The sequence below is a fragment of the Gavia stellata genome, chromosome 4, assembly GCF_030936135.1.
Source record: "Gavia stellata isolate bGavSte3 chromosome 4, bGavSte3.hap2, whole genome shotgun sequence".
NCBI lineage: Eukaryota > Metazoa > Chordata > Aves > Gaviiformes > Gaviidae > Gavia > Gavia stellata.
Window position 1 is genome coordinate 40,029,639 of NC_082597.1, and position 60,286 is coordinate 40,089,924.

At 38.8% G+C, this 60,286-nt stretch overlaps 1 protein-coding gene across 2 annotated transcripts; it reads left to right on the plus strand.

Annotated features, from left to right (window-relative positions):
• Window positions 1-19,990: 19,990 nt before the first annotated feature.
• Window positions 19,991-46,095, plus strand: CPSF6 (cleavage and polyadenylation specific factor 6). 2 transcript variants are annotated; one of them, XM_059816285.1, is made up of 10 exons: window positions 19,991-20,051; window positions 28,442-28,651; window positions 30,532-30,635; window positions 31,384-31,529; window positions 32,259-32,432; window positions 33,543-34,047; window positions 36,341-36,456; window positions 36,791-36,944; window positions 37,962-38,156; window positions 45,679-46,095. In XM_059816285.1, the coding sequence occupies exons 1-9, from the start codon at window positions 19,992-19,994 to the stop codon at window positions 38,149-38,151; spliced, it is 1,659 nt and encodes a 552-aa protein (XP_059672268.1). In that variant the 5' UTR covers window position 19,991; the 3' UTR covers window positions 38,152-38,156; window positions 45,679-46,095. The 2 variants fall into 2 exon arrangements, with proteins under 2 accessions (XP_059672268.1, XP_059672269.1); XM_059816286.1 differs by having other exon boundaries at window positions 37,965-38,156.
• The last annotated feature ends 14,191 nt before the right edge of the window (window positions 46,096-60,286 follow it).

A 60,286-nucleotide genomic window follows, 5' to 3' on the forward strand; every position in this document is an offset into this window, starting at 1 on the left:
CCTCAGAAATCATTAATTCTTTTCTTCCCAGGGGCAGAGATTCAACTGGAAGGTGGAGTAACTCACAGATCAGTGGTTAGGCCAGCCTCTGAAAGAGACAGGAGATGTGAACTAGGAGTTGTTAATGCCCCCAGGCAAAGGAGAGGACTGCAAGTCTGGGGCAGTTCTGTGAAAAAGGAGTGACGGTGCCACACCAACCACACCATGATCTAAGTGGAATCAGTAGCCTCTGAGACTGTCCCTGCTGATGCATGAGAGAGAGAGGCTTTGAGACCTCCTGGAGCAGACCCCCAAAGACACTTTGGCGGAGAAACTCTTGTTTCTGAATCCTGGTGATGTACACGCAGTACATGCATGAGACAGAAAACAATTTGCTGAGCCCTGTTGAAACTGAAGTGCTTCTGCACCTGTTCAGAGACTGAACTTTCAGGACCTTTGAAAAGCCAAGGATTTTAGATGCCTCCCAGCTGAGGTCATATCTGAGCACTGGTCTGAAGGGTAGCGATTTTGGGTGCCGGTGTTCATGGTCCACTATGGGTACCAAAGTCCTTCACATGATCTAGTCTTTCAGCCTTAGGAGCAGATGTGATCATCAATGTATGGTGTTTCAGATTTGAAAAGCCCAGGCCAAAGTACAATAGGACATCCGAACCCATCTCAAGAATGTTGAGAAATGTCATGAAAGAATGTTCCTGCCACAGAAATTAGGTACAATTTTGGACATATTTTGGCTTTGCTGCTGGGTCCTATCTTGCAACTCTGCTTCTGTGAAGAACTGTGGAATTGCTTAAGACTTTTGGACACTCTTTGGAGTATATGGCATTTAGCAACATACATGAGCTGCAAACTTTGGGTTTGCTTTTTAAACTGTTATTCAAAAATAATCAATACTAATAATAGTGATGACATGGTTAGGGTATATATAGCATATGCTTTTTGGCGCCTAGGGTTGTACATGCCAGTAAGAAATTTAGCACAATGATTTAAATACCTACTTACTTAATATATTAAAATGTAGTTTGTTCCTCACACAAGGCCAAGCCTATACATAGCTTCAGTTTCAGATTTGTAGCTCACATGGACAAAGATGGGGTTGGTCCTGACAAAATGTCCACGCACTCTCCACTGTCATGACATTTTCTGGCTTCACCTAGTTGCAAAATGACAGCTGTACCGTCACTATGTGAACCTCATCAAAGTCCTGAAATTCATTATAGGTTCTGCCTTTTTAAAAATCAGCTTTTTGTAAGGGAAAAATTCCTAACATAATTTCAAAGACTTCATATCTGTATTCTCTATTGAATGTTCAAGAAATTTGTTTAAAGACACATTCAGCATTGCCAGAATTCATTTGTTTTTATAAGGACTGCCAGCAGCAATCACCTGATTTGCATGTTAGCTGTAATTCCTATCTCTTCTTTGTCTATTGTAAACACCAATCCACAAGACTGAATTTGTATTTTTGTGGATTCCTCAAGTGTAGTGCTAATGATTTGGGAAACCAATGAAGTATGCAAAGATTTGTGTTTTACCCCATCATCCATACGTATTGGTGTTTCAATTCCACCTTTCTGTCATAAAATATGAACTTTGGAGGGAACGCAGGAAGAAGACAAGGACTAATTGGAATAATTTCATGAAACTGATAAACCATTTGACCACTAGTTTAGCATTGGCCATTTAATTGCCTGACCTAGTCTTAGTTTCACAGAAGATTCTTACGATTTCATCCCTGAAAATTGTGATGTACAAAGATTACTGGATCAGATAACAGACATAGAGACCTATATCACCAGTGAAGCCTTACCTACCTGAGCAAGTTCAGTACAGGCCAAGGTATGCACTTGAACAAATGTAGCACATGGATATAACGACTTTTCTTTAAAAAATACTGTGCATGTGTTGGAGTCATACTAAAGCTAGCTTAAATACATCTGCTTGTCTATTCAGGTGCTATTGTAACAGCATGATCAGTAACATTTTTACACTTTAACAAAGTTTAGTATTGTCCAAAGGTTTAACAAATTAAGAGGAAAACTTGAACTAGATTTGCCTGGGCTCTATATTTAGGATTAATATATTCACAAGTAAATGCGACTTTCTGATTTCTCACATATAGTCATTACAAGCACAATGAATATAGATGTGTAAGTGAAAAAAACCATGTATTTCTAGTAAAATTAATAGTTAAAAATCGGAGTGTTTGGGTGTATTGAGACTCTGATGATAATTTCCTGCATCTATACATTTTTGGACTTTACAAAAATAAAGAGATATGTTAAATTTTTGGAGTTCCATTTTCAGCACAGGTTGCCAAAGCTGCCACAGTTTCCAAAGCTTAAATGCAGTATACATACTCTTAAGACCTTTCTAAGAGTCTTTCAAAAATCACCAGTCACCAAATCACTTCACTCAGTTCTGAAAACATGGTCAGAAAATAAAGAGCTATAGGGGTTGGTTTGGTGAGAGAATGCAAGTTAAGGAGCGTGGAAATGAAGGGTGAATGCTGCTTTTTAGAGAGTAATGCAGCGCACTTGGAAATTGATGGGATTTTCCAACGAATTTCCTTTGTTCTTAGCTGCCCTTAGGAAGGAGTTTAGGAAGGACTGAGCCTCCTGAATCACTGAGACTGGCACCAGCAGAACTGTGCTTTTAAGCATGAGGTTCTTGACTCTGTTTTATTCCCCTTTCACAGGGATAGTCTTATCAGTAAGAGCAAAACACAATCTAAATTTTGATGTCAGTTGCTTTCTCTAAACAAAAGACTCTAAGAAATATAGCTGAAAACTGTGCTGAACTTTTGCTCCACTCAGAAAAAATAAGATGCATGGATGGATGCATGGGTGGATGGATGGATAGATGCATAAACAGATGAACCAAACATTTCACCCCGTACTTGAAAGCTAATGGAAAACATATTTTGTGGCTTTGACAAATTAACAGAGCAGAGCAACCTAGTTTTATATATCACAATCTTATTATTTCCTGTTTTTCTAGGGAGGTTTGGCTTGGAAAGCAAACAGACTTGTGCACAGATGAGTAATGTGTTTAGCTTTAGATTTGGCCAGAAAAGAAAATCCCGGAAGATCTTTTTACTTGGATGGAAATAATGTATGTTGCTGATGTTACTCTCTGGGATTCAGTTCTGTTGCTACTTTTATAGCTGATTGCAACGTGCTAGTGTGATACGGCCAAATCTCAAAAGACTTAGTGAAGTTAGTGGGAGTTTTGACTGAGTAAAATTTAAATGATACCTGAGGAAGGATATTAGGACTTGGTTTGTCACATGATTTTCACCAGCACTCTAAAACCTTTATGCCCTGAAAAAAATCAAAAGTATTTTGGAAGAGTCCTAAACACTCTGTAACTGAGATGGTTTCTGGAGTGCGGGCAGGCACTAAGGAAAACAGCTGTAGGACTGTCTTCCAGTAACCCCACCAAGTCAGAGTGCAAAGGGCATTGCAAGGACAGAGCAGAAGACGGTATGTGGCACACAACGCTGAAGACAGGAGAGCAAGCAGGGTGAGCAGAGTAGCACGCAGAAGACAGCCGATGTCAGACCCATCCGTCTTCTCATGCTGGCCCCTCTACACTACTTAGGAAAGAGGGATGATCTATAGAGCAGGACCAGGAGTCCAGCATTTCAGAAGAAAGCATCAGCTTTCTTCTCTCTTGAGCTGAGATTCCTGTTAATACAAAGCAGAAACTCATGGCTTAGTTTTGTGGGTTTATTTTTAATTATCGTCCTGCTGTAGAAAGTATTGATCTGGTCGGACTACAACTCTTGTGCCTGACTCTTACTTACACAAAGGCCCCTTTGCAGTGTAAAGGCCTGGTTTGTCAGAATAAAGCCAAGCTCACAGTTTCATTGGATTCACTGGATTTCATTGGATTCAACGGTCTCAGTCACTATTTGTTTGCTTTTTGACTAGTTGAATTTTTCAATAGATTTCAGGCCTGTGTAGCCAGAAAATGTGAACTATATGTATTTAAAACCAGCATACCAACAAAAAGAACATTTACTATTTTTAACCCCTCTATTTTTAAACTAATCTCATGAATCATTAGGTTCTGTCTCTGGGGTTCTGAAGGGCTGCAATTCACATCACTTCCCAGCTCCAGAGGGTGAGAACTGTTCAGTGGTCTCCTCTCCTTGAAATTTCCATTAAGTACATAGATTAGTGTATATTGCTATGACAGCTTTGTAATCAGAACTTCCTTTCATGAGAAGCTGGCTGGAGCCACAGATATTTCTTATAATACTTACCATAAAACGCTCACCTGAATGTACAAACTCTAGCCCTTTTTTGATGTTAATCCGGCTTGGGTGTTAGCCAGCTGGGCATTCGTGAGGCTCTCTGTTTAATCAGCAGTCCTCTGCATTCTCTTCAGCCTTCCACAAATATATACACTTACACACATGCATCACAGTTAAAAAACATAATTCAGGAATCCTGGTATGAATATTTTGAAGTATTGCTATGAAGCCCTTGTATGCTTCTGACCTGATGAACAATATTGGCTCACTGGCATAGACCAATACATACACACACATTTTTCACATTAAGGAGAGTCAAACACTGGAACAGGTTTTCCAGAGATGCTGTGCAGTCTCCATCTTTGGAGGTTTTCAAGACCCGACTGGATAAAGCCCTGAGTAACCTGTCTCGCCCCATGGCTGACACTGCTTGGAGCAGGCGGCTGGGCTGCAGACTTCCTGACATCCCTTCCAGCCTCAGTTATCATGTAATCCTGGGATTCTAGGACTATGCAGTGAAGATAGATACATAGATAGATAGATAGATAGATAGATAGATAGATAGATTTTAAATTTTTTTCCCAGTAGGTTTGGGACTTTTGCTATCAAATATTAGGTAATCTCCACACTGCCACATTGTAAGTCCTGGTTGTGTAAGCCAATGAAATCAATACAATGCCCTGTTTTTCTTTGAAGTTACCATGTTTGTGATAATTTTAACTATTCAAACTAACAATGCATAGACTATACATATTTTTACAAAATATGTTTAAAAATACACGTTAAGGTTCTCTTTCCCCCCCCACCCGAAATGCATAGGGAAAATATTTCAGTCTTTCCAGTTACCATAACTGCAAGGTCACACTATATATGACTATGGATGCTTTTAGAGTAGACGTGCACCTGTTCACACACAGAAGGATAAAAATAGATGATATAAACCAGCAAGAGATAAATCAGAACAGACAAAATAATGATGAATGCAAGAGAAAAGAAACAACATCTGGAGATATCTTTCCTCAGTTAAATAGTGTTCATTGTTGTGCTGAGAGTCTCTGTGAGTCTCTGTTGCTAGTCTTAGACTCTGATAGCATACAGCTCCCACTGATTCCCTTACAGAAGACATTTCATGCCATTTGTGACATTTTTGCTGTATTCCCCTCTGGTCTCTGGTTCATCTTCCTTCCTCCTTTTGTTCCTTTCGGCCCTACAAGGACAGGATTTTTCTCCCCTCTCAGTTTACAACTTCTCAAAGTTCACACCCTTTTCATTCTCTCTCTCAAGAGCTCTCCCAGTGACCTTTCCAGAAAAAATAAACTTTCAGATTGCATAGTGATTAGAGAGATTATCCACATTAAGTATTCCCCTTGTGAGCATGAACGTAACAAAAGCTCATTTAAGAAACTCAAGCACTCTGCTGTAACTGGGAGAGGTATCACCTACCACCTACAAAAGTGGCCTTTTTATTCCTCTGCTAGATTTAATCAACCATTTGTTTCTCTCATCTCAGCATGAAGCCCTTTTGCTTCCTGAGGTTTGTATGAGTTAGAAATGACGCTGCTAAATCACCAGAACAATTGTATTCATTCCTAGTTTTTCTTCAGATTTCCTATCTGCTTACCCCGTGCCCAGCCTATTTTGAGATCCTACTAGTAATTAAAAGCTCACACCTATTCTTATAAGATACAAAAGCATTAACTAACATGTCTGAAAGCAAACAGAAATGTCTGCCGTTTCTTCAGAATATTTCTTCCTGACATTCTCCCCATCTCCCTCACCGTAGGCATTAAAATGGCACGCATGAGGCAGAACCAGAAGAAAAGTTCATTTACCAGGAGATTTGACTCCAGTGCAGAGAACCACATAAATCATAAATCTTTTTTACATGATCCCCCCTTTTTCCAACCAAGTATCATGTTGTCCCAACAAATTATCTACAGGCAACCATTTGTCCAATAATTTGTCTCTAGGATAAGTATTTTGACATTTTTCCTCCTTTCAGAAAACACAGGCAATGAGGTGTTTTTAATTAAGGCTAAAGAGTTTGCTGAGGATTTGGGAGGTGCTTTTGAATTTGGGGAAAAAAATAAACTGACAACTCTGATCAATTTGGCATGGCACCAAGAATTACAAATGCAAGAAACCATGTGATTGACTGTTACTGCTGTCTCCGAATGCAAGTGTCACACTGAAGTCTTCACTCTGTTTCTGTACGGTTCTTAAGCTTTTCTGTTAAGTGAATGTGCTTCATTCAGCTTACGGTTGTTAAATTCACCATAACAAGTGCAATATCAACACGTCTACAAGAAAATAGTCATCTACTGAGGACTCAAATGTTGAATTTCCCTTAAAAATTAAAGAAAACCAAAAAACGTCCCTAACTTCCGTGTCAGTCATGGTCAATATGGTCATGTATCAGGTAATACGTGAAATCAAAGAATTATCATAAACTTACTGTTTCTGATAAATGTGCTAAATGCAATATAAAACATTTGTAATTACTTTTACTTTTTAAAAAAAAAGTTTTTCTAGATAAAGAAACACCTTTGACTGTATGAGAAAATGTGTTTGCTTTCCATAATAGGAAGTATAACCATTTTAATGTTGATCTATGGGCTACATTTCCCTGATCATATAGGTAGAAACTATCACCTATTGTCAGATTAAAACTGAGTCAGAGTGTATAGCAGCTCAGAACACAAATTCAGCTTTTTAGCCAACATTTTAAATCATAAGGGCTCGATTTAATATCAGTTTTGCATAGGTGTTACACTCCTGCAAAAGAAGTATAAAGGACTAAATTTTTCCAGCCCCAGACGATGAGAAAGCTGAAGAACTGGAAAAGAAGCAAGTGAAGATCAGGATAGGCACTGTCTACCTGAGTTTCTTTTTTAGGAAACAAACTGCAATGCAAGTTTTGAGGGGTTAGAAAAGATATGTGCAAATAATGTGTTAAAAAAACCCCAATATGAGCATTCTAAAATGAACCTTCCCAAAAGTAAAGTTGTGAGTCCGAGTCATCCCAGATTGTTCAGGGGGTCAAAAGCAGAGCAGTTACTCTGCCTACTGATATGGAGTTGGTAGTGAATAAGTTTTTTCAAGTATTTTCATAACCTCACAGTACCTAGGAAGAAATAAGATAATTCTGGCAAAGCAGAATCAAAAAGTAGGTTGAGTACATCCATGGTGAACCTGTTTTAATTTGTAAATCTGTTATGGGCAGATGAAAAGAATCATTCTGCCTACAAAATTAATATAGCCACTATTATAAGAACATATTTTCAAGATTATTCTTTCACTTACAAATATAAACGCCTTATATTAAACCATAAACTTTTCAGAGACACATTCCTTAAAGCAGTACCTTGGACCTAAGGATTCTGACCCTTTTATTTCATGTTTGTAGTTTAATGATGTGATTGTAACAATCCACTAAGCAAGTTATTACAATAGTATGTAATGTTTCAGTGAAATATATTATAAAATTATAGCAGCCTGAGAAGGACACTCACACTATTTGAATTAAGGCATCTAGTTCAGGAGCCCCTTGTTAATGGAGTGAGTGAGGCTTCTCTGCAGGTTAGCTCAGGGAACTTCACTTAGAAGCTCATTTCCGATAATTATACAAAGACCGTAAACATGAGGTATATGAAAACCCTCATTAGGGTCATTTTTAAGACAGTTTCCATAGAAATAAGACACCTGTGAAACTAAAGATGAGCTTTCTCTACTGTATTTCAGAGTGGATATAATTTCCTTCAAAATTTGCATTGTAAAGTTTCATTTTAAAATAGTCCTTAGTAACTGCTCTTTTTTGAATAAAAAAACATGCCTGCAGTTTGCACTTATTTATTTAGATTCACTCTTTTACTGTTTCGATTATTTGTCTTACCCAGGTCCAGTTGTTTACTGTTTGTTATGTCTTGAATAGTTTCTCATTTGAGTTTCCTATATGATTGTTTATGTGTCAAGGTAAGAAAAAAAATCAATCTTATGAAAAATGTGCATTATAAATAAGACAGTTCTGAGGATTTTCCTTGTTCACATAAAAGTGTGCTCTCTGCTTTTATTCTGGCAATCTCGTGTACCCTAGTGCAAACTGCAGTCACAGATTTAGCTTTTGGAAAGGCTTTGTGAGCTCTTTACCAAGCTAATAATATTTCTAAGGCAGCAATACCTTGTTCTCCCTGACTTTTAGATTCAACTCTTGTTGTCTTTAAATCCCTTTTAGTTAAACTAGAAAAACATGTCCTTGCATTATAGGAAGTACTACCAACAGCATAATTGTTCTGATGAACACAGTCATATGCACACCAATGAAATACAATAAAAAATAGTACAGTCCCTTCTGCACTTCTTGAACACAATCAAAAAAACCTTACACCTCAATATCTGGTTTTATTTTGGCTGTGTATTACTGAAGAAACAACGGTCCATACATATCCAAATTATCTTGAAGAAAGCGATGACCCTGATGGAATGCAGTAGCTGCCACAGCTGTATTTCAATATACACTGAACAATAAAATGATATACATAGGACTGTTTGCATCTCTTACACTTTCTTGTGGAATTACTTCTTTCTGTGCTTCTTGGAGAGATTCAACTTGTCTTTTAAACACATTATCAAGTCAGAGAATTATTTATTTATAACTCTGTGATTTTTTTCAATACACTGGAAAGAGGTTTAGTAACAGCTACAAATGCCTTAGGCTTGTCTAAAGCAAATATCTTTATTTCAGATCTACAGTATTTAGGGCCCTTTCCAAAGTATATCGGGCTTAACAGCAACACTCACTTCAGACCAAGCCTTCATTCTGCAAAACACCAGAACAACCTAAATACCAGTGTAGAGGAATGTAGACTATTTTGTTCAAATGGGATACACAGAACATGTACACCTGAGATACAGATATATACCATATGTAATGCAAGCCTCCGTTCGAACACAGTCCCTCTGTAAACGAGGGAAAACCATTTGGCCTATCTGTTTTTTTGATTTTCTGTTTGGGAAAAGGAATAACATTGCCATCTTACCTCCTGGGATATTATGAAAGCACAAGCAGTAAATCATTTTGGGGTGCTCCAATATTATGGGTAAAAAGGTCAGATACACATTCTAGCTCAGATAGATCAAATTAATGTGCACACCCAGAGTACGTGCAGCATCATTCCAGGACGGGATCCTCCTAACTTATAGCAAGACAGGATTAGTTTTGTTAGTAACGATCACAAGATTAGATCATTATGTGTTTTGTTGCTGATAGTGATGCAAAGTTTTTCACAGAATTTAATAAAGAAAACAAGATGTATGTGTTTTCAGGTGAAATATTAAAAGGAACAAAAATAAGTCTCTAAGTGGAGAAATGCAAGCAGATGGAAAAACTATTATGCAAATGAATGATTCATAGTTTTCCTAAGGAAATAATTTGACCTGAAAAATCCAAAACTGGAATTTGGCCACAACACAGATGTATGCCAAAGGCCTGATCCTTACTTACTTTGTTGGAATGTTCTTTAAAATTGCACAAAGAATCCTATTATTTAGAGGTTTGCAAGATCCCCAGTTCAGCTGACTTGCTCATCTGACTTAAGTTATAGTGCCATCTACTGTAGTAACAGTCACAGAGAGTCCAGATAGAAAATTTCCCTCTCCTGAGCTTATTTTTCAATTATTTTCCACTGTAGCTGTAATCAAATCAAGCTATGAGTTTAGAAGCACTCAAAATCATATCAGATATTAATATAAATAGAAGAGACATCCAGAGTTACAACAACATAGCTAGAATGCACTTTTAGGAAACCAGACAGACCTACAAACTACAATTAAGACTTTTTGAGGATGTATAACTCTTGCTTCAGGGTTCGGGATGGCCAAAAAAGCCAGTCTTTAGATACTGAAATTAGAAGGAAATTTTCCTGCTGTTGGGTTTTCCGACACCTGCCAGCTTTGGAGTTTCCACAGCTTCTTTTGAAACTTCTGAGAGTGCAGCTGTGAAGAGGATACCCCAAGAGATGAACCATTCTGCTGCAGGAGGGATTTTTTCTGTACTCTGCTCTATTAAATGCACTCTCTGCTAACCTTAACCACCTCCCTCCCAAAAAAGATCCCACAGAGTTGAATTTTGTGCCTATCTGCTAGAGCAGGGATGCAAAGTTGTACATTTCCATACATATCCTCCCCCAGTGCCCCAGGGTGATGAGCATATGTGAAATATCACAGGACATTGACATTGAGATCTCAGAGACAGAACTGGGGATGAGAACCTTGTCTTCGTAGACAACTGCAACACACTGAAGGGACAGATGCTAGTTAGAGATGGCTCCCCTGATTCAAGCAATGTGGAGACAGATACAGAGTAACCTCCAGAGAGCCTTCCGGCACTGTTGCTATCATGACTGGGACATAACCAGGTCTTAGGACAGGAACAGTTGACACACAGCCCACGGTTTTACAGCCCATGTGTTCATTGTGCTGCTGTGGTCTGGACAGCCCTGCAGAGTAGTCGATGATATACAATCACCTCATTTTTCTACACGGACTATACCAGAAGTAATTATGTTCCAGAGACCCTCTACACCGATGCAAATGTGTAACTAACTACATCACATACTACAATGCAGAAAGAGGTGCTAGCGCTATTTCTGTATCAGGCTTTAGTTTTCTAAATGCAAAGAAAGAAATCTTCACCCTGAAAAGTGAGGGAGCATTTGTAGTTTATGACTTCTGTTCATACTCCAGACAACATCCACTAATTTACTGAACCTGCAGCAGAATAGCATTTCACATTTTCCTCAAAACCTTTGCATCAGTTACAACTCAAGGCAGGAGGATTCACATCCAAACTGTACCTAGTTGCATCGCTGAACATCAAATTCAATACAAGACTACACTGCTTTGTGTCTTAGACTGACAGGGCTCTGTTCTTTTTGCTACCTACTTCTTCAAACCAGCCTGCCCTTTCTGCTGTTTTGTCAGACCGTTTTGCAGTTGACGGTTGCACTGCAAAGGCGGTGGAGATTTACAGCTGGTTAATTCCCTCTTTCCAGTGAACTGCATTGTATGTCCTTCTCCTTTTTGGTTGTATTGTGAATGATTCCCCTGTTGGAATTTTTATTGAGCTTTGGAAAGCAAACCTTAAAGATATTGTAGTTCACTGAGAGGTCACCTCATATAAAGACTGGTGTGAGTGGGTTGTGTCCCAGATGGGGCTTCTGAAGGATTTAATTCCGTATCAGCCAGTTGAGTTTGACACTGGGCATTTTAGTAAGCCGGTGTGAAAACACGTCACTGCTTGAAGGCACTATTTTCTGAAAGTCCTTTGTTCAACACATTTATAGCACACATAGCTGAAAAAAATGGCTATTTTTCACTGGGTATGGCACCAGAACTTTTGGAAGAAAAAAAACACCTTTAATGAACAAAAAGGCAGTCTAAGGTGCTAAGCAAGGCCACAGTTTCACAGTTGTTTGGAACTCGCATAAATCAGAATTGCCACTGAAAGAGGTCACCCTGCCCTTCCCCAAGCCTTGTGTGCATGGCCCCCGCCACTCCCATCTGCTCACACAAAGGCTCATACAGCCTCATGTCAGCTTTATTCTTTTTACCACGGCAATTTCGAGCCAGAACACTGCTCTGACCCAGTTCACCATGGTCTACATGAGTTATGACTTTATTGCTAATTAAGAGAGTGCCAAGAGGTGCAAAGGGACTTGGAAGCACTCTCTTTATGGCTGGTCACCTCTGGAGAACAGCTTCTTCCTTTCCACAAAACACCTGGCCCTTGGTCTTCTACAGATGACACATAGTACCAGTGTGGTCCCAAGACATAATTACTCTTTTGTCTGCTTCTTTTCAGTTCAAAGAGTCTGAAAGAATGGGATGGCTGTGTTGCAGCTTACCAGGAGAGGTTTTTTTATTACATGAAGCAGTGGGTATGAGTTGCACACTCTGTGATAACGTAGGCAGGGAGGGGGTTGACGAGCAGGGAGTAAACTTGTGGGACTGTGTAGGAGAGAGGGACCCAGAATTAGCAAAGTCTCATCCATCCTGCCCACTCAGGGTGATCCTGGAGTGAACTGTATTGTGAACCTGCCCAGGCACAGAGGGGAGGTGCAGGCAGGAGAAGGAGGGGTTGCAGAAGGGCAGCTCCCCTTCCTCCAGTGGCAGTGCCCACTTCAAGTGTCTGGAGGACTTCAACTGGTCTTGGAAGGACATAATGAATCTCATAGCAAGGATGTGTAATAAACTGATCTTAATGAAAATGAATGCAATTCCAAGGAGTTAAAAACTGCGGAGTTGGCTTTGGCGTATGTAAAAGATGGGTGAGCACTGGTGGGCTTTAGTTCAGAAAAGAAATGGACCAGGGCTCTGGTGTACTGCTCAAGGCAGAGAAGCTGAGACTCTACCAGGGACCAGCCCCTGTCCTTAAAAGTTGTTGCAGGTCGTCTGTGTGAAATTGTATGATGGTGATACTGAATCTTTACAGGCTCAAGTTTGGGGCAGAGAATATAATTTGGAGTGTGTGCCAGTAGACAGCAACATTAATGTCCCTGCTGAAAAAAATATCGAGTTTATCTTCAGAGCCATTCATTTTTAGTTGCCATAGAAACAGCCATTAGAGCCATTTTATATCTGGCTGACAAACCCCACATTTTCTGATCTGTCTTGCTTTTCTTTCTTTTTTTTTCATGTCTGGTTTTTATTTCAATTCAAAATGTCTGGCAGAAACATTACTTCTTCTACCTGAAATACAGATATGATTTTTTTATTTTTGTCCATGAAATTCTCTATTTCTCCTCACATATATGTGCTCAGTTCATAATAAAAATATGTATTTCTAGTTAAAAACCAACCAAACAAACAAAAGGAATAAAGACACACACATAAAACAAAATTACAGTTATCGATACTCTTCCTTTCCTTTTCTGTTGCAATAAAGATATTATCGGATTAACATTAGGATGATATCTCCCTTCTAATTGATCTAATATAGATTCCCATCTGTTCTCTTAGCTTGCTCATCTTCAGTCATCCCGGATGGGTTACAAACGCAAACCAGGAGTTTGTGTTTACTTACTTGCATTTTAAATTAGTCAAATTATGTTTTTTGTGATTGTTTTCATTGATTGAGATGTTCTTCCAGTATTTCTGAAATTTTCTACTTCTTTTTTTCTGCTTTAGTGACAATATCTTGTGACCTCACACCTGCAGGAAGAGAAAATCAATGTTTTTAAAAACGACCACTCATTCTGAGTAGCTCAAATACATAAAGGTGCTAAATTCCATCAGCGTTTACCGACTTCTGCTAGTACTGCAGTGGCTGGCACTCTAGATGTCAGATTCTCACAAATTCAATAAGTGCTTTGGGAAATTTGAGCCCAAATGTCTCCTTTTGATTAAAATAAATATCATGTTATACTTACCTAACTTACAGAGAGAGAGTTAATGAATATATTATAACATTTGTAAGCCAGATAATAAACCCAGATTTAAAGTGTTGGAAAAATGTAAAATAATTATGAGTACTTTGTGTATTTTCTGTAACACAAAATGAAGTTGGGCTAAAACTAATTCAGAACGAGACCTTACACACCAGAATTTAATTATTACATATGGAAATTATTTATTCCTAAAATACCCTTAAAATTCCTAAAGAAATAACCTTGTTGAGCAAGAATAAGGAATACTTTTCTGCCACTAAGCTGTTAACAGCAAAAGCATGTTCTATTTAGACACATGAAAACAACGCTGAAGCACTCCTTGAGAATGGCCTTGAAAACCACAACTCTGCTATATTACAAGTATTCTGACAGTAAGTCTGCTGCTGTCAGCTTACCAGCACACACAGCTTTCATCAGTTCATATTCTGCTTATCTGCTTCCCTTTGCTGTCTTTACATCCAAACCTTTGTCTTGTAACAACTGTAATCAGTGCACACATGATTGTCATTTATGGTATGGGCAGCGATTGACAGCTCCTCCTCTGGGGAGAGTCCCCTCCACCCCGAACTGTGGGGCAGCAAGAAGCTGCAAAGGAACTTACAGCGGTGATTTATTCTGCAGTATCCTCAAGACCAAACCCCCTGGCTATCTGCGCAACCTCATCCCCCGGGCACTCTCAGGGGATGTTGGAAGGAAAACCTCTGAACCACCGTTCCTCTCCACTGTCTCTGCAGGCAGGACGGTCCCCAGGAGAGCTTCAGATGAGAGTGATCCCTGTTGCCCGTTGCACTTCTGCAAAGGTGCCTGGTGCAGCCCGTCCCGCTGCACCTGCCTGCCATACCCCAGTACAGCCACTCCTCAAAATCTCGGTGGTACAAATGGGACATCCAGCCCTCGTGCTGCAATCCCAGCAGTGAGATAGGGGTTGGGACTTACCATGCCACAGAAAACACTGTCCCGGCAGCAGGAGCATTGAGCTCCAGAAGGGCACAGGCGTGAGCACATCCCCCCTGACCATTGCTAATTGCTCATGTGGGCATCACTCAGCAGAGCTGCATAGACGTGGATGAGGACCAGCGTGAGACAGGTTGGCATGCTGTTTGAATGAGATACATTGCTTTCCAGTTCCAGACTAATTCTGCTTATTTATAACACCGTAACAATAGATATTGCCCCTCCTGAAATCTGGAAGTGTACACGTTTCAAAAAAACAAAACAGAATGTTATGGAGGACGCTTCTCTCATCTGAAACTGTATCTCTAAACAGCTGAGCTTGAAAGAGAAGAAGCCTGGAGAACAGTGTTGTACCAGCCTGTGCTCAAAGTGCTAAGGCACGTGCAATAGATGAGTGAGCAGTGAAGATTTTTCTCAAGTTCAGAGTGACTCCTGATATCAGAAGCAAACAGAAATTAAAAAGGAAAAAAAAAAATGAACAGGAACCTATGCAACTAAGTTATCCCAGAGCTTAAATTCTTTGAAAAATCAAAACCATCTGAAAGTGATCTTGATAGTGCTGTTCCTTTGTTTGTATATGCATATAGCCCATTCAGAAAAAGAAAGATATGTTTAATGCACTTAACACATTTAGAAGGTTTCAGTCAATTTAGAAGAGGAGATTAACTGCAGAAAGGTATTGCAAAGAATAGATTAGTGCCGATCTTAAGGGTAAAAATGAAATTTTGGAGAGAGGTTTTTAAACAAAGGGAAAGTGAAGCTATCCAAAAAATAGTATGTGATTTAAAGATGAAAATTCAATACCTTTTTCTGGAGGTAACTGAGCCTTCTGATTAGCAGTTCATATGGAAGTGGATTCACACAGGGCAACTGAATTTATTATCACCTCTTGCACTATACTTACCTTCTCTAATACATCTTCCTGCCTTGAGGGCTGGGATATTTATGCCATTTGCAAATCATCTCCTGGTTACCCATAATTTTCAACCTGGCTCTGAACCAGAGCGTGAACAGCTGAACCAAGAGAATGAGCAGACTGATGGGCAGTTATAAGGGGAAAAAAGAAGATGGAACACTATGCTGACATGTCTGAGCCCAGAACAGTTGAATACCTATAAAAAGACAACTCTGGGCAAGAGATGAACAATACCAGCTATTTTCCTACAATAGCTGTGTCAGTAGGAGTTCTTGTAGATGCCCTTTAGATGCAGTTTCATGGTACACTTAATCCAATCTAACTGTGAGCTGCCACTAAAAGATGAGGTAATACTCCCCCTTTCCCAGGACAGGCTGTTGCTACCTTTGTTTGGGAATGGGAACATGACTGCCTCCTTCCTTGTCAGCCTGCAGTTACATTAGAGTTAATAAAACTTGAAATTTTGGCCTTTGAAAGCAAGTATGCAGTCAGGGATTTGTGCCTATTTGCCACCTCATTTGGAACACAACATTTTTTCTCAGTTGTTGTCTGTGCAGTTTTATAAACTGAGGCATTTCAGTGGAAAAGACAATTTCTTACAGTTTAGGGTGTACAGACTTTTTCCATTTGGATTATTTTACTGGAAGAAAAACAATAAAAGAACGTGCACAGTGGCTCCAGGCAGCTTTGGAAAGATCAAAAGCTTCAGGACTATAACTAAAGAAACAAAACATATTCAATGCAGTTGAACATAGCTAGCACGTAAGTTCATACAACAAAATAGACATTGCAGATCTCAACTAAGCTGAGGCTGCTTCTAATTTTGAGTACTATCCTGATTAACACAGCGTTTTTTCTTATCTTGTATCTTACCTTTTCACTTTGTTGTCTATAGCATTACTGCATGAAGTTTACCCTGATATTAAAATAAAAAGCCCATTTGAAAATTCCTGTACCATTCTCAGTCTCGATTCCTCAGGGAAATTTCTAACATAAATTTATTTTTTTAATATAAAGATACATTTTTCCTTCATTGATATTAGCAAAAATAGATTACCTTCAAAAAACGTTACTATATTGAAACTGGTTCTGCCACTCTTACCTAAAGTAATGCATTTAAATGTATTTTGAAGTAAACACATACAATACAAAGGAGTGGGAAAAGCGTTCTCCTGCCCTTTGTCCTGCAGCAGTAACGTCCTAGTAGAAAAAGCTCTGAAAGGCCTGGGAGAGGAAAGCTTGGAGAGGTCTTGTGGGCTAACACGACATGCATCATAAGACTCTCAGAGCACCAGCTGGTGCTTTTATGTTCAAAATGAGGTCTATACTTCAATTTGCATTGTTACCGCACAAGAGACCAAAGGAATAATATACAGATAAATAGGCTCTTGTGGATCCATGAGAAACGGGCAGTTAGCATTTAGGCCACTTTCTTATGTAGAGCTGCCAGTGTCCCTTATTCCTCCTGCTTATGGTATCAAAGGAGCCCCAGCTGTTGCTGTCAGATGAAAGACTATCCCATGGCGTGAAAGAGGAACTGATGGAAGACATCAGTTCATCTGCTGCCACTTGTTCTCATAGTGGGCTATGGGTTTGTAAGGTGTGCAATTACTTAACCTGTGGCTTTTGCTGTCCCCAACAAACCTTACCAGGACTCTTCTCCCAGACCAAGTTGTACCACTGGTAACTCTTTCTCTCACGACCACATTTTTATTTCAGCTCATGCTCCACCTCAGCCTTCTGGATTTTACCAGGTGAAGGCAACATACAGTTTAAATAAAGTTGATGGGTACAAAACACAAAGCATGAACATTTTCAATAGAGTGGATCAGCTCTGAAGCTGCTCCGTGGAGAAAGAGTGATTCACAAAGAAGCTATTGCTGACCATAAGAAAGATGAAGACATATCTAGTAAGTCTACTCATGAAAAGAATGAAAACACAACAGAAGATAAATAGAACAGCTTGCATAATATTTACTCTCCTACACTGTTTACAGAATTTGTTTAACGATATGTAGACAAGAATAGAAATTATGATAGCCTATTCTGTAAATGCCTGTGGGCAGTAAATTAAATCTAGCAAGTCAAACTATTTAGAAAGGCTCCAAAATGGAAAAGCCTCTTGAGCACAAAACACTGGGGGGGGGGCGGGGGCGCAGTGTGTGTGTCCAAGGGCTTTATTGGTCACCCTTCGTTATCTTAAAGGGCAAAGAAGAGACAATGTTTTTTCCCACCTCTTCGAAGACCCCTGGTGGAGTCCTTGAAATGCTAGTGGCAAGCCCTGAGGTGGTTTCTGAGGTGACTGTAATGACTTCCTCATTCATCTTTAATTTCCTTGCCCTTTTAAACATCATTACAATCTACGCATAACTTTCTTGAGATATTCAGACGCATATAAAGCATTCAACTGCACACAACCTGCTAATTCTCCCATGAATTTTTTTCAGATCACCAGGATAGCAAGGGTTAAGTTTTCTTGACGTCAGTAACTTTGTTCAGTGAGGCCAGAAATATTAACTGTCACAGTGCTTCATTTTGTTCTGTAGAAGACTAGTCACTAAATCAGTGTATCATTAAGCAAATATGTGAACCCATCAGATCTCAAACTTTAACAGTACCTGTAGGCACTGCGACAAATCCAGAAGTGAATCTTCCTTGCAAAACCAATGAATCATTTAATTCACATGCGACTTGTGCATTCATAGGTGTGATCCAACACACATGGTACGGTATTATCCTGCATATTATCCCGCATATGATCCTATATAACCAACACTAAAATTTCAATTAAGGCTTTTTGTGTGTTTGTTCCTAACTATCATCTCTAAAAATGTTTTTTTCAGGTGATACTCTGAACTATCCCAAAGGGTAAGGGGTCCGCTAGTTCCTCTAACCACAAAACTCCAATAGACTTGAAAATAAACTCAATTACAGGGTTTCTGGCTTCCAGAATTAACACCAGGAATGACACAAGGTCTGCAGCTGACAAATTTTAATGTGCCACAAGCTGGTTAAGAACTCCGGGAATAATGCCGAAGCATCTCTGTGCCTGAGGTACAGCTGCACTGTCAGCAGGTATGCTCCACAGCATATCCCTTGTTGTGGTTCTCTGATTTTTCAGCTCTTTTCTGGTCCATTTATCTTTCCTTCCAATGGAGACTGTAAGATGGGGGCAGCAAAGTTAGACAGGGATGGTCTGTACCCAAGTCCTGGAGCCAACATGAAGTCAGCACAGTTTGGGACATAGATACTGATCCGGGAACTGGGAAGTACTCCCAGTCATGGAAAAAGAAATTTTGAGTCAAGCTAAAAATAACATTTAGCATTTTTATTCCTTGGAATAATTACATTATTTTAATTCAGTCTGAGAAACACAAGCTTCTTATTGTCAGCTCATGGTAAGGTAAAAAAAGCAGCTTTATTTTGGATGTACAACATAATGTACAATGCAGAACATAATCTATGATGAAGAACATTATGTACATTGTGCGTTACCTTCCAGGAGATGCTGGTTTTTAAATCACCTGGAGCTTAAACACGGATCTGGGTAATAGGGACATTCATTCAAAAATAATTTGAAGCTGCCTTTGCAAATCTAACAGTTCTGAATGCATTAAAAAAACCCCAAACTCTCGATCCGACACCAATCATGTTAGGTTTGTGACTTTAAAACTGAGCTCTGTAACAGCACAGTGCTTCAGAGTCCAGCTACATGCGGAAGAGCGCGTGCTTGTTGATCTCCTTTCCCACGCTACACTGCGCTCGTGAGCCCAGCACGTGCGTCCCCGCTTTGAAGACGCAGCGCTCTGCTTCACTTCACAGATGTTAATTACAGTCCTTGGCTGTTAATCAACGCGCTTCTCCTCCGCTGGGCAGCACTCTCCTCGGAGCTGAAGCTCAGCAAGGAACCCGAGCAAGCACCCAGCAGGGCTGGCATGAGCCCCATCCCCCGCGGCAGAAGAGCACCCAACAACCGCTCTGCAGTACACCCCGCGCGGGGAGGGCCCAGCACCGGCGGCACCGGGCGCCGCCGCCCCCTCGCAGCCCAGGCTCCCGCGGTCCCCTCGCGCGCTGCGGCGCCGCGAGCCCGCGGCCTAACATGGCCGCGCACAGAGGAGCGGCTGCGCGGCGCGTTCCGGGGGCGGGAAGCGGTTCTCGCGGACGGGGAGCGGCAGGCGCCGCGGGGCGGGGCCGGCTGGTCTGGCCCCACCGCCCCCGCGGCGGCCCCCGCGGGGCGGAGCGGGACGGGGCGGTCCCCCGCCCCGGGCAGCCGCCACTTCTGCAGCTGCCGGAAGCCCCCTCTGTTCGTACGGAAGTGACGCCTCGTGCCCCGCCCCCTCGCTCCCTCCCCCCTCCCGGCGGCGGCGGCTCCGGAGCCGGGCGCGGCTGGCGGCGGCCCGAGGCGCGGCCGGGCGGGATCATGGCGGACGGCGTGGACCACATCGACATCTACGCCGATGTGGGCGAGGAATTCAACCAGGTACGCGCGGCCGGCGGGCACGGCGCGGCCCCTCCCCTCCTTCCCTTTCCTCGCCCGCCTTCACCGCCGCGCCGCCTGCAGGGCCCTCAGCGCGGCGGCCGGGCCGCGCCGCGCCGCTGCTGCCGCCATTGTTCGGCCGGCTCCGCCGCCGGGCTTTCCCGCCGCCTCCGAGTGCGCGATCTGCGCGGGGACGGGGTGGGGGCAGGCCGTGCCTCAGGCCGGGCCCGCGGGTACTATCGGGGCCTGGCTTGGCGGGGAGCGCCGCGCCGCCCGGCCGCGGGCTCTGAGGGGAGGCTGCCGGCGGGCAGCGCGCGAGAGAGGCCGCCGTGCGCCGAGAGCGAGCGCCTTCCCTCCCTCCCTCCTTCCCTTCGCAAGTGCCCGCGCAGGGGCGGCTTCAGATCCCTCTCCCGCCCCCGGTCGGAGGAGGCCGTAGAGGACGAGACCCTCCCGGATGCGGTGGGGAGAGCAGCTCCTTCCCGGCGGCGGAGGGGAAATACTGCTATTGTTCGCAGATGAATAAAAAGAGCCGCCGAGCGGTAGCTCATTGCGGGGGAGGCAGAACCAGTGCAGCTTTATTCTGCAGCACTGGAGAAACTATATTCCTTTTTTTTTTTTTTTTATTCGTTTTTCTCTCCTAGTCGTTAAAAGAGTCACGCAGCTCTTCTTTAGAGGAGGAGCTCTGTTTTGTTGAGGAAGTGTGGATGAACTAAACAGAACTTCCCTGGATTACAAGTGGTCCACTTTTCTAATTCTTTTTTTACCCCATCTTTCCCAAAAAGCCGTGTGCCTACTTTCTTATCAAAACCTGATGTTCTTATCGGTTTTGTGTGCTGTCCTGTTTGTGACTCCTGTACTTCTCCAGGTTGTGTTGCCCCAGATTGCATTGTACCTGCCCTAGAACATAAATAACCGAGAACAACTGTGCTTTCACACATCTACTGGGCTTACTGAGTGATGTCCAATTGTATGCCTGCCCGCCCTACAGAGAACTGCAGAATAGACAATAGGTTATGGAAGTCACAGTTAATTTGGATAGCAACTTATAACTGTCTTGGGAAACTTTCATCCTTTAGATATTTATTGATAAAGTAATTCAGAAGATTAGTAATCTCATAAAGGTATACTATAAAAGAATGCCATACCAGCGAGCAGATGATGGAGAGGACTGATTTGCTCTTAGTTTCTCTACATGTGAAGGTTTCTCCCTTACAGTTGAAGACCCATTATATGAATTTAAATTGCGGTGAACCCTAGCACAAATACCATTTAGCATAAGAGTGCATCTCTTCAGTTTCTTTAACAACTTGGTTTTGTTTGGTAAAACACTGATAACAAATCAAGTTTTTCAGAAAAAACTAATTTGAATCCAGTAGTGCCTGTGTAAACTCACATGTGCAGAAAGCCTCAGAGTGGAATATTTCTGTGCTGTAAGTATAGTGCAGACAGATACTGCCAGAAGAAAAGTGACAGGGATGATCTGTTTCACTCGGTCTACTCAGGTTATGGTTAATATTGATGTTTCCTATAGCTATGGTGCAAGGAAGGATGATGGTACAGATGAAGAGAGTCTTGTGATAATTTGGTTTAGCTTATGCCAGCAGTCAGGATACCCCTGTGCTCTTCTCACTGTATTCACTCCAGTTGCTGTCCTTCTGGGGCTGCGTTTCTGCAGTCTGCTTCCTCAGTTTGTGAACCTTGCAAAATACAGGGCAGAAAAGTGAGAAGAGGTTAATGCCCCTTTTCCCTCAGCTTGGGTTTGTGCTCTGTTTTTTTTTTGTTTGGTTTGTTTTGGTTTTTTGGGTTGTTGGGGTTTGTGGGTTTTTTTTTTTTTTTCCCCAAAATTTTGCTGTTGGTTCTTTTCCAGGTTTCATTTTAGTGACTTTCATGTTGTCTCAGGACCTGCTCAGTTGAACTATATTACTTTTAAAAAAGAAAATTTTACTGGGAGAGATTGACACCTCTGAACTTTCCCATTTCCTTTTGTCAAGTATGAAAGAAGTCCAGTTGTTACAGTCTACAGTATTACTTACTACCTCTGACATCATTGTGATGGGTCCTCTAGAAGCTTCTATTCATGAATTACTGTTTCTGACTTGAAGCTGACAGCTTAAATTGATAAGATGGGACATGGTTCTGCATATCTTTGGATGGCTGAAGATGACAGTTGAGAAAATGCTGTAGGGAGAAAGTGATTTGCATTATTAATTTGTTTATGTAGTGGACATTTTATGTAACACCGTATTTCTGAGGAAAAATTGCTTGTTGTAAAGCAAGAAATGTACTGTTTTTCGATTGTGTTGCTCTATGTTAATTTGACTTACCAATATTCATTCAAGCTGGACTATAGGAACCCTTTCTTCTAGTTTTGCTGGTAGCAGGGACTGAAGAATATAGTGTGTATCTTTGTCGTTCTTCTGGGTACAGTAGACCTGTATTTATACCCAAGCTGGGACAAAACTTTTCTTTGCATCTATAGTAAATGGGTCATTTAGGACTTGTGCCTGGATGAGCTTCCCTTCGTTGTTTTGTTGTGTTCTGGGCCTCAAGGTACTCATCCTTCATGCTCTTCTAGGATTTTTTTAATGTCTTTTTCCGGGAGAAGGTGGGGAGGGATGTTCTGCTTGATTAGTGCTATATGAACCACAGGTTATAAGGGTGAAATAAAGACTGCAGAGCCATGGGTTTACAAGCTGGCTAAGACAGATGACAACTGAGAACTGTCTTGGTTTGTATTTAGTGTTGGTTGCAATGAGCTGACTAACTTGACTTGAAGTCAGATCTTTTTAGTGAAAATGCATCTTTCTCATTCCATCTGGAGCTCATCAAAACTATGTCTGTCTGCGTTGCCTCTTACCCTTTCATTAACTTATTGTTCATCATAATCGTATTCTTTGTCCTTGGGCTTACAGCTTTACTCAATTTGGCTCCCACTAGTTGTATTTCTTTTTTTTAAATTGTGCTTGTCTTTTTTTTTTTCTCCCTTTTTTTTTTCCCCAAGAACTTGGTTGGGTCATTTTTCATTTTGTTCTTCTAAGCTGGCTTCACCATCCAGCAGTCTTTCATATTTATTTCGCGCCTCATTTTGAGATGAGAGTCTCATAAATGTAATACTTCCTGCATACACTGCTTGTGACCAGTAAGAAATAGGTATTGCATGGCATATTTTACTTTAACCATCTCTCTACATGTTACACATCTTGCTCTTCAAGAGAGAGAGATCTGTGCTGCACCTGAGAACTGCATTATCTGCATACAAATGGCTGAGGCTGGCATTCTCTTGGTGGCAGAAGACCTCAGTGAGATTAGGGGCGCTTTAGCAGATATTAGGTTGTGGTTTTGTACACAAAAAACCCAAGAGTATCCGTGCATGATACTGAGATAATGAGGAGCCTGTGCATGAGGCCAGCTTGGGTCTGACTCAAGGTTGCCTGCAACTTTGGCCAGTAAACTGGGTTACTTTCCTGCAGTCATGAAGATGTGACCATGCATTGTCAAGTCCTCTGATGCTCTGATCAGCTTTGCATTTCCCAGGTTGGTTTTTTTTTCACGTACACACATGTGCATAAACAGTAAAAAGCTGGTTTTATTATACATATTATACATACGTATACATATAAAAATCCTTCTGACCAAGCAGAGGATACAAAACAATTTAAGGATCTCTTATTTTAATGCTGTGGAAAAAGCGCTTGCTTTATTTATACTCTAATGAGTATACTTGCATAGTTGCATTGTGGATACATCTAAACATGCCTGTAGTGTCATAGTTTGATATTTAAATGCTAACAAATTAGAAATGAAGGAGTTTTACTTTGTATTTTGTAACTGGATAATAAAAGTGATTTAGATGGAGTAAGCAGCTGAGAGGCTAATTATCTGGAAACATCTGTGGCTACAGATTTTTAGGAACATGTTAGTTACTGTCTTAACTTCCTGTCTATAACACAGAGAGAAAAATATTTTTTTGTGTAATAAATAATAAAAGATAGCATTTAATGGCCACATAAAACAGGTTATTAAAAACAGCGTTTATATCAGGAAGACAGTTGTCTCATTATGGGAGGGGGTGGACACATTGTGGTATAACAAATTTCTACTCGGAAGGGCAGAGCTGTCCTGGTCATAAAAAACATAAGCTGGCAGACCTCCATTTATTATAAAACGTATGTGCAATACTTTATTGCATATGTATTTCGTCAGTTATGTTGACCTGCTGAGAGGGGCCTGGGGAAGAAATAACCTTTTTATATTTGCAAATATCAAACTACAAAGAAAACTTGAGACCATCTCATCTGGTGCCCCTTAGCTTTGTTCTAATGCAAACAGCAATACTACCTAATCTAATTATACTTTTGACTCCTTGTGAATTTTTAGTTACTCTATTTGACAAGGGATCAGCTTCCTTAAATTTCAGTGGTGTGCCAGTTGTAGAGCTGAGAGTGTTTGGGCCTGTGGAGTAAACGTGAATCTTATGGTCTAACAAACTTGTCCACCGTGGTGGATGTTTCTGCCACAGGCAGTGTGCTATTTTAGAAACATCAAAGGCCTGCTGTTTTGTTAAGATTCCAGTTTGTGTGTTCAGACAGCTAATCAGGACCAGAAAGATTTTTGCTTATCTCTTTAACTTATTCTTCAGGGCCTACAAACTTTTTTTAAAGTGAGGATGCTGACATGACTTGAATGGAAAACGTGATAAGGGAGAAGCTGGATGATTTTCTTAATTTAATTTTTTTTCAGAAGCAATAGTAATTTTTTTTCATGGAATTTTATTTACATCACTGATTTTTTTAATGTCTTTTTGGAGGTGTAATGTAGTGTTTAACTCTTAAATTGAATAGAGTTGTGCAGAAAAAGCACATCTCAGAGATGTATGTACAGTTTATAGAAATTTTATTTAAAAAAAAAAAACAAAACAGCCATTTCCAAAACAGCTTTTGTAAAGGGAGTAACCAGTTCTCTGCAACTCGGAGGAGTATGGCTGTTAAGTTCCAAAAAGAAATAACACTTTTAATTTGTCCCTTCTGGACATGACCATGATGTTCCATGTGTTTATGGCTTTCATACTTGAATGTCACAAAACACTGCAAACAGTAATTAAAACACAAAATATTGAGGAAGGGCTGAGTAACTGGAAGTGTAACAGCTAGTCTGGCATGAATCTTTGAGAGTGTACCTTTTCAGTACCCTTTTTATTCACCCAGTCCCACTTAATAGCACAGAATGTGGAATTTCAGTCCTGATTTTCCAGGGCAAATGATCCAGTATTTCAGACTGTGGTCTAGTTAAAAGATGGGCTTTGAAAATTCATTGCTACTCAGATTTGGTTGTAGAGGGGGTCAGAATAATGATGCTAACTTTGTTTCTTAGCATGTTTATCTGCAAGATTGTGAATTACTATAATTGAGCAGAAATAATTTCTCTTCATGATTGATGGTCTTCTCTTAACTAAGGAAGTTGGAAGAGGTCAAAACCAATTCCTGGTATGGGCAGAGCATTTGTTGAAATACCAAAGACTAGAGAAGTAACACTTCCTGTATTCTTTTTCTTACTCTTCTGCATCTAGAAAAGAAGGGTGTGTTTAGGTAAATTTCCATGGTACATGTATGAAGGAGGAAGGGTTGTTGGATCTTGTGCAACAGCCATCAAGACACCTCTTTTCCATCTACACTTGCAGTTGCTGACTCAGATCATTCTTAATCATCTAACAACACACCTTGTTGACAGACGGGTAACTGAATGAATTCCATGCTGGCTGCAAAACCAGCATGATGTAAAAGAGATTATGGTGAACATCATCAGGTTTTCTGTTGTGTCTTTATTGATATAAATTAAGGCACTGATGCTGTCGGGCACTTTGGGCCCCCCAAAAATTGCATGCAGACTGTGCTGCCTTGATAATTCTCTCCCTCCTTTTGATGGTGACCTGAATGAAAGCCTATGTGATACACACTTCGTCTGTTTCAGAGGAGTTTCTTGCCACTAGGGAAGTGCAGCTGAGCTGAGGACTGCTGCCTACTCTGGCATTTTGGCAGTGCTGACCTCAGCCTTCTCAGAGAGATAGGTTAGCGTACATTTGCTGTAAGACTGGTGGCTGCCTGTTTGGATCTGTCTACCAAGACTAAATTCTACTTCCCTGAAGTCATCATTCATACACACAGATGACTAGAATTATTGCACGTTTAGCACAGGATTTCCTTAATTGCCTTGTGACATCATCCTTAATCTTGCTGTTATATGTCATGTTTAGACTTGTCCCAGGCAGTTCTTTGAACCTACTTTCATTAGCTATGATGATAGAAGGAATCAAACTGAGACAGAGAACTGGACAGACTAGGTGAAAATGTGAAACCCTTACTTAATTTAATGATGATAAACTTACCTTAAGAGAGATAAATTTTCTGTTGAAGTTTAGGGTGTACTGGGACAGTGCAGTTTACTAAGGATCAAATCTACTTCATTGAAAATGCTAAAACTTAGCTTATCTGTTTTTCTGTTTGTTTTTTGGGTTTTTTTGTTTATCTTATTTTAGTGATAGTCTCCGTATGAGTAGCAGTTGATAATATTTTCAAGACAGCTTATCATCTGACGATGGTTGTGGATATATTGGGTTTTCAACCAAGATTGCTAGCTTTGCAGCCTGTTTTCTGGGGAATCCAACTTGATTCTGTCTAGTTGCCATATCTGGTACTTTGAACTATTCTATCCAGGATGCTCGTGTGGGTTTCTAGATAGAAATTCACAAGATAGTGGATGCTGAAATATCTCTGATGTCAAAACCTAGTGAGGCGGCTTCTGTTCTGGATCAGGGTGGAAGAGTCCAGGAACCCTCTGCAGGCTTTTGAAGTCCAACTTTTGCATGTGGCAAAGCAACCTGTGAAAGTCAATATAAAAGCTGAAGATTAACATTAAACACTGCTAGGCTCTCCTAAGCTTTGTCAGATGACCGTTGTTCACGGAGAAGTTATTGCCTTTCTGTCAGTAGACATTTAGATGGTGCCTCTCTCTCACGCAGATCGGGCTGTTCGATTGTAAGTGATTGCTAGGATAGTAAAAATGTGGAATTTGTCACCATTTAATACGATGAGTGACAGTATACAAGATGAAAAATGGCAAGTATCAAAAGAAGTCTTTGTTTTTAAGATAGTTCCTTGATGGAAATACACAACACACAGCTTCATTTATATTTAGAATTAAGCAATCCCACTGATTAAGGTTACGCTGTGTTTTTAAAAAGTTTTTGCATGTTTTTGTGAAGGAGATTATTGTAATTTACAGTCAACGTGTTTTAGCCTTTTCTTAATTGTCTGTCTTCTGTCTGTGATGACAGGATAGCTGTCTTTATTATAAAAAGTAGTATGGCTTGGTAGTAGCACATCAGCAGATTGAGGCAGTTGGTGCTCAGGCCTCTCCGTCTACCTAACACACTGTTTGCATAGTCTACTTCAGACTAAATTTAGGCTGGCCTTTTGAACCAAATATTCCTACCACACTTATAAGTCAAAGCTGTCTGAAGGACCACTGATTGATCTTGACCTGTCTGTTCCCATTTAGCAGGTAGGATGCAGTTGTTGAGCACATGAAGCAGAGCCTTCTGGAAAGAAACTCTTATTTCCATTCCCTCTGAAAGGAATCTCGTTCACTTGCCGAGTACTCTGCTGTATCCTGTACTAACCCAAAGGAGAAGGGAGTGATTCACTCCAAAACCCTATGGTGCTTTTCTGAACCAAAATATTCCAGAGGCAGCCATGAGGCTGTAGAATAGTCCATCTGTAGCCCATGAATAAATAAATGTTTAATAAACACAAGCTGTTTGGTTTATTAAATATAATGAAACAGAATTCTATCCCTGTCTGGCCTCTCTGTGAATGAGGAGTTAAAAATCAAGTTAGGAATGCAGTAGAAATCTGAAAGGTAGAATGTTGTGCTTGTCAGTAGGGTGCCTCTAGAAGCTCGGTCTGTTCACTCTACCAATTGTTTTGATGGAAGGAAGGTTTTGTTGAGAGTGGATGTTAAGCCTCTCATTTTGCACTTTGCTCATGCTTGCTCATGACTAACTCTGGGACTAGGGCTTGTGGGTTTTTGGATTTCTGTTTATAGTACAAGGGCAAAAGTATTTCAATGCAAAACAGTGTCCGGAAGTATTTTTTCTTTATTTCCACCCACCCACACACCCCCCTGCACCATCAGTTTAGAGTATAACAGAAGTCATAAGAATTTTATATACTTCAATGTGGATGAAACTGGGGCTTAGCTTTTCAGCAGGGATGTTGTGTAGGTGTTTGATCACACTTACCACGTCTGTGGAACATGGCAGTTATGACATTGTTTTGTTTCAAGTAAGTTTTAAGTGTTTAATGTTAAATATAATCAAGGTGTCTTTTGTATTTTAGGAAGCTGAATATGGTGGACATGATCAGATTGATTTATATGATGATGTAATTTCTCCATCTGCGAATAATGGAGATGCTCCAGAAGATCGTGATTACATGGATTCTCTCCCACCATCTGTTGGGGATGATGTAGGTAAAGGAGCTGCACCAAATGTTGTCTATACATATACTGGAAAGAGAATTGCCTTGTACATTGGAAATCTTACTTGGGTAAGTATCTTATTACTATTGGGGTGTGGCCAGGAATTTTTAAATTATGAACATAATTATTTGTAAATATTTTTGGCTTAAGAATCATTTTATATGCAGTATTAAGAGTACAGCAAAGCAGGTGGTTTTTTGTTGTTTTTTTTTTTCTTTTACCTGAAATTTAGTGAGCCTCTCTGGAGCTGTCTTGATGTCTAAAATGAAATCTTCAGTAAATACAAACTTTAAAGTTTCCTCTCTTGTTTTAAGTGTTATGAAGGAATATTTGTGCTACTATCTTAAGGTTTTCAGAGAACGGAATGAAAAAGGAGGAACAAGCTTAAACTATGAAATACTTTATGCCTGTAGATACTTAAAGGCTACTGAACAAACCCACTTTTTAGTAAACTGTTGCTGAAGTTTTTAGTTTAAAAAGGAGCTGGAACATTCTCAGGGATTTTCTTGAAATTACTTTTCACATTTTTCCAGGGCCTTTTTCTACTTCCCTTTTTGTAGGGCAGTGATTCTTACAACAAAACTGTTTTCAGGTATTTGCCTTGAGGCTTATTTCTGCTGTCCTAGGAGTAACAGGTTTGGAGTAATTTACTGAACTGCAGTTGCCCTTAAGACAATTACTTTTGTTAGCATTAAAGCATTTTAAAATCAATTGCAGTTAAGCAAACAAAGTGCAAGAGCTGGTCAGTAGCTGAATTAACTGGCGTTTTTATCTGTTTACCTGAAATCCAATTCTTCCAGGTCCACACACGCGAAATTCTCATTCAAGGTTTTTTCCCTTCTGATTAATTACTTACTAGTGCTAAACTTGAAGAAGGCGGCTTTATGGGTGCTTAGGTGTTTTTTCATTAATTATTACAATATCCTAATTTCAGGAGCTAATAGGTAAGTAAAGGAGCTGTTGACTTAACAGTTGTACCATTCTAAAATGTACGAATGGAATCAGTAAAATGCACATGAATTAGCTGAACTCATCCAAGTCAAATGTCACAATTTCTATAGCAGATAGGCCAGTATTCAGCAATTTATACCTATTAGTCATTATCCACAAAAAGTGCATTTGTCTACTTCAGCGTTGCTATTGTGTGTTTTCTTTTGCGTTTAGCTCTCAGCAGAGTAATTAGTTGAATTTTTAAAAGAAGCCTTGATTTGAGGGAGAGTTCAGAATCTTGAAAGCCTGCTTTGCCTTTCCCGTATGAAATTTAAAGAAGTGATGGAGTTACAGACGTAGGAGGAAAACCATAAGTATTAGTGTATTTGTGTATCTTTGGATATGAGTGACATTGTTAAATGTTACATAGTAATTAACAGGAAGTTACAGCAAGTAGGTTTGGTTAAGCGGAATCAGTTGTTTATAACCATAGTTTCTGTACTAGTTTCCCTTCTTTTGTCTGTAAATCCTGCTATTTTTGTGCAAATAATATGTAGTTCACTGAACTCTGACTAGTCAAAGCTCTCATAAAGAGCACCTGGTTAATATGGTGCTTAAAATTGACTTTTGTGTGGAAATAATAGAATCAGTAGGAGAAAAAATGGATTGGGTGTGGAAGAAGTAACAGTTACTGAAATAGTCTAGTTTAAGCCTTGTACTCTCAGTATACAAAAGTTATTCAAACACAAATTTTTCTGGCATACTGTAACTGGTATACTGTGTGGAGGGGTTGATGCAACATAGCATATAGGGAAATATGTATATTTTTAAAATTAATTTTTTGAGAATTATAAAATATAAATGACTGCATTCCAAAAGTCAGAACTTATTGAGAGCCTGAATAAAGTATTCCTCTTAGCCAATTTCACACACACAAAAAATCCATGGAAAACTTAGTTGCCCTTTTCCTGGTGTTTTAGCTAAGTTTTCATAGTTGAATATTAAAAATATTTTTCAGTGGACAACAGATGAAGACTTAACTGAAGCAGTTCATTCGCTGGGGGTAAATGATATTTTGGAGATAAAATTTTTTGAAAACCGTGCTAATGGCCAGTCTAAAGGGTAAGAACTTATAATTTGTTTTTTCTGTAAATGGACTGAAGTTTGGGGAGGGTGGAAATGGGGAAAAAGTTCTCAATTTTCATAACTGTCAGTATGTGAACTGATAATATTTGTTTATTAATACCCAACAATGATTGGGTATATTATTTCATACTAATTACTTAAATTTCAGGCATAAATTTTTGACAGTATTGTGTCTTACTGTTTCATGAGTTAAATCTTGTTGGCCATCTTCATTAAGACTATTCCTAGATTTCAGTTAGTGTGGTTGTGATACTTGTTGTTCCTCATAGTGTAAATATTGTTCCCCCAACCTCCATTATTAAATCTTTCTTTACATCTGTATTTTCCATTAACTGTTGAAAGTGAGCGCTTGAGCCCACTTTTCCACTGGCAACCTAATCTTCCTTGCATGAATGTGCATTTCTCTCTCCTTAACAGTAATGAGAACACAGTGAATGCTTAATAATAACTTGGTCATATGAATTCATGTATAGTGTATTGATACTCTACCAAAAAGCTGCCTTTGTTGTGATATATTTTGATGCATCTTGAACTTACACTTTTGGTTCTTATGTCCTAGAATGAATTATTTTATGTGTTCTGAAAACTGCGCTAAGACCTGTGAGACTGTTTCTGTATCTTGTTTTCAAGTATTCTTGCTTACTTAGTGTAACCTTTTTCATGAGGCATCAGGGTATCCAAGAAATGGAAAAACCGTGGTGTAACTACTTTTTCTCCTTTTCAGGTTTGCCCTTGTGGGTGTGGGATCGGAAGCATCCTCCAAGAAGTTGATGGATTTGTTGCCTAAAAGAGAATTGCATGGGCAGAATCCTGTTGTAACTCCGTGTAATAAACAATTTCTGAGTCAATTTGAAATGCAGTCAAGGAAAAGTAAGCCTTTCTTATGTGCTGACTTGGAAAAATAGAAGTTTATTTCAAAAGTAGTATGGCAGTTTTTCTCTCAGCATCCGGTAATTTCTACACAGTTTAAAATAGCTATAAAATACTTACAGTCCAGATGAATTGAAGTTGCATCTTTGTTTAAAGATGATCCTCTTAAGTAAAAAAAAAAATAAAAATCTCTTAATACACTGAAGAGCTGCTGTTTTGGCAAGAGATACCACTCACTGAAAGAAGGTTGCAGCTTTGTGAAATCTTTGTCTTACAGTTGGAGAAGCTTTCTCAATTTCTTGTGGATGTAATTTTTAAAAAAGCACAAGAGCATTTAGAAATTTAACACTTGTAGACAAACTGGGCTAAGTTCTGATGTCTGGACAGGATGTGCTTATGACAGAATGGGGAAGAGAGATTCTGTGTTGTGCTTTCCTCCAGCACCTTGTCGTCTTGTTCCCAGTCCTAATAGTTTGTGGCCTTGGGCTGCATTAAAGGAAGGACTGACAGTCTCCCCAGATGCTATTCTGTTAGTATGAGGCATACTGGAACACTGCCGTATTTTAGCAAAGCACTTTTTCCTCCCCAAATGCTTTAGGTTTGGGTACCGAGGAACAAGTTGGTGCTCATAAGATCATGTTTTAGCACTGCATAAAACCTAAGATCAAGTGTTGAAAAGCTTTAACCTATTTAGATTTATGTAATTACACTTTTGCTTTTCCATTGCAGCCACACAGTCTGGCCAGATGTCTGGGGAAGGTAAAGCTGGTCCCCCAGGAGGAAGCTCACGAGCAGCATTTCCACCTAGTAATAGAGGACGAGGCCGTTTTCCAGGTGCCATTCCAGGTGGAGACAGATTCCCTGGGCCAGCAGGGCCAGGAGGGCCACCACCACCTTTCCCAAGTAAAATAATTCATATATGGAATTTCAGTTTCATCTGTGTTTTCCTGAATTAATGCAGCATACTTATTTGGGGAAATTATAAAGATCAAGGCAATTCAGTAATGTGCTATAATAAGTGTTTACAGCTGGATTGTAGGATTCGACATTATTTCTTTGTTGATATTCAAACAGGGAGTTGTACTTCCTATTTTTGATAGCAATATAATAACATTTTTAGAGACATTCTTTATGATGTGTCGATGTACCTATTTTTAAAGTATGAAAAAAACTAAGATAGATGATGTTAGCAAGTAGACTTGTCTTTAGTGCAGTGTGGTTCACGTTTTCTGATTTGCTGTATGAGGTGAGAATGCCTCTGTTGCAGAGCATAAAGTAACTCTTTTCCTTACTGCGTTACAAGTTTGCACGTCATCAGAAATTCACCTTTGATTCATACCCACTGGCAGGTCAGTTAGTTGACACTTAGAATACCACAAATTTGAAGAGGAGGTGTTCATGTTTAGTCAGGTATCTGATATGGGAGAAATCTGTTAAACAATCAGGCTTGCATTGCAGTGAAGTTCTTATTTTAGCTTAAGTATTTTTAATAAATGTCATTCAGTAGTAGATTGTCTACTAACAGTCAGAGGGACATGGTCAAATTGAAAAACCACTAGTGAGGACCTGAAAGTAGGTTTGGATACTGCATTTACCTTACCTTCTCCAACATAGCTTTTCCCATATTTTAATATGTATTGTGTCTTATGCCCCATATGAAAGATTAGCTGCAGGTGTAAGTAGGACACAATGTTTTCTAGTTTTTGTAAGCTTTGGGGATTTTAGTAACAATAGCAGGTGATTAAGTAATTGGGGGGGGGGCAGTTGTCAGTTTTCAAGTTAATGTTTTTTTTTCTTTAGATATTGATAGTCAAGGAACTGTTAAAATTTTTCTAAGCTGCTGGACCCAAAGTGAGACCACGCATGTCTTGTGGAAGTTGCAAATTGTTCAGTGAGGGTTGTTTTCGGGTTTTTTGTTGGTTTTAAGAATTTAAAAAGGCAATAATTTCAATTATTTTGCTAAGTCTTATATTGCTTTGTATTTATTAACTCTTTTTTATTATTTCATTTTAGCTGGACAAACTCCCCCACGTCCACCTTTAGGTCCTCCTGGCCCACCAGGCCCACCAGGCCCTCCACCTCCTGGTCAGGTCCTCCCACCTCCATTAGCTGGACCGCCTAATCGTGGTGACCGTCCACCACCACCAGTTCTGTTTCCAGGACAGCCTTTTGGTCAGCCTCCACTTGGGCCACTTCCTCCAGGCCCTCCACCACCAGTTCCAGGCTATGGGCCACCACCAGGTCCACCACCACCTCAGCAGGGTCCACCTCCACCTCCGGGTCCATTTCCCCCTCGTCCACCTGGCCCTCTGGGGCCACCCCTGACTCTTGCTCCTCCTCCACATCTCCCTGGGCCACCTCCAGGTGCTCCACCACCTGCACCACATGTGAATCCAGCTTTCTTCCCCCCACCTGCCAATAGTGGCATACCTACTTCAGACAGCCGTGGCCCGCCTCCGACAGATCCATATGGCCGACCTCCACCATATGACAGAGGTGACTATGGGCCACCTGGAAGGTGAGTGCTTTTGGTGTAATGTGTTTGGTACCAGATCTTACTCCTCTTATAGGAAGCATTTGATTTTTCCTTTTAATGCAAGTGTTAGAAATAATGAAAAATAGGGCTGGAAGGGATCCCAACAGTCTTCTAATTTGCCCCTTTTCACTTCTCTCAGTGAAATATCTCTCAAACATGTTTGTAGCAGTAAGAAAATCCTGAAATGCAACACCAGTAACCTCACTTTCCCTTTTGAGCTGTGAACTGTTTGTCTTCACTGTTTGTATTTGGCAGTGTCATCATTCCATGTGTTCTACATGTAAACCTATATACCACTTCCTATGCAGCAGCTTCTGGTTGTGCTTCTGTCTTAACTTGAAATTCTGACTTGTACCTTTATCATCGTGCTTTGCAGGCTGTCTTTTTAGAATGCTCTGGAGTTCTCCTTTTTGAGTATGTGCATATGTTGACTACAGTGCCACACCAAACATTTTCATCTGTCAGCAGCTCTGCTTGCCCCTTTTTTCTTCAGGACTCAATTTGAAGTTAGTCTTTGTCTCAAAAGCCAGGCGTGAATTTACTGCAAGACTTTTATCTTCCTGTCAAGATGCTTCTGCTCATTTGGTGCAATCTTACTGTGTTTGTAGCAGTGGCTTTTTCCTATGGTTAATCCTATCTGGGACAGAGTTTCTGAGTCTCTCTGACTTGACTTGTAAAGTTTTTCATACCTTCTTTGAAACATCTTTTTCACCTGTGCTTTCAAGTATCTCTGTCTTACCGCTGTTTCTTGATTTTCACCATATTTGTATTTGTCACAGAAAATTTTGGGATAAATTGTAAGACACGTTTTACATAGTTACATTTGGATTTTTCAGTTGTGGTTTTACTGCTAGCATGAGAGACACTTCTCTTGCTTAAAATGTTTTCTGCAAAGACACTTTGCTTTGATTCTTCTTTTATCACAAAGTTTAAAAACCCCATGCATCTGTACATACTGTATTCATACAGAAACTATAGAAATTCAAGCATTTGGCTTAATTGCCTGAAATATAATAGAACGATAAGGTGTTGATTGTTTTTGATGGACAAAATCGAGGTTGTCTGCAGTTTATAGAATGTCTGGGGAGGGAAGGAGTGGGCATAGGACAGTATAACTTACTGTCCAGTATTTTCATTAATAATGTTAAAACTATCATCCGTAACTATTTAAATTGTCATTAATTATATATCATAGGCGTTTCACTGGAAATAACATGTCCATAAGAGAAAAATTACATATTCCATTCTATGGGAGGCACACGAAAAATAATACTCAAAACTCAGGGAGGTATGAATTTTTAGACATTTCCTCTTATGCTAAACTGGCTATAGGATCTTGTTCCACTTCTTGCAATTAAGAGGATAGCATTGCTTATTATTCTGCATTTTCTTTCTACCAGAAGAACTAACACTGTTCTAGAAATATCAAGCAGTGGGCCAGTTTAACAGTCTCAACATTTGTCTCTAACATATTTCTCCAAATTTTCTATATGATACAGAGACTGGCTAATAGGACACTGCAAAACTTTTGGGGAAATTTCTGTATAGGTTAACTTCTGTTACTTTGGAAACCCTATATAGGTAGCTAATAATTAAAGTAAAAAGTGTAATGAGTATGAGGATTCTGCTTTATTGCTTCCTCCTTGCTGTGACCGGTTTGGAGATCAAATTGGAGCACCTTGAACTTGACCAGAAATAAAAAAATAAACAAAATTAGCTGTAAAATGTTGAAGTATCATTCAGAAAATTGAGTGTTTTAAAGATGATAGACTATATTTGCTTTTCATCAGTTGTAGCATTCTGGTCTTAGTTAAGATCTGGGAAACAGGATCATATAGTTCTAATTCCAGTACTGTTATAAAAATGATCTCTAATTTTGCTCAAAGTTGCATTGCCTATGTACATGTATTTCCACATCCTTTCAATTGGGATAATAGCTACTTACATACCTTCAAGGATTTAATGAAAATTATTAATATTTGTAAAGCACAATATTAAGTGCTGCTGAATCTTCAAAATAGATGGGATGAACAAGAATAAGTCTATTTATACAGCAATGTCTTCATTGTTTTTTACCTTTTTTCTTTTTTTTTTTTTAGCTTTCAGGATTTTATACTGTAACATGGTTCTTAACAAAAAACAAAACCAAACCCAGATCCTGCTTTCTTTTCTGTTTGTCACTTTGCTTAAAGTTGCAAACTTGGATTGTTAAAACTGCGATGATATATTCTTAAGTTTTTCTTAACCTTTTAAATACTAGTTTTATTGCTTGCAGAGAAATGGATGCTGCAAGGACACCTCTAAGTGAAGCAGAATTTGAAGAAATCATGAATAGAAATAGGGCGATCTCAAGCAGTGCCATTTCAAGAGCTGTATCAGATGCCAGTGCTGGTTAGTAAAACTTGGTTAATGTGTTTGCTATTCTACCCAACTGAAAAGAGTGTATAGTTTTTCTATTAGGAAGCTTGCAGCCCTGAAGCCGTATTTTCCTATTAGGAAGCTGAATTTAGGTACAACCTATGACTGATTTTTGTGCTGTGCTCCAATTAGTTTCTGAAAATGCCTTCTGAGTACTGATCTAGACAGTATTTTAATACTTGGTTGTACAGAAAATGATCTGAATGGCTGTTGAAGAGAAGATACTCGAAATGGTAATACTATTACAGATAAAAATCTTTGGTTTAATTCGCATAATTTTCTGATCATGATCTTATATCATTTTCAGGGGACTATGGAAGTGCTATAGAGACCTTGGTAACGGCAATTTCCTTAATTAAACAGTCCAAAGTGTCTGCGGATGATCGCTGTAAAGTACTTATTAGCTCTCTTCAGGACTGCCTTCATGGAATTGAGTCCAAGTCTTATGGTTCTGGATCCAGGTAAACCTTTCCTCTTCCATCTGCCCTTACTTATAAAAGGGAAGGTGTAGTGCAGGACTAGTTCACAGGGAAGAAACTAAGTCATGTAAGAAGCTTAGTGATTTGCTGAGTTGCACAAGAAATGTGTGAAAGAACCAAATAGCAGTTTCCTGAACTTAGCTGCCTTTTAATTAACCCTTTTTTCAAAATTGATTTGACTAGATTAACTCTTAGTTTTATTTAGTATCCTTTCCTACATCGTACTTTTGCAATGTGTAGACTTCAAAAGAGAATTATCCTTTATCAATTAAGATGTCCAGTGCATAATTTTTATTAAAATTTGCTATTGAAAATTAAGGTTGATGATATTTGGTGCCAATTTTCATTTTGCTTAAAAGTAATTTTCTCTACACTTATCACAGTAGAAATACACTTGAGTCGGGGCGGGAGAAGTTGGGCAGAATGATTTTGCCTGTTGTCCTTTGTCATACAATCTAAAAAATAAGAGTATGTAGATTTGAAATTCATGGACTGTTCTACCTATTACAAATGAGATTGATATTTCTTTCAAAAGTTAAATAACGCCCCTTTCATAGTTAGGACAAACGCTGAGCCTCTAGTTCATTTGGATACTGGAGCAATAGTGTAGTTGGCCTTGAATATTGAAAACACAAAGGTGGTTTTGGCACATAGTTTCAGTACACAGGTTAGCAGCCATGTTGTGGGGATCATTTGAGGTATGGTGCATTCCCCTAGCTGATTTCAGCCATCTCGTCCTCCATTCTGAGCCTGTACTTTCTGACTTTTCCTTGATAGGTTAGAAAGTGGATCCACCTTACTATCTGTAACCGAGTTCTTAGCTGGTATAAAAGGTGGTGGCGATCTTTCATGTTATATAAAAAAACATCTGCATCACAGTGCACTGCTACTTCTCTCATATCCTTTTTTGATGAAATTAATACTCATAAACAGAATAGAAAATTGGCATGCGTATGGCTTGTATTTTGAAGAAAAATTTAATGAAGTAATTTCTTTTAGAAGACGTGAGCGATCCAGAGAGAGGGACCACAGTAGGTCACGGGAAAAAAGTAGGCGCCACAAATCGCGTAGTAGAGATCGTCACGATGACTATTATCGGGAAAGAAGCCGTGAAAGAGAGAGGCATCGTGATCGCGACAGAGATCGCGACAGAGAACGAGACAGAGAGAGAGAATATCGTCATCGTTAAAGAAGGTGAGTATTTGTTTCATGTTCTTGAACTTTACTGTTACTGATTTACTAAAAGTAACTACTCTAGGTTTGGGATTATTTACACCATTAATATTTGCATTTAAATGGTCCTGCAATATGTACTGAATCCCTTTCTTCTTGCAGCATCTGACATGACCATAGGTAAGTAACAACAGGTAACTGGTGTTGGGAGGGAGTATTTGTGTGATTATCTTCTGCAGTTGCATGCCGCCTTTTTAATTTTAGGTGGTATTAATGTTTGCAGTTTTTATGAAATGCAATTAAATTCTTAAAACAGTAAGCCAGACTGATAAGTCTGCTCTCTTTGTAATCTTAGAAGATTATATTAAATTTATAGTTGTATTTGTTATTTGTATTTTAAAATACTAATTTTGTATTTTAAAATCTACTTGTGTAAGGATTGCAGCATTTAGCCCTTCTTATGTCACATGTGGATTATTTAAATTTAGGAAACACATATACATGCAGTTGCTGTCCTTGCACAAGTACGGTGGTGTTTTGGGGTTTTTGTTTTTGTTTTGTTTTTTTCTGGTGAGTTTTACTCAAATTCAGGAAATATAGCCCAACTTTGCTCTTCAATTTATGAAATGTGACCTGTCAGTATCTTCAACCTTCCAGCTAAATTCAGATGTTATCTTCAATAAGATTTATGATCAGTTGTTCCCCACCACCCTGATTTTTTTCATTCCCTTCCCCCTCTGATAGTAAAGTAATTTTCTGAAGACTAGTAAACAAATGTATGACACAAGGATTGTTTCTTTCTGGTTGTTCACAGACTAACATGTTACTTTATTTCATATTTCTGCAGTCTTGTATGCATCAAATGTCTAGATAGCTACAGAGTAGCATGCTAAATAATGCTTTTTTCAGTGTACTGCTGAGAGTTTTAAAATACATAGAAATGTTCATTACATTATATAATATACCATTCTGAGGATTGGGAATTCAAGCTACCCATGATTCCTTACACTTGACAATTGGAAAAAACTCCTACCTGTTAGTTTCTCTGCAGTAGTCTTTTCCCTCTACATCTACATTAAAATTGAAGCTTGCAGGCTTGCCGGTCTGCCCAACTTCCATTTCTTACATTTACCCTCAGATTTAGTTTCTAATTTTCTATATGGTATTTATTCATGGAAGTTCATTTACAGAAGTTGAGTAGAGCAAAACGTTTTAGAAATCATACAAAATGTAGTATGTACCTAAGTGAAAATATAATTTTGTTTTAGTTAAATGTCAGTTTTTCAGTCCAGGCTTTTATGTCACTGACTCCTTTGGGAGAGAACAAATTCTGATACTAAATGCTCTAGTCTATTGAGTGTTAAGTGGGGTGTTGTCTTGGGTTCATATGCTAACAAGGGACACACAAAGCAGTAATTGACCTAGAGAAGGGGAGTCAAAGGCTTAAATAGGAAGGTGAAACGTGGTACTGAAATAAGTTGGCAGTATATATCTGTTAATGCCACTTTTTGTCATTTAAAAAATGGATTGGTAGATGTATTTCTGGAATTGCATAAAAATAGCAACTATGGTTCTTAATTGTGAAGTATCAGAACATAAAAATACAGATTTAACAAAAGTTAGTATTTCTTTTGTTGAACTGGATTTTTACCTTTTATGATAACTGAGTATTTGTGATATTTGCAAATAGTTGTTATTAATAGGAGGTAACCATTGAGCTGAGTAATGGATGCATTTCCAGAGTGTTTTCTTTCTGGTGGAGATGAGCAAGCCATGCTAAAAATTGTTAATAACCTGGAATTGAAGATAACTCTTTTTTACTCTTGGCATACGTATTAATCTAGCTTTAATTTTTGTGTATTTAGTGTTGTGCATGTAGATATGGAGTTTCTGTGCCAAATACAGGTTGCCTACCCTGTCATCCCAAGAAAATATATCAAATAGCATTAGGTTGCATTTTATAATTTCCAAAGCACAATTTTAAAATGAGACTGTGGTTTCAGTCTCAGTTCAGGTGGGATTCATATATGCAACTTCCTTCACCTTTGTTGTGTGCTGGGACTTCTTTTCTTTCAGAGGGGTTGCATAGGTAAGATTCCCTTGTGTGAAGAAGAAAATAGGTCTTAAGAACTTGATTTAAAGACCAAATTTAGTATTCTGCATGTAAATGAAAGCATTTCATATTTTTTGAAGTTAAGTTGTAAACACTTTGTCTTGTTGCTGTCTTAATGAAGAAGGGCTTTATTGTAGTTTTGTTTTTATATATTTATACACACACATATAAAAGAAATACAGTTATCTCCTGGTTTGTATGTTTCATTTTCACTAAGATGTATGTTGCCATACATTTTTTGTTTCGTTCTTTACATTGATTAATATTCATAAATGGATTTAACAGTCTCAGTCATTTAATAAATATCAGCAGTGCTGAAAAGAGTTACTCCCCATATTACTGTGTTTTGCCAGATAACATGAAGTTGCCTCTGTGCCTGCACCCTATGAATGGCACCTATACTTCTCCTTATTGTGTACCTATAGTCATAACTGTGATACTGTACTGGCATTTTTTTTTAAAGTGTTACACCTCTAGTTTAGAAGGATTTTAAAGGTCCATTGTGAACATTTTTGTATACAGTTAAATTCAGTTTGTACTGTATTACGTTTATAGAGATGGGTTAAATTGGAGTAACTTACTAAATGTGTTTATAATAATAAAACTCTAAAAAGTTTAGATGTACCACAGCAGGTATTTACACTTCTGTTTGTACACTTCATGATTTAAAATTAAATTCTTGCAAGATTTTTGTGCCTTCACTTGAGTAAGGCTTCATGTACACTGATAATCCATTCTACAGAATTACTATAAACTGAATGTTTCCTTGAAACATCTTGCCTTTGCTTGTAGAAAGCCTGTAGATATAAAAGAGAATAATGGATTTAAGACAAATGTCTAACCTGTGTTAGTAAAGAAAACTAAGGATCCAATAGAATGTTATTTATAAGGATTAACAGCAAAATTAAGGTGTACAAACAGAATAGTAATGTAACTTCATCAGCATGAGTCCTGACTTTTTTTAGGCAGATTTTTTTTTTTAGTTTAACTGATACTCAATGATGTATTTCTAGCTGATACATTGTCCCAATCTTAATCTGTCTGAATTTCTATAACTGCTGAATGTTAAGTTTTTCATTTTATGTTTTTGTTATTGGATTGATTGATTATTTCCTATTTAAACTGGATTTGGACTGAATTGCAAAGACAAAAACACACTAACATTGTAACAGTTGTTATGTATGTAGACTTTGTACTCCATATTTCATGTTTTTTCTCTGATTTTTCTGCTCTCAAACCACTGTAAGCAAAATAATTTCAATTCTAACGTACTTCTGAGGCTCATATGCTTCTTCAAAAACTGCTCTCAGCTCTACGAAATAGTTTCAGCTTTAGAATGATCTAGGAACTAACATGGTTGGAATTTTTTAGGTGTCAGTAGGAGGGGAAATGGTACTGATAGTTTAAGTAATACTCATTATATTTTTATTTGTATAAGTAGGAACTGTCCTGTAAGTGTGTTAGCAAGTGAAGTATGAAATTAGCCTTTTAAGGAACCCTGTAAATTAATAGGGAAAATGCCTATTTTTCTAAGTTATTTTAGTAATAAGCTTCTAATTAATAACAGAATTTTAAGTGAATCATGTGGTAGCATTGTTCAAGACCTGGGTATATGTACCTGTCTAGGGTCAGATCTTATTAGTATTAAACTGTTTTGAACATGATTTACCTTATCTCTCTTTTTTAGAAAGTGTATTTTTGAGGAAGCATGGATGTGGGGCTGGCACTTTTTTGTGTGCCTGATTCAGTATTTGAAATCCACCATAGAGTGAAAGAGGCAAGCAGTGCCACTGTTTTATGTGCTTCTTAAAGCCTATTTTATGGCTATTCTGGTGCTTTACAGAAACATGTAGGTTTTTTCTTAATGTTCAGTGATTCCTCTCATTTTCTTGAGGGTGATAAAATGATTCAAAAAATGAACTGGAAATCTTATGCTATTGTTTATGTTCAAAGGCATAACTTCTATTAATTTTTTCCATTAACATGTTGCTTTAATTTTGTTGTCTTCTGAGGTGTGTTTAGACACCAGTGTTGGTTTTTTTGTGTTCCCCACATCCTGTCCTTTTTTCTTTTGTTTGTGAAATCAGTAGTTTTGACAAATTTGAGCTGTGTGAAAGTTCCCCAAGAAACTTCAAGGCTTTATAGCATTTGAAGCATAAAGAAGTTACTTGCAAGTGAAAATGCTGGTTTGATGCCATATTCTCTAAAGAATGAACAAATTCAGTTTTTTCCTTTTTGCTCATTGTGGTTTGAGAACTAAGATTTCTTTTAAAAAAAAAAAAGGAGATAAATGAGAGAGAGATCTTCATTTTTATGTTTCCTGTGGTGGCAGCCTGATCTACCTTTTTGTGTCTTCTTCATATATTAATGTGAAAGATACTTGCCAATAATTCACATCTTCTTAAATTGTAAAGAAAAAATTGAGTTTTCTGAACACACATCTTTGTTCATCATTTTTGGTGAATAGACAGGCTGGGATAGTAGGAGAGAGACATATTATGAATGAAACTAGCTTGGGAGTGTTCTTTTTCTTCCCATTTAAAATTTTTTATAAAATCAGGAAATTGTTCTGGTGTTGATCTTAAATTATACACTAAGATTGAACAAATATACCAGGTAAGTGCACTTAATAATAGGGGGGGAAAAAAATGCAACAAATGGAAGAAGGTGCTAGTGGTGGTAAACTAGTCTGTACATGTATGATGAACAGAATGACCTATGTATCTCAGCTTACATGCAGAAAGACAAAGTCGAGCTTGAAATTCCTTCTTTATCGCTGTTACAGCTAAAGCATCACAGTATTTGGAGCTTTATGATGTTCTGGAATGTAGGTTAAGTGAAAACAAATTTTGGCTTTCAAGCTGATACTTTCTGTGGGATTTTTGCTTTGTATTTTTTTCTTTGTGTAGAATAAAAATAAAGGAGAATTTACAAGAAGTAATTCTTAGGAGCTATTAGGATATAATGACAAATGTGTATCATGCATTTTACTGAAATGTGAACATGTTGGGAGATTGAAATTCAAGCTCTGAAAATATCAGAAATTTCTACACTACCATAACTAAACTTGATGGGTGTATGCACATACAGCTTTAAAGTACCGTAGAATTTTTACACTTCTAAAAGCTGTTTAAAGTTTTTATATGCTTATTTGGATAATTGGAATTAAAGGGAAAAAATTAAGTTGCAACTGCAAGATGCTTTATGTAGATAAGAAAGGTTTTTGTTGTAAGAGTCTTGTCTGTGGAAAAAAAATGCTCAAGTTGCATCTAGCATAAATACAAAAATGCTTGATCACTTAAGTTCTGGGATTTCATTTGTGAAATGTTCTGACATAACCCCCTAACTTTTAAACCACAAAATAACTATTTAACAGATAAGTCTGAAATCTGGGTTTTATTAGTAGAGGTGCTGAGAAACTTATCAGTGTATGGTGTTAAATTGTACAAACCTTACACATGCTTGGAACGGATAGCTTATATGAGCTTGAGGCAGATGGAAAACAGCATTGCTAAGAAGTACTGACTAGAGATTTGATATTTTATTTTTTTTAAAGTTGTTTCTTACTTCAATATTCTACTTGCTTGTAGAATACTGAAAAGGGCTGAGCATGAAGGTATAATCCATACAGATGTATTTCTTCCTTTTGGAACCACAAAGGTTTCTGGTTTTGCCAAGATATAGTGGCAGAATACTTGGAACCAAAATGTATGCCACTTTGGATTTTAGTTGGTCGGGTTTTTAAAATGAAGGTTCAGTGTGGTGCCCACTATCTTAAGAGCCCTATACTGAAAAGCATTAATCCTAAGTCCAGTTTATCGTGCATTCTTTAAAATTCCTGTAGTTCCATAAGTACCCTTACAAGTCTAGCAAATTATTCCCAAAAACTGAAGCTTTCTTACTCTAGTATTATAAATCATATATATGGTGCTTTGGATCTGTTAACTGTCGCCATAGAAGTGATAAAGATCCATAATTCTTGCCACAGCAATTGTATGATGAGAGCAGCAAATTCTGACACGCAGTCTCACAGCTGTCATAGACTTACTTTCTCCACTAAAGAACTGAGATGCTCCCCTGTCTGTCTGCACTAACTTAGCTCGTGATTTTGAACATATCTTATTGTGGAGGCAGCACTTTGTCAGTTTGATACTAATTATTTTTAAAAGTACATAACACCTACGGAAATTTTGGTCTCTGCGGAAGGAACTTCCCCAAAAGTTAGTTACTGGTTGATACATTCATGACTTGGGAACAAAGTCTGTGAATAAGAAAAGAAATTCTAGTCACTGCTTTAGATTTGGACTGGTTTATGTGCATACTGTAGTGTATAGAGCCTACTTGGTTATATGGGTTTTTTAAAGTTATTATTAACAGTCACTTTGAGGAAAGGAAGAAGAAATGTGTCAATTGTTCATGCAAAAATCGAGTACTTTGTTTTCCCAACTGCTTTGAAATTATTATACTAGTAGAGGAATATTTGACAGCTGTGTACTGGTGCACGTTCATGAAATTGCTCCTCTAAATGTCTTGTTTTTCAAATGAACGATTTAATGTGTTGGTTTTTTAACAATTTGATTGAAATTATTCTGAAATTATTGAATGTTGAAATTGTGAATTATTAATGAAATGAAGATAGCTAATTGTTTTGTAATGGAATTCAACTGAAATCCAGTGTATGGAATTATACCATCCCAAGTATTTTGTGAACTCATACAGTAATTAACTCTGAATAGTGTGGTTCCTTATTTGCCAAAATAGATGAGAGTAGGAAGTAGGGCTTGGGTTTTTCTAGGGCAAGTAGGTGAGGAAACCTGCAAATATATATTGTACTATTTGAAAAGTGGGTTCTTGTGATTAAACTGCAAGCATGTATTTTTAGATGTGTGAAGCCCATCCTGCTTGCCACTAGTCTGAAAATTTTGAAGTACTGGTATCAGATTCTGTGCACTTCCAAATGGTACTGAGCTGTGAGCCATCCACCTCATTATACAATCAGTGCATTACTTAAATGTCAAACCATCTTAAAACTTCTGTAAGTGGTCAGGTAAAAATGTAAAAATCTAGTTGTGGCAAAGTTACTTTACGTGCTTGTTCCTATACTCTTGCAGAATGCATACTTTAGGAAACATTCTATATAAATGTTGCCATCAGTCACAGGAACAGTAGCTATTTCTTCCTTTATCATTTGATACTTCAACTGTGAAATTTATATTCTTTCAACTTTGTTGTACAACAACATTAATTTTAACTATTGTATTAGAAAACAATTTCGTGCACAAACAAGTAGCTACTGCTTCCGGGTATTTTGTGTTAGTTTACGTTACGGTGAAGTAGATGCACGACTTGTGTATGTATAGATAAGCCAACAATTTTCTGTGTATTATGGGGACTAGCAAAATCTACATCACAAATTTTGACACATTACAGCTGAAGGAAGAGGAACAACATGCAAGACAAGATACATTCTTCAAGGAAAGATGCTTGTCCAGCAGTTTGCTTCATGTGATTGAACTGAGCCTGTAAGGATTCATGGATAAAATGAACAGGAATAGATCTGAATAAAGCAAATCTGCATACATGGTAACCAGTAGCTCTTTTACTTTTTTATGTTGCTTAATTGTTTTATTTGAGGGAAACCTGTGTGATTTAAACCTTATAGCTTTTGCAACTTTATTACTGGTTATATACATTTGGCAATTATAATGTGCAAGCAATTGGAAAACGTCAAGTAAATGCTTGTTTTTATAGTAGTTTGTTCATGTTAAACTGTTCATATGATAATGTCTGTACACAGCACCACTTTGATTACAGTAGATGTAGTGTTGTAATAAACTGTTTAATGGGGCTGATGTGTAAAGCTGTTCAAGTTATTTGATGTTTACACCTCAGGGAAAGTCTTGTGTTCAGCAATATTTAAAGATAATGTTACAATGAAAACATTGATGCTGTCTTTAAAAACATCGCAATAGTTCTTGCATATGGCTCAACCTAATCTTGCATTCAGTGAGTTAAACATACTAATGTTGCTCTCACACATTCAATTTTGATATGAAAATAGGTGGTTACATAAAACCTTTAATACTATTTTGCTTTCTAGCAGTGTTTACTTAGGTGGCTTGTGAATTTGCTAACTGACATATAAAACTGTAAAAACTGCAGCTCTTTGTGATCTGTTGTTTTGAGGAGAGGTGGTCCCAGGTCTGATTTTAGCACGCTGAAAATTTTCTCTCTCATACAGCCTTGATCCTGATTGACACTACAGTTGATATCAACTTTAACTGTTCATATGAACTTAAACTGTCCATAATGAGGGGTGGAAAGGTTTAAAAAACAAAACAAAAGCCTGCAGTTATTTACAGTTTTATAGTACTAGTGCTTGTGTGTGTTTCCCCTCCACCCCCAAGGCCGTAGCAGTCTGTACATAGTTGTATATTAGAAATGTGCCAGAAGAAACCAGATGTTCGCATTTTTCAGACTTTATGGGTTTGGTATTTTCTTAATACTTTGGGGTTTATTCACACATGCATATAAAAGAGAAGGTACACTTGTATGTCCTTGTTCAGTGATGGGCAATATTTAAATGTCCTAGCAAAAAGTGGCTCTAATTAAATCTGTCAGATGAGGTTTTGTAAATTTACCTAAAAACAAATTATTGGAGCTCACAGTGAAAGTTGACTTCAAATTATAAGAATTTGTTTTAAATTCCATTAAGTATGAAATGCAAGTGAATAGGAAGTTCATACAAGTTGCAAAAACTTTCTGGCAGCCTTGCGCAAAGGCTCACTCTTAGTCTGTTGTAAATCGTTACGTAACAGATTTATTCTTGGAGTTTTCACTTATTCAAATAGCTGCACTTCATGTTTTAAGTTAAGTTTCAAGACCTCAGATGGCTTTAAGAGGCAACTCTTAGACAACTCTTTCTTTTTTTTACCGATTTTTGAAGATTTTACAGCCGACCTAAAATGTTACCCTGTTCAGGAAAGCACTTAAATCCATTTGGTTTTCCAGAGCATCTAAAGCATGTGCTTACATTCCATACATTTCAAGGAGTGTAAATATATGCTTTAAGTACCTCATTTGCATACGTGAGTGATTTTTATGCTTTACTGAGTTGGGAGCAGTAGCCTGTGCAACTGCGAAAGTTTTGCCTAAGTCTGAAATGCTCTAGTATTTTTGTCACCTACCACTCAGCCAGGTTTCCTGCAGCCACTTTGATGCTGTTGGACTTGGCTACAGCTTCAGGCTCTCCCCTTTTTTCCTTAAATTGTGTACCTCAATTCCTCATGCATGGGATCACTGGTGTTTATTGAACTCTTTGCTACTGAGAAGATATTTGACATGTTTGTTTAATCCTGTTTGAAAATGAAAACTGCCTTTTAAAATTTTGTAAAACTGGAAGTTGTGTCAAACAAGTCATGACTCATTTTCTGCTTTTTGTGAATAGGTGTTGGTTACATACAGTACTGTTGTATTTTTTTTTTCTTTACTTAAAAACATTGTTTACTGCTGTGTGTAATAAGTTTAAGGAAGAAATAACCTGCCTGTAGCTGTTACATGGGGAATAGCTAATGCTGGAGAGGCAGCAGGTAAGTAATGTTCCATTGCATAGATATATTAAATCTTAAAATAAAAAAAATTAAATTTACAAGCATTTTATGCAGGAACTGATATTTTACTCCACATTGAAATAGATTTAAGGAGACTGTTGCTCTTTTTACACAGAATGTAATTTCTCACTTGCATATAGATTTCCATTGCTGGCAATGGAAATAGCAGGGTGGGAACAGCGGGGAAAATAATGTAAGTTAAACTGAGTGATCATTGTGACTTGAGAGATGAGGTCCCTGTATGAAGCCCCTTATTTCTGCCTGTTCTCTGAATACTTAGTTTTAACTGATAGATGTACTGTGTTGCAATTTAGATAATACTCTCCTGTTATTGTGACTTTCATTTGTTAGATTTTTTTTAAAATGAAACAATGTACAGAAAAAATCCAAAGACCCTGATAGACACCAAAAAGGAATATGTCTAATGCACATCATGTATATCTGGATCTGTAGTAGAATTTTTACCAGGTTTTGGTTTATTAAACGTTACTGGCGATTTCCTGTGCACACTCAGGAAATAGTTTGGTAATTTACTGTCTGGTGATGATGCCATGATAGCTACTGCTGTGCTCTTTGATATTCATCCAGTTGTATTTCTTCTCTTTTTGCTGATGAAAGGACAAAATAGTCTGTGAGGATATACTTTATTTCTCTCAAATATTGATTTATAAGTAATGTTGAAAATAATATCTTAAGGCTGTTTTATCTTGAAAGATAAAACCAACGAGTAGTGACTTAGCAACAGAAGTTGTTTTACTGGAGGTTTGTTTTTTAGAAGTAGAGGGTTTTTTTAAGTAAAATTTCTACTGGACTGTATGTTTTGACAGGTCAAAAATACTTCAGAAGAAGAACATAGCATTTTGGAAACTGTACAGTCTTTTTTTTCTTCATTTCCTTTTTGCTTTCTGTGCCAGTAATTTCAGTCCTGATTGCATTTTGAAAAATGTTTGTCGAAACTTCAAATTTTTATTACAATGTGGCTTATAAGCTTGGATAGCTCTTGGTTTTTTGTGTTAAACAAGATATCTTATTAAACTTAGCCAGTAGCTTGATTTTCTTTTTTAAGGAGTGTTTTCTATTTTTGTTCCTTTGAAGTTGGTGAGGCTTAGTTTTTCTAACTATTTTTTTACCTGATTGTTTAGTTGCATACCCAAACCCTTGTAAATGTTTTCCTAGTTGTATGTGGATAATTGGAGATTGAAATGTTGTATATACTTGTCATCTGTGTTTCTAGTAAAAATACATGGCATTCTTAATAGAAATACATAATTCCTGATTTCCTTTTCTTACCCACTTGCTCTCTGTGTACAGGTTAAACAGACTTTGCTCCTATTCTTATTTATAGAATTCTATACGTAGCCTCTTAAAGTTATCATTGGTTCTTGGGTAAACTGACATACAGCCTTAAATTTCCTAACGTAATGCTCATTAAGATACTGTTAGTCATGTAGATTCAAAAATAAAACGTGCATGTTTAAGACTGGTGCTCTTCAGAGATCTAAGACACTAAATTGCTTCTGCATTGAAATACAAACCCTTCAAGAGCTTAGAGAAGGAAAGTGCAGACCAGTGTGCATATACCGAAAGAAGATTGAATTCTTTCCAAAGCAAGTATTTTGATGTAGGAAAGAAGCAACATGCTTAGGATTTAAATTATTTTGGTAATTGACTGCATAAGTCTTAAATATAATGTTTGCAGCATGCTAATTAGTCATGTTTATGCAGAAATATTGTCTCTTGCAATGGTTTACTACAATGCCTTGCAATTAATATTGCAGACAGGCTTGGTGTGGGTGAGGGTGTTGAGGTGTTTTTTTGTTGGTGGTGTCATGTCCTGGTGTCCCCACCCCCACCGCCCCGTTAAGGTCTGACATGCTACGTACTCTTAGATTTATTTTAGCTTTAGAGGATGAATTGCTAAGGAGCAGTTTGGAGCATAGAAGTTCCTGAAATTAATGTTCTCGTGGGATTCTCTCCCCCCCCCCCCCCCCCCCCCCACCCCCGGCCCTTGGACAAAACATAAAGCATCTCATTCTATTTGTATATTAAGCACTTACTAGTTCTTGAATCCTTTCTATAGCCTCAGTTACTGCAGCGGGTTTTAGGTTCTGGTATGATCTATGTCTGTGCTTAAATCTTCTAAAGCTTCTTTGGAAATACACTAGTTTTATTGGAGTCGCTTGAAAATAGTAAACAGTATACTTTTAATCCAATGAAATGGAGCATTTAAGTTGTAAAAAATCCCATCTATTCATACCATGTAGTGTGATTTTTACATGATTCAGTGCTAACATTTTGAAGTATATTCAAGTAATAGACTTTGGCCTCACCCTCTTGTATGCTGTATTTTGTAATAGAAAATATTTTAAACTGTGCATATTATTATTACATTATGAAACAGACATTCCTTTGATCTTCAACCATAAAAAAATGAGGAATGTGTGTGCTTTTATAAATACAAGTGATTGCAAATTCAGTTTCCTTACTACTGCAGGTGTCCTTTTTTAAAAAAAAAAAAAAAAGCAAGGAAAAAAAAGCCAAGTGTTTTAAAGGTGAAATACATTCCTATTTGGTAAACCTTAATATTTTTATGATGATTACCAGCACTGTTGACCTTCTAAACAAAAGGCTGTATTGTCTTCCTGTACCATTCCATTTCCTGATTCCCATTTTGCACAAGGATGTGTGAGTAAACTATTAAAGAAATGGTTTTGAGATAGAGCAGGGGGGCTTGTCTAAGTTGGAATGCAGAATTGCAATGCAAAATGTAAGGAAATGGATGTCTGTCAGAATGCCTGACTCCAAAGGATTTTATATGTATGTAGTAAACAGTTTCCTGATACCGGCAGGCCAAAGAGTCTGAATACTTGAGTTTCTGAAGACCTGTATTTCTCAACAAGGTAAGATGGTATCCTAGCAAATGTGGATTTTAATACATTTTCAGCAGAGGTACTTAGTTAAGTTTAGGGATCATTTCATCTTTTTAGATGTTATACTTGAAATATTGCATAACTTTTAGCTTTCATGGGTTTCTTTTTTTTCAGCCTTTAGGAGACTGTTAAGCAATTTGCTGTCCAACTTTTGTGTTGGTCTTAAACTGCAATGGTAGCTTACCTTGTATTGAAGAAATAAAGACCATTTTTATATTAAAAAAAAATACTTTTGTCTGTCTTCATTTCAGCTTATCTAATAGTTTTACAGTGCTCATTAGGTCAGAGTCTTTTCAAATATTCAGACATTAAAACTTAAAGCGTGGACGTTCTAATGTCATAGCTAGATTCTGTGCTGTAATTATTTCTGAATCTAGAAATAGCTCTGTTCATACTAGCTCTTGTTCTTCTTATCAGGTCTTCAAAGACTTTTTGCAGAGTTTTAAAATCAGTGAGAAGTGCATACTTTTTTTTTTCAAGTCAACCTTTTTTTTTGTCGATCATTTTTCTGTAAAGTGCAGTGACCCATGTGTAAAGTGTCAACTGAAGAAAAAAACGAAAGCTGGCTGTGTAAAGCAATTTCAGCCTGTTAAAATTACATTTTCAGAATCAAACATGTACTAATGTGTGGAGCTGTGGGCTTGCTATATAGGAGGCATTAAACCAGTGATGATAAACCTTTTTATTTTAATCTGGCTTCTCGAATTGACTAAATCTGGCAAATGTTAATCATTACAAAGCATGTGTATGTTACACAGCAGTAGTAAAACAGCTGTATGGCAGGTTGAACTGTTGTCAGCTCATCTCATGCAGACAGTTGGTCTGGTATCAATGACAGTGTCCATCCTGTAATGATTTAAAACTACTTTTGGCACTGTGGTTTCATGGCCAAATGTTCTGCTCTGCTGCTAAATCAGAACATTTATATGTAAAACACACCTGTATGTTATATACAAAAAGTCATTAGCATTGCCATGCTGTGCCATGCTAATGGTGAACTTTTCATAAGATTTGTTGAAGTTCATTTACTGCAGCACAAAATGAGCTATATCCATTGTACCATCTTAGATTAACGGTACCATTTCGCAGTGTTATCGGCTCCAACTTTTGTCTGTGATGAGCTTCCAGCATTTGGCAGTAGTAAGATCATGTGAGAATGCTGATCTTCAGTTGGGAAGAATATTTTTTGTAATCTTTATAGCTTGAAAAAGAAGTCTGAAATGTCATCTGGTTGGCTTGGAAAAATCACAGCATCCGTGATTTCATTTAAACCTGATTTTTGAATGAACGAAGGTGAGTGATTGTACAGGTCTGTGTAGAGGAAACAAAACACTCCTTAGAAAATGAACCTGAATTTCTTTGGCTAGTGCTCTGAACCTGTAATAACAAAAATAATGTTCACTTACTCTAACGGGCTCAAATTTTAGTTGTTCAAAATAGCAAGCAACAGGATAGCAAAACTAACTTGGCCACTGATTATTTACTGCACTATGCCTGAATTTCACAGTTAAGCTGGGTTTTTAACTAGATGACCATGGGTTGTAGCTCAGCTTCGTTGCCAGAGTGAAGGTTTAGACAGGTGGTAGGAGCGTTGACTGTGGCTGGTGGGGTTCAGGGGACTCCAGGCTTCCTTCTGGGTGGAGAGCACAGGGTGAAAATCATTGCAAACTTGATTTCACAGTACCTTGTTGCAATTTTCCTCTAGGTTAGGGTGTTCAGTGGTTCCCATTGCTGAATGGGAGAGAATTGTAAAGCATCCTGTGCCCAAAACCATAGTATGTATACTCTAAGATAAACACAGTGAGGATTCAGTAGTACATGGATGAATTCGTTGTGGAAGCATTCAGTCATAGGTCAACTAGCCAGGATGCCAGATCATCAAGGTATGATTTGAAATGGTTTCAGAAGAATGAGAAAGAAAAACCCCCGTACTCAAGAGTGGTTACCTATCTTCCACATATGCTCTCTGGGGAAAATACCATCCATTAAGACAAGGAAATAATTTAATAATGCTTGCTAGGAAAGCTGTTTCTTGCTCAATTCTACATGCAAGAACCTTGCCTCCAACCTTTTTCGGTGTCCTCTCCGTAACTGCTGCAGATTGAAAGGGCCAGAACCTGAGGTGAGGTAGAGGGACAGATCCTGCTGGAATCCAGGCTTCAGCAGAAGATTGTTTTCCTTGTTTATTCTCCCCTCCAGTGCCCAGAAATGCGGAAACTGACACAGAAGCCTCCTCTCTGCCACGTCTTGCTGCAGGCAGGCTGGCCTCAGAGAACTAACCTTTCCCATCTGCCCTATCCTCTGAGGGCTAAAAACAAACAAAAAAAAAGCCAAAAACCAAAATGCCCCCAACAGGATAAACCTGTTTCTGAGCACAGCTGTATTGGCTGAGTAGCATCACTCTGTGGCCCTTAATACTGACTGGCAGGTTTTTAGGAGGAGAGAGAGGTGGAAGCCATTCGTGAGGTTTAGCAGGGGAGCCTAAAATAGCAATTTGCATGAGCTGTGGGTTCTTAGGGCAGCTGCAACTGAAGGGTCATTTCTGGACTGCAGGAACTGTTTCTGTCAGGTAGCTCTGGGGTTCTTGTGCAGGTGTGCTGCTGCGGGTTTTGCAGCCCAAGCAGCGACAGCGAAGTCCCCAGGATACCTTAATGCAGAGAGAAAGTCATGTGCTTCTGCACCCGTTCTGAGCCAGCCTGACTGAAGGCACTCCAGAATTTCTCCTCTTGCAAAGCTGTCCTCTTGCTTCATTTCCTGCCGATAGAGGAGTGTTACTGATCAGGGAGAGGCTTGAGGTTTTGAAATTTGTCTCTATGGAAATGAAAGACATAAGTACCTGCTGGGCAGCAGACATGTAGTAGTAAAAGTGTCCTTTTTGATGTTTGTTATATTTGGGGAGGGGAGAGGTGCTCAGGTTCAGAGTGTTAGTGCTGTTCTCTACATTGTTTATTCTCCCCTAGTTTGTCCTTCAAACCTTTTCATAATACTGCAGCTGGTCCAGGGGAGACAGTAAGTTGCAAAAAAGAGTAGCAGAGAGCAAATCAAAATCAGCAAAGCAAAGTCTGTATGAAGCTGTGAAAGGTAAGTTTGTGCAGGCTGAGTAAATTAAGGTACCGGTTATAGCAGCTATGTAGCTTATGATCAAAAAGATACCTTTTTTACAAACATTATTACAGGAAAATCAGCTGCAGGTACCTGAATGTCTTTATTCCAAACTTAGCCTGAAATGCTGGAGTATAACAAATCATGACATGCCATGCAAGGAAACACCGATTAAATAATTTTGGGGCCAGAATCTCTGTTTTGCATTGGGAATTACCTGAGTCCTCTTGAAGGCCTGTAGCATCACACTCTCAGAAATAAGATAGTCAACTGAGAAAGATGTTTGCCAAATTAACCTCTGTGTTTTTCCAAAGATAACCACCTGGTAGCATAGCATATTTGTTAAAGGAATGCAGTGTGCACACTCAACACCTCTGACAGTGGACTTGGCATATCCTAAAGCAGTTAAAGCATGACACATCTACCTGACTTTCTGAATGCATTTTGGCTCACAACACAGATTACTCCAAACATAGTGAAGAATTTAATTTTGAAGAGTTTATGCTCATTCACATTCTAAGAGAGCAGGTATGGCTGCTGCTGCTCAGGAGAGTTTGCCATGTAAGAGACGGACGGTTAACTGGGACTGCAAGAGGAAGAAAGTGTATCAGTCACGCTGAATTTTTATCTGTTTTACCTCTTAGAAGATCCAAAAGCAAGCAACTGAAAAATGTGAGTAAATGGTTGGAGATGGGGAGATGATAAGCCTGCCCCATGTCCCAGAAAAGTGACTTGTTGGGAGATGCATCGGAGGGAGCCTTTGGAGAGGCAGCAGCAAGAGGCCAGAGTGAGGTGGGAACATACTTCCTTTCTTCGACTGGAGATGACAGGAGGGGTTTGTGAAAGGTGCCGAAGCAGTTCGGTGCTGCAGTAGCTAGGGGAGGGCAGCATGTTTATTTTAAAGGGTGGTGTAAGCTGAGAGGTGTGGAGCTGTGCCTGGGCCAAGGGAGGGAGAAGGAAGGGGTGGTGCTAAATGAACAGGTGGAACTTTTGCTGGTTAACTTTGAGCTGGAAGTTAGTCAGAAAAGGAACTCTTCCTTTTTTCTTTTGGTCATGTAACTTAATGTATAGTATTACAGAAAACAGTGAGATGCTGGTCAGCTTATGCTTTTAATGCTGAGACACAGACTACATGGTGTTCAAAAGTGATCAAAAGTTTTCTGCCTTTCTTACTCTGCTTTTTTATTACTCCTGGAGAGATGGGGTGAAAAATTATTGGAGACCACTTTTATTTGTAGAAATATAGATCTTCTTGCTGCAGGTAAAAGATGGCTATCCCTTTTAATTACCTGAATCTGTTTATCCATCTCTTCTGAACAATTTGCAGAAAATTATGTTAGCACTCTGCTTCCCATCAGACTGCAGTAGCTAAGTGTTGTAAACCTTGTGCCCTTTGTATAAGTGGGAAATAGAATTAATTTCTTCTCAAACAGGGTTTCCCAGTTTTACAGAAATGACCCAGTCTAAACAGGTGTTTTTAAATATATATATTGCTGAACATTTTTTCCAAAACAGTTGAATCTACTTAGCACTGGCACTCATCGAGTAGACTTTTTATCCTGTATATCAATGGTGAAGTTAGGCCCCCAGGTGTTCTGTCACATACGGAAGGATACGTTCACAATGGTGCAGCTGTGCACGAGTGGTGTAGAAGGGTCTCCTCCTGCCATCTAGTGGCACGAAAAAACCCTCCACTCCACTTAGTTCATAATCTCATGAATTGTTAGGTCTGCGACTCTTGTTTGTCTAATTACTGTGATGTCCACAGGTTAGTTGTTATCCCACATATCCCCCTCCTTATGAGTTATGAGCTTTGCCAGCAGAACTACATACGATAATTCTCAACTGCCCCAAATTTAAGAAGATAAGATAGCAGTCGCTTCTTCCCCTTTTCCACAAAATAAACAAGCTGGGTTTTTTTTGTTTTCCTTGCCTTGACACCTCATGAAAAATTCCTTGTTTCTTGCCTTATTTTCTGCATATTATTTTGAATGCCTTTTGAGTGCGCTGCTGTTAAATTCCTGTGCATGTTTTCCTATATAATATACTTGGAGTGAAAGAAATACTTAAATGCCTAGAAGCCCTTCTTTGACACTGAAAACACTGAAGATACTGTCCACACAGGCAGAGAAAATGTTGCCTGTAGTTGGACGCATCTCCAAAGCCCGGCAGAAGATAAGTGGGTTCCTGTGCGGGACAGGCAGCGTTTGCCTCTGAAGGGGCAGGGAGCTCCACAGAGTTACTGTGTTTCAGGGTGGCTAAACTAATGGTTCAAACTGATTTCTAAAGCTCGCTGGTATCCCCTTTCCCTGTTTAGCCATCTACTTCTTTTTGACAGACAGGCAGCTACCTTCACCACCTTTTACAATCTGCAGACTGTGCTTCACTTAAAAAATACATGGCTCTGCCTGGATGTGTTACAGCTCCGCACTGGTGGGAGGGGATGAAAACAGAGACCATTCATCCCAAACAGAATCCTTATTCATGGGTCAAGCTGTAAGGCACTTGAGCTCCCACCTCAAAAAGTTAATTGGAGCCTATACATAATTAAAACTGCAGTTCTCACTTTCCCTAAATCATTTAGCCTGGAATCTTTGCAACATGTAGGTCCACAGCCCCCAGTAAGACCGGTAGTGTAAGGGTAATGAAAATAGTGGATTGTGTAGAATGGCCAACAGAGCCCTGCAGAAGAAACTGTTGGAAATAATGTCTAAATTGTGTGGTGGGTTCTTTTTTTAATACATAAAGTACTTTGAATGAAAAGGGTCAGGGAAGGCCAATGTTTCATTAGCAGCTATAAAAACAAATGAGAGTGAATAACCTTTTTCTCTACAAGAAAAGCTGTATTTTGAGCTTCTCTGTGTAAGTGTAAATTCATCATAATGATTAAAGCTATCTGCTGGATGGCTTCCATCTCAGCTGGAGTCCACGAAAATTTTCTTGGTGTTTCTTTCACAGTGGTAACAGTATGATACTTCAGAAAAATAACATTTTTTTTCTGTTATGTGGGATCCCTGCTGTGCCCTTCTAATTTTAAGTTATGTCCTGACTATTCCATTCAGTTATTTATAATATTATAAATAAGTAATTTTATGCCTTTTACTCAAAATGAATTTAGAAATAAAACCCTTAACCTCTACGTTATCACCTCCTTTAGCATTTTTTTTTGTTATAATTACAGTAATAACTAGCTCAAATTTTTAATGGTGAGGGGCTTGGGTGCATTACTGAAGAAGGAGGGAAGGTCTCTAAAAATTCAGGTCTTTATTTAGAAAACTGGTAAGTTGCCAAAACCAAAAAAGCATTACCACCAAATTAAATTAATAGTCTGGTAAAACCATTGGGGCTAGCAAGAGAGATGGTGGTACAGTGTTCATTGCTGGAATGAGGTTTGTGCTACCTCCAGCTGCGCCTGATCCTTGGAGCAGGTGGCCTCTTCCCCCACTCAGGTTTGTCCTTTCCAGGACTGGAAGAAGTTTGAGGAAAGTCTTATGACACTTCTGCAAGGTCAACTCCCATGAGATTGTATGTAATCCCCTTACAAAGAATAAAAATGTTCCCATCTCTTTTTAACTTGAAAAAATTGGTAAATTTAAAACCACAATTCTGGATTGAAATCTCGGATTGACCTAACCTCGGTGAGGATGCTGAGGCACCTGCTAATTTTGCTGTGTGTCTGGAATCATTGTTGTCATTGCTGTGTGTCTTCAAAGTCATTCTTTATTTATCGAATATGCCAGCATCCGTGGCTATCTGAGGGAGCTGTGAAATGTAAAGATGACTGGCAGGTGAAGGACTTGGCTCTGGGAGGAGCAGCTAGCTGCCTGTACACAGCTCACTTCTTTCACAACAGCAGCATGTGATAAAGCTTCACCTGAGCTGGCCTCAACAGCTACATCACGGTGGCAGATTACGTGCAGCAGCCACCAGAAATAAGTTGGTAGAAGCAGGTTCAGCACCTGCTTCTTCAGGGCGCTCCCAGCCCTTTGCTATAGGCAGGAACCTGGATAACACAGTCTAGTTCAAACAATCCCATCCATTTCCAGTCCCTCCCATGTCATCTTGTTACGCGGATTTTTTCATTCCACTTGTTCCTAAAAAGGTTTCCTCCCGTATCTGGCTGTATGCCACAACCTACTTGTGACTCTGAAAGTGACTGCTTTGAAGACTTACCCATTTGAGGTGATTTCCTTTATTTCAATAGGTGCAGAGCATGGGTCCAGCGCCAGTTTCTCCACTTCTGCCCCTTTTCTTTTATTTTCTAAATGTGTTTCCATGCTGGTGACAACATTAAAGCCTGTGAACATTCAGACAATGAATCCATTAATCTTTTAGTGATCAAATCTTTGTATGATGAGGTTTAAAGAAAAAAAAAAAAGGAATTTTATTTCTTTTTTCATTCTACCTTATCAGTCTTCTCTATGACAAGTCATGTCCCACATGGCAGATTAAAGGTAAGAGGGATTGGGAGTGGCATGAGTGTCTTTTAGCCTCGCACACTTCATTGCAAGGCCACAGGAAAAAGTGAAGTAGCAACACAGGACTGGAAAATACTGCCTGGGATATGAAGTTCAGTCCCCTCCTGGGGCAGCTAACCATGTCTTATAACCCCTTCTGGGACTCATCTTAAGACCAGATAGGGTCTGCCTGGGGTTTTTACTCCTGCTGTTCCTATGGGAAGGCTGTCCCATTGTTCCCCTGCTCCAGTGGTTACAAACCTTCTAAGTTTCTACCTGGATTTCTTCTTGGCCATATTATGTTCATTCGATCTTGTGCTGATATTGTTTTCTATGTAGTTATTTTCCTTTCCCATTGTACTTAACTCCTTAAGGGATTTACAACAACTAGTTAATACTTCCTCTGCCTTTATTTTGGTAAATTTGTTTAAAGAGGCTCTTCCCTTCTTTAGGACAGCCTGTGCTACACCCACTTGCCCCGTTCTTGCACATTTGCCTTTCAGTTGATTTTTTCCTATAACATGAGAGGATATATATTCCTCTCAGGGAAACACGCACGCTATTCCAGATGGGGTCTTAGCAGGGTTTGTATGGCGACATTAGCATTCAGTCCGTTTACCGAAATTATCTTCCTTGCTGCAGCCTCCTGTAGATCCTGTCATCACCTGGGGTACATAGTCTTGTCAGCTATTTACAGTAGGTAATTTTTTTTGTCTCAGCAGAGCCCCTAGGTGCTTTGATGCTTTTAAATTCTGTTCTGTTCCTACTAGACCATTTTCTAGATCATTCAGCTGTTCCTCCATGAAGTCCTTGTTGTCCTATGTTCCTTCTAAATTTGTGTCTTCAACAAATACGAATCTATTTTTATGTTGTCTTTAGCAGCCATATAATTCTCCAATCTCTTTTCTTCCCATTCTGTTGCTACCACTGGAACTGGAGTTGCTGTATTCTTGCAATGAAAGATGTCTGGCTGAAAGCTGCCCGCCACTCGCTGTTCCTGCCAGTTCATCTTACTCTTTGGAGTGATCCCTAAAACACGAGAGGAACATCCTTGTCACGGAGTTTGTGCATTTTATTGCTCCTGCTATGCAGTTACTTTGAAATAACACAGAGATACTATAATAAATTTTGCTGGCGTTTCCAGCATGTCTTTGTCCTTCACAAAGCTTGTTTAAAGTTTCATACTTATTTATCATCTTGGTGAACTCTTCCACTGTCCATCACTAGAGAAGTCAGTCTTTCCTCCTTCCTTCTCTTCAGTCACCAAATGAGATGTGAGATCACCAGAAAACCAGTGGGCTTTGGGGCAGGCTGACATCAAGTGAGAGGCAGATGAAGTGGTTGTCTAGCTCAACAGAACTAAGAAATAATAAAGCTGCAGCAAACAGTGTTGTGGGATTTATGTAGGCACACCCCAGGTAGTTTGCCAAAGCCACCCGACAGTCCTTCACTTGTAAAATCAGTCATAACTAACCTTCTAGAGTGGCGTGCAGAACAGTCACCACATTTCCTCCCACTTTACTACAGCAAAATGATAAAATAGGAGACGGCAGAGTGACACTTGTTGCTCTAGATACTCTGCCACCTAAGCAGTGACTGCACTTGCATCTGCACACTGGAAATGAGGGATGCTCTCCACTGATGGGTGGCATGGGCAGTAATGTTCGGTTACTGTCCTGCCTGTTCATTAACATCACCCAGGAGTCCATCATCTCATCCAAAGAACATCCAAAGCCTGAGCTAAAGGAAAGCTGCTTGTTTTCTGTGCATTATCAACCTTTGCTACTGGTCTGACCGATGGCTTTCAGGTGCTTATGTGTAGTTAATTACATCTTTATTTCCCTATGATTTGGAGTCCAAATTTCCAGATAGGGAACATGTAGCTGGGAATTTATCCGTCAGCTCTAAGGCCAGATCTTCCTTTAACGATTGTGCTTCT

Coding starts and splice junctions, on each gene's coding strand:
- CPSF6 (XM_059816285.1), top strand. CDS start 19,992: ATGGCGGACGGCGTGGACCACATCGACATCTACGCCGATGTGGGCGAG. Junction 30,636..31,383: donor GCTAATGGCCAGTCTAAAGG/GTAAGAACTTAT, acceptor TCTCCTTTTCAG/GTTTGCCCTTGTGGGTGTGG. Junction 36,457..36,790: donor TGTATCAGATGCCAGTGCTG/GTTAGTAAAACT, acceptor TATCATTTTCAG/GGGACTATGGAAGTGCTATA.